This window comes from Macaca fascicularis, chromosome 9, assembly GCF_037993035.2.
Source record: "Macaca fascicularis isolate 582-1 chromosome 9, T2T-MFA8v1.1".
Classification (NCBI taxonomy): Eukaryota; Metazoa; Chordata; class Mammalia; order Primates; family Cercopithecidae; genus Macaca; species Macaca fascicularis.
In genome coordinates this window covers 71157911-71227599 of record NC_088383.1, presented here as the reverse complement: position 1 = coordinate 71227599, position 69689 = coordinate 71157911, and the positions used below count along the sequence as shown (strand labels likewise).

The following is a 69689-nucleotide window of genomic DNA, read 5'->3' as shown; positions in this document are numbered from 1 at the left end:
AAGCATTCCCACAGAATGTGCTGAGCTTTTTTTTTTTTGAAATGGAGTTTCGCTCTTACTGCTCAGGCTGGAGAGCAATCGCACAATCTCAGCTCACTGCAACCTCCGCCTCCCAGGTTCAAGCGATTCTCCTGCCTCAGCCTCCTGAGTAGCTGGGATTACAGGTGTGCGCCACCACGCCCCGCTAATTTTTTTTTTTTTTTTTTTTTGAGACGGAGTCTCGCTTTGTTGCCCAGGCTGGAGTGCAATGGCGTGATCTCGTCTCACTGCAAGCTCCGCATCCCGGGTTCACGCCGTTATCCTGCCTCAGCCTCCGGAGTAGCTGGGACTACAGGCGCCCGCCACCACGCCTGGCTAATTTTTTTGTATTTTTAGTAGACACATGGTTTCACTGTGTTAGCCAGGATGGTCTCGATCTCCTGACCTTGTGATCCGCCCGCCTTGGCCCCCCAAAGTGCTGGGATTACAGGCGTGAGCCACCGCGCCCGGCCAGATTTTTATATTTTTGGTAGAGATGGGGTTTCATCATGTTGGTCAGGCTGGTTTCGAACTCCTGACCTCAGGTGATCCACGTGCCTTGGCCTCCCAGAGTGCTGGCATTAGAGGGGTGAGCCACCCAGCCCAGCTGTGCTGAGCTTTTTAAAGAAACAGAACAACGTTTCTTTACAAACAGAACTCTGAGCAAGGCCACAGGTTACTGACTGGACAATGAATCGGAAAGCCCTTTTTTTTTTTCTTTTTTGAGACAGGGTCTCACTCTGTCACCCAGGCTGGAGTGCAGTGGCGCGATCTCAGCTCACTGCAACCTTTGCCTCCTGGGCTCGAGCGACCCTCCCACCTCAGCCTCCCAAGTACCTGGGAGCACAGGTGCGTGCCACCACACCGGGCTAATTTTTTTGTATTTTTTGGTAGACATGGAGTTTTGCCATGTTGCCCAGGGTGGCCTCGAACTCCTGAGCTCAAGTGATCTGCCCGCCTCAGCATCCCAAAGTTTTGGGATTACAGGCATGAGCCACTGAGCCTGGCTGGAAAGTCCTTTTTTTTTCCTTTTTTAATTAAGACCGAGTCTGGCTCTTGTTGCCCAGGCTGGAGTGCAATGGCACCATCTTGGCTCACTGCAACCTCCACCTGCTGGGTTCAAGCAATTCTCCTGCCTCAGCCTCCCAAGTAGCTGGGATTACAGGCATGCGCCACCATGCCCAGCTAATGTTTGTATTTTCAGTGGAGATGGGGTTTCACCATGTTGCTCAGGCTGGTCTCAAACCCCTAACCTCAAGTGATCCACCCACCTCTGCTTCCCAAAGTGCTGGTATTACAGGTGTGAGCCACCGTGCCCGGTGGGAAAGTCCTTTTATATCAAACTTTATATCAACTCTGAATGGTTAAACTGGGATATCAGTTGAGAGGAGCTGCATGAAGCTTGTACTTAACTTGTGTCCTGACTGTTGAGCTATAACTCCACTATCTGCTTTAATCATCACATTGTATATTAAAGACTACATCAGGTAGATTAATCTGAATGTCATCTGGAAAGCTGTAGAATATCCCTCCTTTCTCCCAGTCACTTCTGGGATTTGATAGTCTAGATCAGTGGTTTTCATGCTTTAGTGTGGCTAAAAATGGCAACCCGAGGTTGTATACCCAAAAACAGGCATACTGTCCTTTATGCATGATTTAAGGATTTTCACAGGCACTGGCTTGACTTTTGAGCCCTAGCATGCCCCTCACCTCTGGCCGTTGGCCCTAACTCCCCAAAATATGAGTTCGTCTGTTCATTCGTGCTCTTCCTAGTTTTATCCCAGTCTTGTCTGCGCTTCCTTCTCCTTGGTTTGAACTTCCACCGCTGTCCTCCTCACCCCATCCCATTGTGCCCCTCTAGAAGCCTGTGGTGTTGTTAACAAACTACCCTAAGTTCTCAGCTGCACCGCTGAATGCTCTTTCACTCCCCTCACCTTTCCCCGGGGATACTGGAGCCCAGGGAAGACTCCCTCCCACACCCCACGACTGGACTGGGACTGGGAGGGGGCCACTTACTTCACTTGTCACCTCCTATAAGATCACCTGCTTTGAGGTTCATCCCATCAGCTCTGCCATTTTTTTTTTTTTTTTTTTGAGACGGAGTCTCGCTCTGTCGCCCAGGCTGGAGTGCAGTGGCGCGATCTCGGCTCACTGCAAGCTCCGCCTCCCGAGTAGCTGAGACTACAGGCGCCGCCACCAAGCCTGGCTAATTTTTGTATTTTTTAGTAGAGACGGGGTTTCACCGTGTTGGCCAGGATGGTCTCGATCTCCTGACCTCGTGATCCGCCCGCCTCGGCCTCCCAAAGTGCTGGGATTACAGGCGTGAGCCACCGCGCCCGGCCAACTCTGGCTTTCTTTACTTGTCATCCTTTATGGCCAACTTCCTGGTCACGCCTCCATGTCTCCTGAAGACTTTGGTACCTGACTCATCATTGTCTCCTCATCTCTTATCCTGGCAACACCCTGGTGACATCAGTACCTCTGTCAATAACCTGTGCCGACCCCACCACTGTTTGCTGGGTGTGTGTGGGGTGCATAGCTTCAACATCTTAGCCTCAGCTACAGCCCTGATCACCTCAGCTCCACTGGCCTTCACTTCACTCCACGCTTCCATAGCTGCTCACCACCTTGAATGTGCCATGGCAAAACCTTGCTTCCCTGTGTCCCACATTCCAACCATAACCCCAGCTTGCAGTCCTCTCTCTCTTTCTCATTTCATCCTAACATGCTTCAATCACAGGAAGATTCTCAGTCCCTAGCCCCAGTATTGCTCTTCAACCTAGGCAAGAAGAGCCCCTCCCCTGGGCCTCATGCTTTGGAGGCCCTCCCCAGGTCTCATGTTTTGGAGGGCCCCTGCCCTGGGTCTCAGGCTTTGGAGGGCCCCACCCAGTCTCATGTTTTGTAGCCCGCCCCCCAGTCTCATGCTTTGGAGGGCCTCTTGGGTCTCATGCTTTGGAAGACCTCACCAGAACCCTTCTCACGTTGTGTCCATTCCTATGAGATGAGGAGCCTGCAGGGCCTAGAGAACATGCCCACCAGAGCCCACGCCCGCCCTCTCCATATCCAGACCAAACTCAGAATACAGGAGACCTCAGAATTCTTGTTTCAAACCATCCTGAGCCTGCTTCTGGGGCCTGCATGGACTTTCCCCCAGGGTCCCTCCTCCAGAAGATGGACTGAACTGCCAGTGACACACCCCTAAGCCCTTGGGGTGGTCAAACAGAGTATGTACGTGATGGGGAGAGAGCTTGGATGTGCAGGCTGGGGTGTGCCCCTTCCAGTGTGGGACAGAGGCCAGGGGCAGGAAGAGAAGGAGTGTGTGTCTAGGGCTGGCTCTCCCTGCATGACCTCATCTGGTGCAGGCAGGAGGAGGACTGAGTCCTAATAAGGGAACTTCCAAGTTTGCCTGGCTGGATTTCAGAATCTCTGTGGACCTGTGACTCCTGGGTACTTCCTGTTTCCCCCTTTTTGAACAGGGGTGTCTGTAGTGGTTATGCTGTGCCTATCCCACCACTTGTGTTGATATCTCTTTAGTTCACAGGTCTTCAGATGGAGAGGAACTGCTGGACTCAAGGAACTACATCCAAGGAGCCTCATGCGGCTACTGTGAAGGCTGGGATCTGGGGGAGGTTTTGGGAGGGAGTATGTTTTGCATGTGGGAGGAATGAAAGTAAATGTGACCATGGCGTAGGCTGTGAGGATTTAAATAATATCCACAAATTGACACTCCTTTCAAAAGATAGGCTGTGGGGGCCTGGTGCAGTGGTTCACTCCTGTAATCCCAGCACTTTGGGAGGCTGAGGTGGGTGGATCAAGAGGTCAGGAGTTCAAGACCAGCCTGGCCAAGATGGTGAAACCCCATCTCTACTAAAAATACAAAAAATTAGTAGGGCATGGCGGCGGGTGCCTGTAATCCCAGCTACTCAGGAGGCTGAGAGCAGAGAACTGCTTGAACCCAGGAGGCGGAGGTTGCAGTGAGATTGCGCCACCATACTCCAGCCTGGGCGACAGGGCGAGACTCCATCTCAAAAAACAAACAAAAAAAAAACAAACAAAAGATAGGCTGTGGGGATTTAAAGAATATCCACAAATTCTTTGACACTCCATTCAAGAGAGAGAGCCTAATTTCCCTCCTCTTGAGTGTGGTCTGGTCTTACTAACTCACTTCTAACAAACAGAATAAGGCAGAAATGATAGTGCGATTTCTGAGGCTGGATCATATAAGACATTGTGGCTTCAGTGTCTCTCTCAGATCACTTGCTCTGAGAGAAGCCAGCGGCCATGTCACAAGGACACCCAAGAGGCCATGGAGAAGCTCACATAGCAAGGAACTGAGGCCTCCTGCCAAAAGCCACATGAGGGTGCCATCCTAAAAGCAGGTCCTTGAGTGCCGTTAACCCTTCAGATGATTGCAGCCCCAGCCAGCATCTCAACTGCAACCCCCTGAGGGGCCCCGAGCCAGAACCACCCAGATAAGCCAGTCCCTAATTTTTGACCCACAGAAACTTTCAGATAATAGAATGCTTGTTTTAGGCCATTAAATTTGGGGGCAATTTGTTACACAGTAATAGCAGCTAATGCTGCTATTTCTTTTATTTATTATTATTATTATTGAATACAAGGTTTTGCTCTCTCGCCCAGGCTGGAGTGCAATGGCAAAACCATAGCTCACTGTGACCTCAAACTCCTGGGATCAAGCGATCCTTCCCACCTCAACCTCCCGAGTAGCTGGGACTACAGGCACACACCACTGTGCCCAGCTAATTTTCTGTTTTTTGCAGAAATGAGATCTTGCCATGTTGCTCAGGCTGGTCTCAAACTCCTGGGCTCAAGTGATCCTCCTGCCTTGGCCTCCCAAAGTGCTGGGATTGTTGGTGTGAGCCACTGCGTCCGGCCCTAATGCTCTCTGCCTTTGCCTCACTTGACCTCTCCTCAGTTTGTGACACTGTTGAGCGCTCCCTTCTCTACCCAGTGCTCTCTTCTTCTGGTTTCCACAGAAGTGCTCCTCCTGAGTTCTCTTTTTATTATCCTCCTGGCTAGTTTTTGTCAGTTCTCTTCATTAGCTCCTCCTCTGCTTCTTGCCCCTAAAAGACTAATGCTCCTGGCGGGGCGCGGTGGCTCCTACCTGTAATCCCCGCACTTCGGAAGGCCAAGGCAGCTGGATCACAAGGTCAGGAGTTCAAGACCAGCCTGGAGAACATAGTGAAACTCTGGCTCTACTAAAAATACAAAAAAATTAGCCGGGTATGGTGGCACATGCCTGTAGTCCCAGCTACTCGGGAGGCTGAGGCAGAGGTTGCAGTGAGCCAAGACCATACCACTGCACTCCAGCCTGGGTGACAGAGTGAGACTGTCTCAAAAAAAAAAAAAAAAAAAGAAGAAGACTAATGCCCATGGCCTCGTCCTTTAGGCTGTTAGTGTCTTTATTCCTATCCCATATCTCACTGACTTAAACCACACCCATAGTTAGTCATAATTAAAATTAACTTTTACACCCATGCTTCTGAGCCAGACCTCTCTCCAAAACTTCATAACTGCCTATTGGACAACTGCATTGCAATGTGGACCTGGCTTCTCATATTCATCCAAAATGGAATCATGGTCTTCACCCTCACACCTGCCCCTCTTCCTGCAGACCTTCCCACAGTGGCTGGAACCTTTGTCCTCCCCATTGCTCAAATCAGAAATGTTGCTCCCAGCTACCCTAGACTTGTCCTCACTTGCTGCTTTCAGGACCTTCAGTATTTGGCTCCAACCAACATCTTTAGTCTAATTTCTCAACTTTTTCGATAGCTTGTTCCAGCTTTACTTAATGACTTGTGGTTTCCCCCAGGCCCTGTGGTACGCACCTGTAGTCCCAGCTACTCATGAGGCTGAGGCAGGAGAATTGCTTGGGAGTTTGAGAACAGCCTGGGCAATGCAGGGGGACCCTGTCTCAAAAACAAACAAACAAAAAGAAAACTAGCCGGGTGCAGTGGCTCACACCTGTAATCCCAGCACTTTGGGAGGCCAAGGCGGGCAGATCACCCGAGGTCAGGAGTTTGAGACCAGCCTGGCCAACATGGCGAAACCCCATCTCTACTAAAAATACAAAAATTAGCCGGGTGTGGTGACACGTGCTTGTAATCCCAGCTACTCAGGAAGCTGAGGCAGGAGAATTGCTTGAACTCGGGAGGCAGAGATTGCAGTGAGCCAAGATTGTGCTACTGCACTCCAGTCTGGGTGACAGAGTGGGACTCTGTCTCAGACAAAAACAAAAACAAAAGCAAATCAAAAGCAAAAAATAAATACGTGGTTTCCAAACAATTCTTGCCACTTCAAGCACTCCTATGATTTTGCACATCCTCTTTCTAGAATTTTGCCTTCCCATCCTCCATCTGTTGGCTTTCTAATTTTGTTAAGTCCTGCTTTCAAACTTCATTGCAAGTAGCTCCTCCATCTGACTGTGCCCACGGTTCTCTGTATTTACATCTTAAAACTGTACTTGCAGCCTGTAATCCCAGTACTTTGGGAGGCCGAGACGGGCGGATCATGAGGTCAGGAGATCGAGACCATCCTGGCTGACACGGTGAAACCCCGTCTCTACTAAAAAATACAAAAAACTAGCCGGGCGAGGTGGCGGGCGCCTGTAGTCCCAGCTACTCGGGAGGCTGAGGCAGGAGAATGGCGTGAACCCGGGATGTGGAGCTTGCAGTGAGCCGAGATCTGGCCACTGCACTCCAGCCTGGGCGGCAGAGCGAGACTCCGTCTCAAAAAAAAAAAAAAAAAAAAAAAAACTGTACTTGCAGAAGCCGAGTGTGGTGGCTCACACTTGTGATCCAGCTACTTGGGAGGCTGAAATGGGAGGATTGCTTGAGGTCAGGAGTTCAAGACCAGCCTGGGCAATATAGCAAGACCCTGTTCCCCCACAAAAAAACTGTACTTGTGACATCTTGAGCTTGTCTTTCCCATTCCCCATCCTTTGTTGGGGACAATTCTCCATGGTGTTTCTACCCATCTTATGGCAGCTTTTGTCTCAGACTATCTTTCCAGGATGTTTACTTAGCAAACAGCCTTGGAAGATAATATCTCTCTCTGGGGCAGAAAACAGATTTTATTTCCTGAGCAGTATAATAATCTCCCCCTCAGGGATTGTGAACCCTGAAAATTTGAGAAATTTGAGAATTTAGAAAGTTTATTTTGCCAGGTCAGGCACAGTAGCTCACGCTTACAATCCTAGAACTTTGGGAGGCCGAGGTGGGTGGATCACCTGAGGTCAGGAGTTCGAGACCAGTCTAGCCAACATGGTGAAACCCCATCTCTACTAAAAATACAGAAATCAGCTGGGTATGATGGCAGGCGCCTGTAACCCCAGCTACTTGGGAGGCTGACGCAGGAGAATCACTTGAACCTGGTAGACAGAGGGTGCAGTGAGTTGAGATTGTGCCACTTCACTCCAGTGTGGGCAAAAGAGTGAAACTCTATCTCCTCTGTCTCAAAAAAAAAAAAAAAAAAAAAAAAAAAATTGCCAGGCGTGGTGGCTCATGCCTGTAATCCCAGCACTTTGAGAGGCCAAAGCGGGCAGATCACCTGAGGTCAGGAGTTCGAAAGCAACCTGGCCAACATGGTAAAACCCTGTCTGTACTAAAAATACAAAAATTAGCCGGGCATGGTGGTGGCGCGCCTGTAATCCCAGCTACTCAGGAGGCTGAGGCTGGAGAATCGCTTGAACCCAGGAGGCAGAGTTTGCAGAGAGCAGAGATCGCACCATTGCACTGCAGCCTGGGCGGCAAGAGCGAAACTCAGTCTTAAAAAGAAAAAAAAGGCCGGGCGCGGTGGCTCAAGCCTGTAATCCCAGCACTTTGGGAGGCCGAGACGGGCGGATCACAAGGTCAGGAGATCGAGACCATCCTGGCTAACACGGTGAAACCCCGTCTCTACTAAAAATACAAAAAAAAACTAGCCGGGCGAGGTGGCGGGCGCCTGTAGTCCCAGCTACTCCGGAGGCTGAGGCAGGAGAATGGCGTGAACCCGGGAGGCGGAGCTTGCAGTGAGCTGAGACCCGGCCACTGCACTCCAGCCTGGGCGACAGAGCGAGACTCCGTCTCAAAAAAAAAAAAAGTTTATTTTGCCAAGGTTGAGGACACTTAACCTTGACACAGCCTCAGGAGGTCTTGATGACGTGTAACCAAGGTGGTCAGAGCACAGTTTGGTTTTATACATTTTAGGGAGATATGAGACATCAATCAACATACGTAAAATGAACATTGGTTCGGTCAAGAAAGGCAGGACAACTCAAAGTGGCCAGGAAAGGCGGGACAACTCAAAGTGGGGAGAGGGCTTCCAGGTCACAGGTAGGTGAGAGACAAATGGTTGCACTGAGTTTCTGATTAGCCTCTCCAAAGAAGGCAATCAGATATGCATTTATCTCAGTGAGCGGAAGGATGACTTTGAACAGAATGCGAGGCAGGTCTGCCCTAAGCAATTCCCAGCTTGACTTTTCCCTTTAGCTTAATGATCTTAGGGGCCCAAGATACTTTCCTTTCATAGGATGAAGGTTGGGCAGATTTGTTAGCAGCTCCTTCTAAGACAGGTGGTTTTATAAGCTTAGGGTTCCTTGGCTGGGACACCAATGCATGGTGTGCACAGCATCCACCTAACCTGCTCTGCATCACTCCTGAGGGATGCAGAGGACAGCAGAAATTGAGGCCAAACACGAAGCTTATGCTGCCTGCTGTGTCACAGGTAAGAGAGTCTTTTGTCCTTGACCCACACGTCTCATGTCTTCTGCTAGCATCTGTGAGCCTCTGAAACTATGGCAGGCTAACTTGTTAGTGTGCAAGTAGGGTAAAATTTTGGACCTTCCCCTGTTCTTGACACCTTTACACACACTTGACTGTAAGTGCCTTGAGAGTAGGGACTGTGTCTCAATGGACTTTGCTTACCCCGTGGATGACACAAAGTAGTTGCTTGTGGTAGGTAGTAACTGCCTACTAATGCAGCTTTGGTCTAAAGGACTTTGGATGTAAGCACTCAGATTTATTTACTAAATCCAGCTCTGGAAAATACTGCCATTATTCCCCTGTTTGGCCACAGATGTTCTTCCCCTGGTCCTTAGGTATTGTGTACATTCCTTGGGTTTGCAGAAGGTGAAGCCTCAGAGAAAGTGAAGTTCAGGGGGCTACAAATTGCTACAGATAATTCACATTGTGAATAAGCCCTGCTGCAGGTAGTGGAGGTGACTCATTTATCAGACTGGGTGTTTCGGAGAGGTAGTGTGCTGTGGTGCAGTTAGGATGGAAATGCCGGTCTTTGTTATTAGCCTCACAATAACATCAAACATACCAGACCATTTCCCAGAAGAGCCAAAATGATTGCAAACCGACCTGAGCTCGAATGAAGGAATGAATGAGGGCTTCTGGTGACTGATCTCTTAGAAGTAAATTCTGCTAACCTTTGCAACATAAGCCCAGTCATGACCAGGCAAGACAGCTGGCTGGGCTTGCTCATGGGAGGGAAATCTTCCAGGCTGCAGCTTTAACATGGGTTTTGAACTGTGGAAGCCCATCTAGCCATCCTTTTCTGGTTTAGGAGGAGGGTAGAACCTTGAGAGCATTTGAGCAGACATCGCTTTCAGAGCTAGAGAAAGTCAAGGGGGAAAAGGCTTTGCTCAGAGACTATGGCTGATAGCTACTAAAGATCACTTCGTTTCATTTGTCATTTTATAAATTAAAAAACTGAGGTAGGCCGAGTGCGGTGGCTCACGCCTGTAATCCCAGCACCCTGGAAGGCTGCGGCAGGCAGATCACAAGGTCAGGAGATCGAGACCATACTGGCTAACACGGTGAAACCTCATCTCTACTAAAAATACAAAAAACTAGCGGGGCGTGGTAGCGGGCGCCTGTGGTCCCAGCCACTCTGGAGGCTGAGGCAGGAGAATGGCGTGAACCCGGGAGGCAGAGCTTGCAGTGAGCCGAGAGAGCACCACTGCACTCCAGCCTGGGTGACAGAGCGAGACTCCATCTCAAAAACAAAAACCAAACAAACAAAAAAACCCCAAAAAACCAAAAACAAAACAAAAACTGAGGTAGACTGGCTAAATTACTGAGATAGATGACTGCTCTATATCATTAGACTGCTCATTTTTTTTTTCTTCCTTTGGTTCTGTTAAAAGAAAAAATTACAACAAATTTAGTTTACACATCTTAATTGGCTTTTAGTTCCAATTCTACAATTGGGCAACGCTTCATTCTATAAAATGGAATGAATGTTCCAATGAGAAGAGGAAGTTGATATTACAGACAGAAAAGGGCCAAGGAAAGCAGAAACAAAACGTGGATTAGTCGGTAGAAAGTCACTTTTCTTGTAAAGGTTAAACAACATGGGACTTCTTTACGTCAGCTAAAACTGGCCTGTTTGGGGATTTTTGTTTGAGACAGGGTCTTGCTCCAGTGGGCAGGCTGGAGTGCAGTAGTGGCCCCATCTAACCTTACTACAGCCTCAACCTCCCAGGCTCAAGCAATTCTCCCTCCTCAGCTTCCCAAGGAGCTGGGACTACAGGCGCCTACCACCACGCCCGGCATTTTTTTTTTTTTTTTTTTTTTTTTTTTGGTAGAGACAGGGTATCCCTGTGCCTAAGCTGGTCTGGAACTCCTGAGCTCAGGCGATCCGCCCACCTTGGCATCCAAAAGTGCTGGTATTTCAGATGTGAGCCACCGCGCCCAGCCTGTTTGGGGATCTGGTTAGCATCTGTTTCTCTCCTGATTTTTTGCAAATATCCTAGCTTTGGCGTGGTAGTTTGGAGCTTCAGCATGAACCACCCCATTTTGGTTTGGTTTGATGCACCTAATGCAGGAGCTCAGTCTAAACTAACGGCTTCCTATAGTTTATCTAACATTTTATCTAACAGCTCTGTCACCCTTCCTGCACACCCGGGGAACTTGGGTGTGCAGCATTCTAACGCCTGCTCAGGATGATACCACATTTTCTCCAGGCCCATAATCCAGAGGAAGCTGGACCCGGAGCGGGCGGGCTTGTCTCGCCAAGCTCCGGCTCCGTGCGGGTGTGAGGCAGTGCCATGCCTGAGTGGGGAGGAGCCGCGGAAGAGAAAGCCTAAGGCGGAGTGGAAATGGGTGGGGCACGCTGCGACCTGCTCACATTTGTTCAGGGAGAGGCAGTCCCGAAAAACCTCTCAGGCACACAGCCCGGCACAGCAAGGCAGTCACACCAAGGTGGGAAAAGAGGGCAGAAGAGCGCGAGGGGCTGGAGGTGGCGCCCCTGTGTCCCACTCGTTCTCACTGGGTTGGGAAAGAGAAGCTGTCCCTCAGAAGCGCAGGCTGCGCTAGTAGGGTGGACGTGGGTAACGCTCAGCTGACTCCCCGCAGGCGCCCTGTGCAGGAGTTTGTTTCTGGGGCGGACCCGCACCAGCGTGTAAAGGGAGTAGGAGAGATGTACGTGACCCCGGTGGTGCGCAGCCGCGCCCTATCGCCCCGGCCACGCGCCGACGCCCCGCCCCGTCCGTGACGCGTTCGCGCGGGGCCTCCGCCCCATCCCCCTCCCGGGCGGGCGGCAGCGCGCTGCCTTCGCCGTTCCCCGCCCCCTCGCCTCTGAGGCTGCCCGGATAGCTGCCTGATTCAAGGCCCAGCAGCTTCTGCCTTCCCGATCCCCATCGACGGACCGAGGCAGCCCACCTGCAGGACCGTGGCGCTGTCGGTCCACGTGGCCGCTCCGGAGCAGGTTGGAGTTGGCAGCGGGCTGCGCTGCGGGCACAGGCGCGGCGGACAGCCCCGGGGGCAGCGGCGGGGTCCTGGCTGGGAGAGGACAGGGTTGCGGCGGGCGGAACGGTGTCTCCTTCACTTCGCCCTCCAGCCGCTGCAGCTGCAGCCGGACAGTGAGCGTGACGAGCGGCTTCAGCAGCTAGCGGAGCGGTGGCTGCGGCCCCCCTCAGGAGACCACCAGGTACCGCCGCGCCCGCCTCACGCCGACCCAGGGGCCTAGGCCGCTTCGGCCAAGCGGGAGGCCTGCGCCGGACTTGGGGTCGGCCCTGGCTTCCTAAGATGGCCGCGCTACCCCGCGGCCCCTCGCCCCTCTCTGCCCGGGACCTCCCTTTGGCCCTTTGACCCCAGCTGACCGCACTTCTTGTCCCTCCCGCAGATTCCCCTCTTCCCACGGCCTCGCCATGGCGACCTACGGACAGACTTGCGCGCGGCGTAAGTAGAGCAGGGATCTCTGCCGGATGGGGCGGCGGGGAGTCGAAGCCTGTCGACCAGAAACCCGCAGTTTGTTTCCCTCTGTCTTTCCGAGGACTTGGAAATTCGGCCGCTTTTGGTGGTCGCCTTACCGTCTGACCACCTCTGCCGAGGAGGGGCTGGGCTGCTGGATTTCAAATAGGGGAACAACGCCCGGGGAGTTGGTTTGTGGCCGCATGGACTTTCAGCTTTTGTACGTGTCTTTGACGTACAGAAGTAAAAGTTATTAATCGGGGATTCCGCTTTGGAGGATGGGATCAGTCACTCTTCTAGAGGAAGTAGCAGTCCTTGTGAGAGCACAAGGTCATTACATGTGCTCTTAAGGGCGTGGACGTGCTTTGTGGAATGAATGAGCTGGTGTAATGAGCTCAGATTGCCTGCCCTTAAGCAGCACAGCATTGGCTAAGGACTTGAGAGTCATATTAGTAAGTTTGAAGCGCCATTTGATATTTAGTTGATACAGACATTTGAATGAAACACAGATGGCAGTATTTTTTCAAAGTTTCAATATTTAAATTCCCAGAGTATTAAGTTCTCTTCCCACTCCAGGATGTTGGTTTTCACCTCAGCGAAGATATTAAACGACATATCAGGGACAGGGCCTAGTCTTAGGTTTTGATTTTATCTAATTTAGTTAAGTCAGCTCATCTCAGTGAATTTTAGCAGATACATATCCATGCACACAAATACTTGTTTCTTTGTACCTGTCCAGTCCTAGGAAGTGAGGCTGTAGGTAATAGACTGTTTTTCTATTTTGGAACGAATTTCCCAAGTTCGTATAACCATGGTTATCTATTTTAGAAATAATTCGTTGGTGGTATCTCCTTTATAGGTCGTTATAGTTTTAGTGTAGCTCCTGACCAGATAAAAAACATAATTCCAACACATAGGATTGCTTGAATTTTAATATCAGCAGTAGGTCGTACTCTAGTTCTTGGATAGAAGATGGGAGAATAGAGACATTAATACTGGAATTTTTTTTCTACCAGCAATGTGTATTCCTCCATCATATGCTGACCTTGGCAAAGCTGCCAGAGATATTTTCAACAAAGGATTTGGTAAGAACCTTATTTTTAAAACGTGTTAGATAAAGAGTGAAAATGTATGTTTGGGTTGCTTAGTGAAATCAGATTAATCATTGCAAATTGTAAATATCTTGCTGCTTTAAATTTAGACTTATTTATTTTTTTGAGCCTGTTGCCCAGGCTGGATGCAGTGGCACGATCATACCTCACTGCAGCCTGGACCTCCTGGACTCAAGCGATCATCTTTCCTCAGCCTCCCAAGTCCCAAGTAGCTGGGACTACAGGCACACTCTGCCACACTTGGCTAATTTTTTTATTTTTCGTAGAGGTGGTGTCTCACTGTGTTACCCAGTAAACACAGTGGCCTCTCAAAGCCTGGTTGGATTACATTATAGGCATGAGCCACTGTGCCCAGCCTTGTTTTAATTCTTCTGTTAGAAACTTAAGATGCTTACATTAAACTTCTGTGAAAATAGTTCTTTTACAGTCTACATCCCCCTCCCCCAATTTCCCAAAATTTTTTAAAACTGTAGTTAAGAGGATTTGAGCCTTTAAGAAAAAGCGACTTGTGCTTTAATTTTTTTCAGTTATAGCTTAGGTCTTGGTTGACTAGAGTTATGATATATTACTGTTTTGCTTTTGTGGTGACTCCTAGTACTTTCCAGAGTTATGAGCTTTTTCAGGTAAATTTGGGTTTTCTTAAAGATTCTGTTCCATACCATCCCCCCCTTTATTTAGATTGTTGGAAATACCCCATTGCTGTATTATGATAAATTGGTTTTGTTTTTGTTTTTGTGTTTTTTTGAGACAGAGTCTCACTCTGTTGCCCAGGCTGGAGTGCAGTGGCGTGGTCTTGGCTCACTGTAGCCTCTGCCTCCTGGGTTCCAGCAATTCTCCTGCCTCAGCCTCTCTGGTAACTGGGATTACAGGCACGCACCACCATGCCTGGCTTTTTTTTTTTTTTTTTTTTTTTTGAGACAGAGTCTCGCTCTGTCACCCAGGCTGGAGTGCAGTGGCCGGATCTCAGCTCACTGCAAGCTCCGCCTCCCGGGTTCATGCCATTCTCCTGCCTCAGCCTCCCGAGTAGCTGGGACTACAGGCGCCTGCCACCTCGCCCGGCTAAGTTTTTGTATTTTTAGTAGAGACGGGGTTTCACTGTGTTAGCCAGGATGGTCTCGATCTCCTGACCTCGTGATCCGCCCGTCTCGGCCTCCCAAAGTGCTGGGATTACAGGCTTGAGCCACCGCGCCCGGCCTTTTTTTTCATTTTTAGTAGAGATGAGGTTTCACCATGTTGGCCAGGCTGGTTTTGAACTCCTGATCTCAAGTAATCCACCCGCCTTAACTTCCTGAAGTGCTAGGATTCCAGGCATGAGCCACCGCACCCAGCCATATCATGATAAGTTATTAGCTATTCTGAGATTTAAATTGAATGATTTTTAAATCTGATATTTAAGTTTAAGAATAGTTTGGGGGCTGGGCGTGTTTGCTCACGCGTGTAATCCCAGCACTTTCGGAGGCGGAGGTGGGCAGCATGAGGTCAGGAGATCGACACCATCCTGGCTAACACGGTGAAACCCCATCTCTACTAAAAATACAAAAAATTAGCCGGGTGTGGTGGCACACACCTGTAGTCCCAACTACTCGGGAGACTGAGGCAGGAGAATTGCTGGAACGTGGGAGGCAGAGGTTGCAGTGAGCCGAGATCATGCCATTGCACTCCAGCCTGGGCGGCAGAGTGAGACTCTGTCTCAAAAAAAAAAGAATAGTTTGAAAGCGTTCTTTTGTGTACCAACTACCAAAAAACTAGACAAAGCAGCATAGGGATAATTCTGCCCTTTATAAGCCAGTTTACAAAAGATGAATTTGTAACAATTTCATTTAAATATTGTATATTAACACATTTTTATCCACCTCTGAGTATGTGGAATCTTTTTGTTTTTTATGTATAGTCAACAATTGCTATGCATCTTTCATACAAAATAATCATTTTGTTTCTTTTGCTCTCTATTTGTTGAAGGTTTTGGGTTGGTGAAACTGGATGTGAAAACAAAGTCTTGCAGCGGCGTGGTGAGTGTTACTGTTGAATAAGTTCTATTGAACCTTTATAATTTTTCAACTCGTAAAATGGTCATAACTGAAAGATGTCTACCTGTTTTGTCTTAAAGAAGAGGCGGAAGTTAACTTTAAGAGATTTGCTTGTAACCTGATTTATTTTGGTCTTGAATGTGATTTCTGATTTTCACGTGGTCTTTTGTCGTGTTATGTATGCACAAGGAACTTAGGAAAGACCAGTCAGGTGGTATTCTTTACTCAGTAAGATTACACATTTGAAGGCAGGGAACCCATGAGACTTTTTTGTAACCCTTTGTCAACAATGCTTGTCAGTTATGGGCATAAAATTATCAGGAACTCTTTAATCATTTATATAATGTGTACTAATCATTTATATAATGTCCATTTTCTAGCAGTTCTCCCTGGAGAAGATTTCCACATGTATTTTGTGAGTTTAGGGAGTCCTGATCTGAATTTTTTTTTTTTTTTTGGGATGGAGTCTCACTCTGTCACTTAGACTGGATTGCAGTGGTGTGATCGTGGCTCACTGCAACCTCTGCCTCTTGAGTTCAGGTGTTTCTCCTGCCTCAGCCTCTCTAGTGGCTGGAATTACAGGTGCCCACCACCCTGCCTGACTGATTTTCGTATTTTTAGTGGAGCTGGGGTTTCACCATGTTGGCCAGGCTGGTCTCCAACTCTAGACCTCAGGTGATCCACCCACCTCGGCCCCGGAGAGTGCTGGGATTACAGGTGTGAGTCACCATGCCCGGCCAAGACTTTTTTTTTTTTTTTTTGAGATGGAGTCTCACTCTGTTGACCAGGGTGGAGTGCAGTGATGTGACTTGGCTCACTGCAACCTCTGCCTCCCAGGTTCATGCCATTCTCTTGCCTCAGCCTCCCGAGTAGCTGGGACTATAGGTGCCTGCCACCATGCCCAGCTAATTTTTGTATTTTTAGTAGAGACAGGGTTTCACTATGTTGGTCAGGCTGGTCTTGAACTCCTAACCTTTTGATCCGCCCGCCTCAGCCTCCCAAAGTGCTGGGATTATAGGCGTGAGCCACTGTGCCCGGCCAAGAATATTTTTTAAAGAGGTTAATATTTTGGTATTTTGGTGACTTGATAGTTGAGTGAACTGTTACAAAGGGGATAAAGTAAAATTTAACTTTCTTTGAGACAGGGTCTCACTCTGTTGCCCAGACTGGAGTGCAGTGGCACAATCTCAGCTCACTGCAGCCTCAAGCAATCTTCCCACGTCAGCCGCCCAAGCATCTGGGAGTATAGGCCCTATCATCATGCCTGAGTATTTTTTATAGTTTTTCTAGAGATGACGTTTTGCCGTGTTGCCCAGGCTGCTCTTGAATTCCTGAGCTCAAGTGATCCACCTGCCTTTAATTGACCTCCCAAAGTGCTGGGATTACAGATGTGAGCCACCATGCCCAGCTAGTAAAATTTAACTTTGTGCAATTTTTTTTACTCTAAAAATTTTTGTTTTGAGATTATTTCGGGGTGGGTATAAGTGTGTGCATATTAGAATACTATAGGTTATTTTGATATATGTATGTGTGTGTATATATAGAGAGAGAGAGAGAGTTTTTTTTTTTTTTTTTGAGACCGAGTCTCGCACTGTCACCCAGGCTGGAGTGCAGTGGCATGATCTCGGCTCACTGCAAGCTCCACCTCCCAGGTTCATGCCATTCTCTTGCCTCAGCCTCCTGAGTAGCTGGAACTACAGGCACTGGCCACCACCACACCCGTCTAATTTTTTTGTGTTTTTAGTAGAGATGGGGTTTCACCATGTTAGCCAGGATGGTCTCGATCTCCTGACCTTGTGATCTGCCCTCCTCAGGCTCCCAAAGTGCTGGGATTACAGGCATGAACCACCACGCCCGGCCTGTGTAGACATTTTTGATGGAGTGCATGCAACTGATATTTATTTAAATTAATTGTATTGTGGTTTCTTTCTTTTTTTTCTTTTTCCCCCCTGAGACGCAGTCTTGCTCTGTCGCCCAGGCTGGAATGCAGTGGCATGATCTCAGGTTCAAGCGATTCTCCTGCCTCAACCTGAGCCTCCCAAGTAGCTGGGATTACAGGTGCTTGCTACCATGCCCTGCTAATTCTTGTATTTTTAGTAGAAACAGGGTTTTGCCATGTTGGCCAGTCTGGTCTCAAACTCCTGACCTCAAGTGATCCCAAAGTGCTGGGATTACAGGCGTGAGCCACAGCGCTCGGCCTGTAGTTGTTTAAAAGCCTAGGCCTGTTGGATTTCTTTTTTTTTTTTTTTTTTGAGACAGAGTCTCGCTCTGTCCCTGTGGCTGGAGTGCAGTGGCGCAATGTCGTCTCACTGCAAGCTCCGCCTCCCGGGTTCCCGCCATTCTCCTGCCTCAGCCTCCCGAGTAGCTGGGACTACAGGCGCCCGCAACCGCGCCCGGCTAATTTTTTGTATTTTTAGTAGAGATGGGGTTTCACCGTGGCCTCGATCTCCTGACCTTGTGATCCGTCCGCCTCGGCCTCCCAAAGTGCTGGGATTACAGGCGTGAGCCACCGCTCCCGGCCGGCCTGTTGGATTTCTGGGGTTTTACATTGATCATATCTGTCACTTGTTTTCTTTGGTCTGAAAGGAAGCCTAGGTGTTTAGTTACGATTGAATGACTTATTTGGCCAAGTTAACAGGTTACAGTGCAGTGATTTAGTGTGTTTTTTAATGTTCCTATTGTTAGTTTATTGAGGCCCCTACCGTGTTTGTTGAAACACAAAGGGCCTTCTAAAAAAGACTCAGTCCTCGTGTTTAAAAAGCTTACTTTCTAGTTGGAGAGATAAAATAAACTGAGAATACTGAGATAATTAATATCAAATACTAGATTGTTTGATAAACCAAATCTTTGTTGGAAAAGAATAGATTATTGTGTATAGGGTTAGGGAAAGTTTTATGGAAGTAGGTTTAAGAGCATGAAGGATGTATAGGAGCTGGATTAGGTGTAGCATGTTTTTACTCACATTTAATACATGTAATTGAACAGCCGTGGTATTGATCCTGTAGGTTGTCTCTGGCCCCGGATAAGTCCCGTTAATACCTGGCTCTGTTTTCTTACCTGAACTGCAAAGCTACTGAGGCCACCCCAGAATGTAGAAGCCAAACTGTCTGGTGGTAAAGGGCATGAGCTGTAATCTGGCCCAACTCTGGTCCCACAGGGTGGTATTGGCTTTGTTTCTTGAGGCTTCCTTGGCATGTGTATATAGGCTGGCTCTTGATCTATGGGCTGATGGATGGCAGTGGGTGGGGCCCCAAGAGTCATTAATGTCATTCAGGATTAAAAATAGCTGCTCACACATTCCCCGTTCAAACTATCTGCTAGAAGAACCTGTTCCATATATATTGTTTTAATAATGCTTTCGTTTTCTGTGGAGCATATGAAAATGTACAAACTTTCACAGTGTCAGTTCAATTTAATCATCTGGAGGTAAGCTTTGTAATTATAGTTGCAGAAACAGACCCAAAAAAGGTAAGTGAGGCTGGTCACAGTGGCTCATTCCTGTAATCCCAGCGCTTTGGGAGGCCAAGGCAGGAGGATCACTTGAGCCCAGGAGTTCTGAGACTAACCTGGGCAACATAGCGAGACCCTGTCTCTACAAAAAAATTTAAAAATTTGCTGTGCTTGTTGGTGGGCACCTGAAGTCCCAGCTACTTGGGAGGCTGAGATAGCAGGATCGCTTCGCTTCAGCCCAGGAGTTTGAGGCTGCAGTGAGCTGTGCCTGTGGCACTGTACTCCAACCTGGGCGACAGTGAGACCCTGTCTCCAAAAAAAAAAAAAACCAAAAAATGTGTCCTGCCCAGTGTGATGCGTTTAGTAAATGACATGAAGAACTGGACATCAGAACTCCTAATTTTTATATCCAGTGTTCTTTCCTAACAGGATCCAATGGTTGTTTTTTTTTTTTTTGAGATGGAGTCTTGCTCTGTCGCCCAGGTTGGAGTGCAGTGGCGCGATCTCAGCTCACTGCAAGCTCTGCCTCCTAGGTTCATACCATTCTTCTGCCTACAGGTGCCCACCCCCACACGCAGCTAATTTTTTGTATTTTAATAGAGATGGGGTTTTACCATGTTAGCTAGGATGGTCTTGATCTCCTGACCTCATGATCTGCCTGCCTCGGCCTCCCAAAGTGCTGGGATTACACGCGTGAGCCACCGTGCCTGGCCAATCTAATGCTTTTTTTTTTTTAATGGGAGATGGAGTCTCACTCACTCCATCACCAGGTTAGAGTGCCGTGGCACCATCTTGGCTCACTGCAACCTCAGGCTCTCGAGTTCAGGTGATTCTCCTGCCTCAGACTCCTGAGTGCTGGGATTACAGGGATGCACCACCATGCCTGGCTAATTTTTGTATGTTTAGTAGAGATGGGGTTTCACCATTTTGGCTAGGCTGGTCTCAAACTCCCTACCTCAAGTGATCGTCCCGCCTCAGCCTCCTGAAGTGCTGGGATTACAGGTGTGACCCACTGTGCCCAGCCAATACAGTGCTTTTTAGTGTAGGTATTGAGGGCTATGCTTTGACTTGAAATTCCTGTTAATGAAAGGATCTAATTTAGGAGAGTATATATAAGACCTGAGGATTTGTCTCTATCAGCAGAGCAATAGTTATACAAATGTTCTATTTTCTGAGAGAAGGATGACTGCCCTTTCCTCCTGTTGATACAGTTTTTGATATTTCTCACTCTGCAGATATCACAATTTCTGGCTGTAGTCTCTTTATTATTTTCACATCAGCTGTCTTCCTTAGGCATGGCGTGGTGATGCTTGTGATCCCAGCTACTCAGGAGGCTGAGGTATGTGGATCACTTGAGCCTGGGAGGTTGAGGCTGCAGTGAGCTGTGATCACACCACTGTGCTCCAGCTTGGGTGACAGAGGCAAGATGCTGTCTCAAACAAACAAAAATTCAGATAAGCCCTCCATATTTTTTCTTTTTCAGTTCGTGTGCAACCAGGGATTGGCACATTATTATTTTTAGACAGGGTCTCACTGTGTCACCCATGCTGAGTGCAATGGTGGGATTATGGCTCACTGCAGCTTGGACCTCCCAGGCTCAAGCCATCTTCCCACCTTGGCCTCCTGAGTAGCTGGGACTACAGGCGCACACCACCACGCTGAGCTGGTTTCTTAATTTTTGTAGAGATGGCGTCTTGCTGTGTAGCCCAGGCTGGTCTCTAAGTGCTGGGATCATAGGCGTGAGCCGCCACTCTTAGTTTCCTGCTGACTTTTGAATCCCAAATAAAATCACCTTAGCAAAACCTTCCTTAAAAGATGTACAGTTGGCCGGGCGCAGTGGCTCGCGTTTGTAATCCCAGCACTTTGGGAGGCCGAGGTGGTGGATCACCTGAGGTCAGGAGTTGGGAGACCAGCCTGGCCAACATAGTGAAACCCCATCTGTACTAAAAATACAAAAATCAGCTGGGCGTGGTGGCGGGCACCTGTAATCCCAGCTACTTGGGAGGCTGAGGCAGGAGAATCACTTGAACCTGGAAGGCGGAGGTTGCAGTAAGCCGAGATCACGCCACTGCATTCCAGTGTGGCGACAGAGCGGGACTCGGTCTCAAAAAAAAAAAAAAAAAAAAGGGGTGTACAGTTTGTTCACTTGAGAATTCACTACAGATGAACTTGTGATTGATTAGAAGTGTCAGCTGTATGTGAAGTGGCAGTCAGTTGCTCAAAGGCTTGTCACTCTTATATAAGCTTCAGAGAGTAGCACAGTGCAGAGGGATACGAGTGTTCAGGAAGCTAGAAAAAGGAGGATTCATGAGTTTACCAAATGTTTCAGCGGGTTGTGTGTGTGTGTGTGTTTGTAAGTTAGTGATGAATTCTAGGCTTATGAGAATGTTCATGAAGTTATTGATTGTCTTGTTAGGAATTTTCAACGTCTGGTTCATCTAATACAGACACTGGTAAAGTTACTGGGACCTTGGAGACCAAATACAAGTGGTGTGAGTATGGTCTGACTTTCACAGAAAAGTGGAACACTGATAACACTCTGGGAACAGAAATCGCAATTGAAGACCAGGTAACATTTTGAAAATTTTAGTATTAATTTTATTAATTATTTTTGTATTTCAAAAAAGAAAGCAAATTACTTTTCTTTCAAAATAGATTTGTCAAGGTTTGAAACTGACATTTGATACTACCTTCTCACCAAACACAGGGTAAGCACAGACATTTTTATCTGTATTACATTTAAAAGCATTTCTCTTTTGTGTATTTAGAAAAGGTGTACCTTTACTGTTTGATAGCTTCTTAAGCTACCTTGTGGTGGTGAAATCTCTGTATCTGCTTTTATTTATTTATTTGAGATGGAGTCTTCTCTGTGTCACCCAGACTGGAATGTGGTGGCATCATCTTGGCTCACTGCAACCTCCACCTCCCAGGTTCAAGCGATTCTTCTGCCTCAGCCTCCCTGAGTAGCAGGGACTACAGGCGCACGCCACCACGCCCAGCTAATTTTTGTATTTTTAGTAGAGGTAGGGTTTCGCCATTTTGGCCAGGCTGTTCTGGAACTAATGACCTCAGGTGATCTGCCTGCGTTGGCCTCCCAAAATGGTGGGATTACAGACATGAGTCACCATGCCTGGCCATTTTTTTTTTTTTTCTTATTTTATTTCATCTATTTTATTTTATTTTGTTTTGTTTTGTTTTGTTTTATTTATTTTTATTTTTATTTTTATTTTTATTTGAGACAGAGTTTCACTCTGTCACCCAGGCTGGAGTGTAGTGGCATGATCTTGGCTCACTGCAGCCTCCGCCTCCCGGGTTCAAGTGATTCTCCTGCCTCAGCCTCCTGAGTAGCTGAGATTACAGGCGGTGTGCCACCACGCCCGCCTAATTTTTGTATTTTTAGTAGAGACAGGGTTTCACCATGTTGGTCAGGCTGGTCTTGAACTCCTGACTTTGTGATCTGCCTGCTGTGGCCTCCCAGAGTGCTGGGATTACAGGTGTGAGCCACCGCTCCCAGCCTATTTATTTATTCTCTGTCACCCAGGCTGGACTGCAATGGTGCGATCTTGGCTCACTGCAACCTTTGCCTGCTGGGTTCAAGCGATTCTCCTGCCTCAGCCTTCCGGGTAGCTGGGATTACAGGCATGTGCCACTATGCCTGGCTAATTTTTTTTTGTATTTTTAGTAGAGATGGGGTTTCACCATGCTGGCCAGGCTGGTCTTGAACTCCTGACCTTAGGTGATCCACCCGCCTCAGCCTCCCACAGTGCTGAGATTTCAGGCGGGAGCCACCATGCCTGGCCTATATCTGCTTTTAGAATACTACGGTTGCTATCATTGGCTTGCCTTCAAATATTTGCCTCTTCGTTGTTGCACTAACTTGGGCAATTAATGTGTTTCTAACAGGCTTTTGTGAATGATTGTTAATTCTGCAAAGCAGTTGTAGATGGCCGTCCAGTTGCCTTGTGTCCTTGTCTTGTAGTTCATTGAGATGATTTTTTTACTCAGTTATTGCTGGTTTTTACTCCCTGGTCATACTGCAGTTAATTTAAGTCTGTTTTGTGCTCTCTTGTGCATAAGTGTGTGTACGTTTTTCCCAGTGACGTCAGTTTGTTCTTTTTCCAGAAAGAAAAGTGGTAAAATCAAGTCCTCTTACAAGAGGGAGTGTATAAACCTTGGTTGTGATGTTGACTTTGATTTTGCTGGACCTGCAATCCATGGTTCAGCTGTCTTTGGTTATGAGGGCTGGCTTGCTGGGTACCAGATGACCTTCGACAGTGCCAAATCAAAGCTGACAAGGAATAACTTTGCAGTGGGCTACAGGACTGGGGACTTCCAGCTACACACTAATGTGTAAGTATTTCTTTCATAGGATACTGTGATGTAGGCCCTCAGAGAATGATTTTGATGTCTGTCATCTCTTATTGATCTGGGTGCACCCTAAAGGATTTCTCTTAACATTTAAAAACAAAATCATTCTTGGTCATTTCTAGGGTGCCCCTTGAAAGCTTATAGTAAAAGAATGTCAATCTGACCTTTGGTGCTGAGAGAGTAAATGTTCATTTTATATGGGGTTTAATGCACTTTGTAGTTTTACACGAGGCATTAGATATTGGCAGACTGCTACCAGTATATTCATTTTAAAAGATGTGTGGGATGCTGACGTGATAGGATTGCCTAAAATGTATGGCGTTTTGTTGTTGGGGGTTTTTTTTTCTTTCTTTTTTTTTTTTTTGTTGAGACAGAGTTGCTCTGTGGCGATCTCAGCTCACTGCAACATCCACCTCCCGGGTTCAAACAGTTCTCCTGCCTCAGCCTCCCAAGTAGCTGGGACTACAGGCGCATGCCACCACGCCCGGCTAATTTTTGTATTTTGGTAGAGACGGAGTTTCACCATGCTGGTGAGGCTGGTCTGGAACTCCTGACCTCTTGATCTGCCCACCTCCCAAATTGCTGGGTTTACAGGCATGAGCCACTGTGCCCAGCTGCTGCTGCTGTTTTTTTGTTTTTTTGGTTTGTTTTAAATTATTTTTATAGAGATGGGGTCTTGCTATGTTGCCCAGGCTTGTCTCAAACTCCTGACCTCAGGCGATCCTCCTGCCTCCACCTAAAGTGTTGGGATTATAGGCGTGAGCCACTACATCCAGCCTGGTGTTTTTACCTAAGCCCAAACTAGATAGATACATGAAAAGTACTTAAAATGTTTTTCTTTCCATTGTAAAAATTCATTGGTAAATAACAAGCACAAAGAAGAAAACCTACATTTCTCATAATCATGCCAGCTAGGTATATAATCTTTGTTAACGTTGTGGTGGTTCACCTTTTTATATGTGTGTGTATATATATGTGTTTATGAAATAACCAAAAGGCTGTATGGGAATCTCTTGTATGTTTAATACAGTGTGATAATTCCACTGAATGGATATTCTGTGGTTCATTTTACCAGTCCCTGTATGGGTATGGGTTGGGGTAAAAAACCTGTTAAAACTTGCAAGTTTTCAGTGGAACACTAAAGACCCACTTGAGCTGTAGTTTTTATTTAAATGTAATGCTACAAATCAGCCTGTGCCTTAGACATTATTACATTGTCTGTTCTAGATCTACTAATTTAAAATATCTTATAGGAATGATGGGACGGAATTTGGAGGGTCAATTTATCAGAAAGTATGTGAAGATCTTGACACTTCAGTAAACCTTGCTTGGACATCAGGTACCAACTGCACTCGTTTTGGCATTGCAGCTAAATATCAGTTGGATCCTACTGCTTCTATTTCTGTGAGTACTTTTGTGGACTTAGAAGGGAGTTTTGGTTGTGGGAATGAGTCTTTGGGTATACTGAATTATGTTGAAAATTTGAACTGATTTCACACAGTCCCCAGTTTACAGATAGATTGGCTTTAGATTTTGAAATGTTGCTTTTTTGATGAATACAGTGTTAGATGTTTTATTTCCAGGCCAGGCCGGTGGAGTTTGTTTAATCTCAAAAACTGCCGAGTTAATGTTGATAATAACCTTGAGCCATAGGCCTGTCTAAACCCAGCTATAGCAGGTGTTTTGGTAGTTCTTACCGTGTCAGAAATAATAGTGCTTTAATCCTTTTTTTTTAAGGCTCTCTTTTGTCCAGGCTGGACTGCAGTGGCACAATCATGACTCCCTGCAGCCTTGACATTCTGGGTTCAACCTCAGCCTCCTCCTATTCCCAATTAATTTTTTGATGTTTTTTTGTAAGGATGGGATTTCCATATGTTGCCCATCCTAGGCTCAAGCTGTCATCCTGTCTCAGCCTCCCAAAGGAGGCTGTTGGGATTACAGGCATGAGCCACTGCACCTGGCTAGTATTTTAATCATGACTTTGTCTTTTTTTTTTTTTTTTTTTGAGATGGAGTCTCACTGTGTCGCCCAGCCTGGGGTGCAGTAGTGCGATCTTGGCTCACTGCAAGCTCCACCTCCTGGGTTCAAGCAATTCTTCTGCCTCAGCCTCACCAGTAGCTGAGATTACAGGTGCCCGCCACCACACCTGGCTAATTTTTTTGTATTTTTGAGTAAAGACGGGATTTGTTGGCCAGACTTGTCTCAAACTCCTGACCTCAAGTGATCCACCCGCCTCAGCCTCCCAAAGTGCTGGGATTACAGGCATGAGCCACCACGGCTGGCCCCCTTCTCCATTTCTAATTGCACTACAGCAATAAAAACCTCAGGATTCATACAGCACACTATTCTGTTATTTGCATTGATGTCTGTGACATTTTAACAGATTTAATGTCAGTGGAAGAAGCTTATCTCACCTACTAGGAGTTCATAGTTAAAATGGGAAGGCAGGTTGGGACCCCTGTGTCATTTAGTGACTCCTGGGAATTAGTTTGGAAACGTACCTAGCCTTTCCCACTTCAGTAATGTTAGCTGCCACTCCAATTCAGCAGTACCCAGAAGCATTGCTTAATGCTCCTTGTGATATTAGGAAGTGTATATTTGGTTTTGCTTCCCTCTCCTGGCATAGAACTCCTAAAAAATCCTTGGAATCCCCAGTGTTAAGTATCTTTTTGTATGCTAATGAGTTGACTGGTGGCTGGCCACCTTTAGGTAGCTTCGGGGTGGGAGCTAGTCAGTGGAGAGACCAAGGTGTGATTAGAGGGTGGTGGGGAGAGGGGCTGAAGGTTAAGTTGTTCACCAATGGCTAGTGGTTTAATCAGTCATGCCTATATAATGAAGCCTCGTGAAAACCCACAAGGACAGAGGTCAGTGAGCTGGGTAGCTGAGGTTGCTGGAAGGTGGCATGCCTGGAGAGGGCATTGAAGCTGTGTCCTTTTCTATGTTTTGCACTATACGTCTCTTCATCTGTATCCTTTGTAATATCCTTTATTAAAACTGGTAAATGTAAATAAAATATTTCTTGAGTTCTGTGACCTGCTCTAGGAAATTAATTGAACCCAAGGGAGGGGCTTGTGGGAACCTCTAGAGCTGCCAGGTCAGAAGCAGTTAAAACAACCTAGGGCTTGCAGTTGGCATCCGAAGTGGGAGGAGGGCAGTCTTGTGGGACTGAGCCCTTAACCTGTGGCAGCTGATGTCTCCAGGATAGAATTGAATTGAATTACAGGACATTTAGCCGAGTGTCTGCTGCAGAAATTATTGCTTGCTTAGTGTGTGGGGAAAGCCCTCACACATATCACAGAAACATTCTGTGTTGTGAGAGAATAGTAGGAGAAACTGAGTTGGTTTTTTTCTGTATCCTCAGATGTCAGGATTGGGATTTGCTAGAGTGGCTCTAGCTAGAGTGGCTCATCGAAGCATGGTTTAGGAAGAAAAAGGATAAATGGATGGGGAATGAGGAACTTTTGACTCCTGGGTGGTCAGGTGGTCACCCCTACTATGGAGCCACAACTGTGCTGTGCTCAGGTACTTAAAAATTACCAGTGAAATTTGGAGATAGATCCAACTGCCAGGGAGTTGGTTCACTGGGTGCATAAGGGGAAGTGCAAACAATAAGAAACAAACAAAATATACAAGTCCTTGATTATTGTTATTTGTAATCACTAAAATCAAGGTGAAAGAGTGCTGGATTGTACCTTGATGCTAGACCAAACTCACCAACCTTGGGCAAAGTACCCCTAAGACCTGTATTTGCTGTATTTTGCCCAATTTGGAGAAATTTAAAAAGTCGGAAGTCAGAGATTACATTGAGAAATGTGATCTGAAATTGCCTGGGGCAGTAATCAGTATAAAGCTGACAAATGGGGAAGGGTAGATTTCTGTTGGGAAGGCAAATCAAATATCTCTAATTCTTACTGATTTGTAACGAAACTGATTTTTTTTTTGTACCATGCTCATACTGCCATATGGTAATACTGTTGGCAAGATTAAACTCCCTTGTGTAAATAAGTCTTATAATACAGATTGATGATCATATGTATTGTGAAATTGAGTTGAAGCCTCCTCAGGATGTAACACCTATGGAAAGTGACTGACCTGAGGAGGAAATGGATCTCACTATCAGCTGATCTCTGTCCTGAATAGTTCTGCACAAGGTACAAATAACAGTAGATCAAGGGGAAAAAAGCTGGTAGAAGAAGATAAAGATGTTTCTAATGGCTTCTGTGAACCTAAAGGAAGAAACTAAGGCACAAAATACAATTTTAAAGAATTTACTTGACCATAATGAGGACAGCTGCCCAGCAGACCCAGATCCAAGTGGATTTGAGCTCCATTTGGCCTTTGTTACAAACAGGTTTTTAAAGGCCAAAAATCCAGGACAGGATGTGGGCCGATACAAAGTTGTTTGGCAGGAATTCTCTTTGGTTTACAGAAATAACATTGATTAGTGATTGGCTATACATTGTTCTTTGTGTCACAGATTCCAGGAACTCATGTTATATAATGTTAGATAATGGGTGAGGGTCACATTGTGCAACTTGCAGTAACACTTTAGATATTTACTAGCTAGCCTGGAAACTACAAGGAAGAAAAAAAAGAAAAAATGTTTTTAAACAATTTCCCCTGGGCATGGGGGTGTGTCCTGTGAGTAAAGTCTCATTCTCACGTCTCTCTGGGCCTGATAAATTTTGCATACCTCACATTCCTCATACTGCTGAGCTATTTTTTTTTTCTCTTCATAGGACAAATTAGGTGTTTTTTTGTTTTGTTTTGTTTTTTTTTTTGAGACGGAGTCTCTTGTCATCTAGGCTGGAGTGCAGTGGTGTGATCCTGGCTCACTGCAACCTCCACCTCCTGGGTTCAAGCCATTCTGGTGCCTCAGCCTCCCGAGTAGCTGGGATTATAGGTGCCCGCTATCATGCCTGGCTAATTTTTGTATTTTTAGTAGAGATGAGGTTTCGCCATGTTGGCCAGGCTGTTCTCAAACTCCTGACCTCTGGTGATCCGCCCGCCTCAGCCTCCCAAAGTGCTGAGATTACAGACGTGAGCCCCCGCGCCTGGCCTAGTTGTTTCTTTAAACCTATCCCTATCCCACAGTAGCTTCTCCAGATGATAAGCATATTTGTGTTTGTACTCTTGCAGATACGTGTGTTATATAAATGTAACAAGTGTAAACATCCTTGACAGATATATGGACTTTTTTGCTCTAAGGGATCCCTGTTTGAAACCAGGGTGTGGCCTATGATACTATGGTGTATATATTTTGGTTTTTGTCCAGTTCCTGGCTCACAGCTTCTGTAACCCTTGCAATTTCCCAAGTGACTAGAGCAGTAGGAGTATCTTTTGTTGAGATATTTGGCCATTTGTTCTTGGTTCCTGAAACAGCTCCAGAGCATAAAAGTGAAAGAGTCTTTTGTGTGTTTTTTTTTTTTTTGTGAGACAGTCTCGCTCTGTCGCCCAGGCTGGAGTGCAGTGGCGCGATCTCGGCTCACTGCAAGCTCCGCCTCCCGGGTTTACGCCATTCTCCTGCCTCAGCCTCCTGAGTAGCTGGGACTACAGGCGCCCGCCACCTCGCCCGGCTAGTTTTTTGTATTTTTTAGTAGAGACGGGGTTTCACCGTGTTCGCCAGGATGGTCTCGATCTTGTGACCTCGTGATCCGCCCCTCTCGGCCTCCCAAAGTGCTGGGATTACAGGCTTGAGCCACCGCGCCCGGCCGGTTTTTTTTTTTTTTAGATGAAATCTCGCTGTCAACCCAGGCTGGATGGAGTGCAGTGGCACCATCTCTGCTCACTGCAATGTCCGCCTCCCAGGCTCAAGTAGTTCTCATGCCTCAGCCTACCTAGTAGCTGGGATGACAGGTGCCTGCCACCACGCCCAGCTAATTTTTATATTTTCAGTACAAATGAGGTTTCACCATGTTGGCCAGGTGGGTCTCTAACCCCTGACCTCAGGTGATTCCCCTGCCTTGGCTCCCAAAGTGCTGGGGTAACAGGCACGAGCCACTGTGCCCTGGGCTATTTTGTTATTTTTAACGGGTCCTTTTCAACCACATCTGAACTTATGTTTATGAGGTGATTTTTGGATAGTCCCTAGATGACCACATGGTAGGGGGTGCTGGTTGCTAGGGAACAAACCTTCCTTGGGGAGGGCATAGTAGCTAAAGGTTGAGCCAGTGACCAGTGAGTTAATTAATCGTGCCTTTGTAATGAAGTCTCCATAAAAACCCAAAGGACTGAGTTCAGGGGGCCTTCAGGAAGGTAAACAATAATACATTCATGTTATGGGAGGATGGGGCACCCCAGCTTCACAGGGATGGAAGCTCCTGTGCTTGGGACCCTTCCAGACCTCACCTATAAAGGAAAAGATACATAAGTATCTTCATCTGGCTGTTCATTTACATCCTTTAAAATATCCTATATAACTGGTAAATGTTTCCCTGAGTTCTCTGTGCCACTCTGGGAAATTGAACCCCAGGGACTTGTGGGAACCCCGATTTATAACCAGTCTGTAAGAAACAGGCAAAACAACCTGGAACTTTCAATTGGCATTGAAAATGAGGGCGGGGCAGTTTTATGAAACTGAGCGCTGAACCTGTGTGTGATGCAATGCTCTCTCTCCAGGTAGATAGTATCAGAATCGAATTAGAGAACATCTAGCTGGAATCTGCTGCAGAATTGTTTGCTTGATGAGTGGGAAATTCTCCCTAGGCCTTGTGAGAGTATAGAGGGAGAAACTGAGTTTATTTTTTCTACTCCTTATCACAGTTTCATGGTTTAACTCCTACTGTTAAATAATAGGAATTTCTTTTTTTTTTTCTTTTCTTTTTTTTTTTTTTGAGACAGAGTCTCACTTTGTCGCCCTGGCTGGAGTGCAGTGGTGCGATCTCTGCTCACTGCAACCTCTGCCACCCGGATTCAAGCGATTCTCCTGCTTCAGCTCCCCGAGTAGCTGGGATTACAGGCACCTGCCACTGTGCCTGGCTAATTTTTATAGTTTTAGTAGAGATGGGGTTTCACCATCTTGGCCAGGCTAGTCTTGAACTCCTGACCTCGTGATCCTCCCAAAGTGCTGGGATTACAGGCGTGAGCCACTGAGTCTGGCCAATAGTAGGAATTTCTTCTTTTTTTTTTTTGAGACGGGAGTCCCACTCTGTCGCCGAGGCTAGAGTGCAGTGGCGCAATCTCAGCTCACTGCAACCTCTGCCTTCCGGGTACACGCCCCGGCTAATTTTTTGTATTTTTAGTAGAGACAGGGTTTCACCGTGTTAGCCAGGATGGTCTCGATCTCCTGACCTTGTGATCTGCCCGCCTTGGCCTCCCAAAGTGCTGGGATTACAGGTGTGAACCATTGCGCCCGGCCAATAATAGGAATGTCTGTTCAGCTGTCTGAGGCTCTTATTTGTAGGGCACAGGATGGTCATTAATGAGGTATTTTTTTTTCTTTTCTTTTTCTTTTTTTTTTTCTTTTTTTTTGCTTTGTGTTGCCTAGGCTGGAGTTCACTAGTGCAACCACAGCTCACTGTACCCTCAGCCACCTGGGCTTAAGAGATCCTTCCATCTCACTCCCGCTTCCCCGATAGTTGGGTAGGTGTGCACCATCATGCCAAGCTAGAAAAATTTTGTACAGACAGACAGGGGTCTCACTGTGTTGCTCAGACTGTTGTTGAATTCCTGGGCTCAAGTGATCCTCCCGCCTTGGCCCCCAAAGTGCTGGGATTACTGGTGTCAGTCACTGCACCAGGCCTGTTTTTTTAGATGGTCATTGGTAGCTCATGAATATTTGGCTGTAGTGCCAAGTGAATACAGGTGTTGTGGATGTGGTTTGTGTCTGTATAGTTACATCATTTCTTTCTCTGGATTGGGCTCTTTGGATGTTACACATTATAAGACTATAGACATCAAATCATTTGGAGATCTGTTTTGGTCACATAGGCTGTTTGTTACCTTTATACAGTAGCCCTCAGAATGCTGAAAGCAAAGCAAAGTTGCGTATCTAGGCAACCTATGCCCTGGAAATGAAGGGAGGTGTTCCTGGCCTCTGGTGTGGCTTCATAGTGTTAGGGGTGGTAGAGAATGGAACTAGAAGGAATCTACTCCTTACTATGTCATACTCTTCAGGGTTCCTTCCAGCCCTTGAAGTCTGTAAGTCCTGAAATGTTAGGATTGTGCAAGGAAGGCAGGGGCCTGGATTGGTACATGATACCTCACTGGGACCTCCTCCCAAGCACAGTGGTTACATACAGCCAGAACTCAGCAGCACTGGCATTCATGAGAGGTGTGAGAATGTGAGGATAAAGGATTGTTTGATCTGATTCTTCAGAGGAATTACTTGTTTGGAGATTTTTTTTTTTTTTTTTTTTAAACATTGATGGTTTTGGTTCTTTAGGAAGAGTCCTGAAAGTAGGAAAGTTTACATGTGTGTAACTAAGTCATGAATTTAAACTTGATACCCTGCACTTTAAGGCTGCTGTGTGTCACCTCTAGTGAGCCTGATTTGTACCACATTTGGTCTGGTTTTGTTGTGCTAGACTAGAATCGACAAAGATGATTTTTATGAGAGTGCTTAGGCTCTTGTGCTGTACGGACAGTTTGGGGTCTTTGGATACATTCCAGTGGCTATCAGGAGTATCGTGTCCTACTGACAATTTGATTTTTGAGTTGAATGGATATGAATTAAGTAGTACCTGATTTCTGTTTGGCTTAATACATAATGAATTTTATTGTCTCGTGAATAAAACTGAACACTTCACGACTACATGATGGGGAAACATGTAGGGGCTTTGTCCCTACTGAAATATTTTTCTTACAGTTGTTTTTGAATTTTATTTTAGGCAAAAGTCAACAACTCTAGCTTAATTGGAGTAGGCTACACTCAGACTCTGAGGCCTGGTAAGTATTCTTGATAAAGTAGGATTGTTTTGATATTAAAAAAATTAGTTTTCATTCTTCAGCTTATTTTTCAGACCTTTCAAGCACACAGAAGAGTTGAAAGAAGAGTACAATAAATACATGTTTACCTTTTGCCACAACTCTCTTTCTTTCCTTCCTTCCTTTCTTTTTCTTTCTTTTCCTTTCTTTCTTTCCCTCCCTCCCTTCCTTCCTTCCTTTCTCTTTCTTTCTCTCTCTCTCTCTCTAAAATAAAAGTAATTTTTATTTTGTTGATAAAAGTTCACTCATTGCTTTGGTTCTGTCTATAGTCTTGTTGACTTTATATAATATTTTGAAGCATGCTGTGTCTAGAGCAGCATTTCTCCAACTTCACAATGCACATGACTCATCTTGGAGTCTGGTTAAAGTACTGGGGACTTTCCCCCCTCCAAATAGGGATTTTCCTTCCCAAAGTTTATTTTGGCGATTTTGAAACCTAAAGAAAAGTTGGAAGAATGGTACAGTGAACATCATATACCCTTACCCTATGTTGACCAGTTATTAAAATTTACAGCATTTATGTCTCTGAAACTTCACATACTTTTTTTAAAAAACTGTATGTTTTGCAGACATACAGACACGGCAGCTCCTAGCATGTGTATCCTAAGAGTAAGACATTTTTCTTTATAAGCACAATACTATTATCGCATCTAAGAAAACTAACATTAATGTAATACCAAATATATATTCAGATTTACCCCATCCCCAAATGTGTCTTTATTGTAGGTTTCCCTTTCTAGGATCTAATTATGATTATGTCTCTAGTCTCTCTTCATCTGGATAGTATACTCAACATTATTGTATATTCTAGAGCACTTTGAACTTGTTATTAAAACATTTCTCTGTGACTTGGTGCCTTACCTAGAATGGTAACCCAGTCCTTCTGGTGTCTCAGATTCTTCCAAGCGCCCTCTGGTGGCCAGCACTAGTAGGTCAGCTGACAGGCTGAGGAAGTGACAGGCAGGCTTCTGGGGATGACTGTGAAAGAAGGCTCAGACTGAGTGAAGTGCCAGGTACATCACAGTGTTTTGTTTTTGTGTTTGTCTTAATAGGTGTGAAGCTTACACTCTCTGCTCTGGTAGACGGAAAGAGCATTAATGCTGGAGGCCACAAGCTTGGGCTCGCCCTGGAGTTGGAGGCTTAATCCAGCTGAAAGATACCTTTGGGAATGGATATCAGAAGATTTGGCCTTAATATATTTCCATTGTGACCAGCAGCAGGCTTTTTTTCCCCCAAGAAGATGATCAAAACAAAGAATGATCTCAACAAGAGCTGTATTTTAAGTATTTAGACAGTTCCTTGTTAGCTGGTTTCTAGTTGAATTGGTTATCTAGTTACCAATGCTGCAGTCCTGCAGTCACCTATACATTATTTAAATGTATTTAACTGTTAAATGCGCTACCCACCAATAATGAAATAGACCTTTATGAAAACTGTGCAATTGTGTGCATGTTTGTTTTTATGTTCCTTTAGAAAACATTGACTATTACCATTGAATGAGATGGATCAGTGGATATTGAGATGAGGTTAAAAATTTTGTTAAGTTCAGCCATTATTACTTTTGGTATCCCAGAACATGACAAATTATGAATAAAACAAGTATACATAATTAATGGCTCCAAGTATTTGCAGAGTTCCATGTTTGCCAGCTAGGGTCAAATCTCCGTGGTAGCTAGCCAGTATTTAATTTTTCCAGTGAGTATTTTGCTCTTTACTTAAATCTGTGCCACAGAATCTTCTGTGTCCCTAGAATAATTCCACGAGCTTTTTAAGACTACAGTAAGAGGATACATGCTTTTATACTCTTCAGTTTGTAAGTCTGTGCAGAATTGCCCTGCATAACTGAAAGGAAAAAGAAGGTGCTGAAAAGATACACAAACACACCATACCCCTGTGAGCTACTGCTAGGAAAATAAAGTAGGCCCTGGTTTGGTGCGATGGTGTTAGGCGTACAGAAGAGTAAGTTGTAGACAGTAAGGGTAACCTGTGGGACTCTGAGAGATCATTACTCATTTCCTTCTAGGCAGACATTGAAAGGTGGGTATAGGTAGGAGACCAGAGGCAACCCCTTTTGGCTGTGTAGCATTGGCCTTCATCTGGGTACGAATGAGACATTAATAGGTGGTTCTGATTGGAAAAGTAGGAAAGAGCAAGTTTTCTGATAGGAGATAATTGGAATGATATGATTAAATAGGCTGGAGAAGATTTGTTCAACAAATCTGTAATAGTAGACCTGAAGAATGGTAGAGCCTGAGTGATAAGAAATGGGTAAGAAAATGGAAGGACTCATCACCCAAGAAATGATACATGCTACAAACTTTTGAGATTGAGAAGAAGCTGGTGAGAAACCAGAGCTCAAGCAAGCTGTGCACACAGGAGGGTTGGGGGCATGAAGACCCCTCTGGTCCCACTTTGTCCTAGGGGACTGGCTTGAATGGCCCATGTGAATCATGGTTCTCTGAAAGGCCCTCTCCAGACAGACATGACTTAAGGGACAGAAGGTTAGAATTTGAGTCAGGTAAGAGGAGAAACATGAAAAGATGTCCATGCAGGCTAGGCCTGAAAGCAACTCTTACAGTGTAAAGTAGACCCACAGGTAACTAATCACTGCTGGTGGTCCTCTAAAGGGAAAAATCCTAGTCATGGGGACTGCTGCCCCTTAGCTAACAGGTGGCCCTTTATTGGGCAGTGGCTACAGTAATTTAGACTGAGGTGTGGCACAAGTGAGTTAGCTGGCTGTCAAGGATCTGCTTAGAGTAAATTGAACCTATCCACTCATGTGCATCCTAATATGCTTTCATGAGTTAGAAAAGTGTAGGTTTCCAGCCATGGTCCTGTGTAGTGTCCAAAATGCAAAGTGTGTCCCAGGAGCTGTGAGGTCATGTGGCTTTTTTTTTTCTTTTTTCTTTTTAGACGAGTCTCGCTCTGTTGCTCAGGCTGGAGTGCAGTGGTGCAGTCTGGGCTCACTGCAACCTCCGCCTCCTGGGTTCAAGCAATTCTGCCTCAGCGTCCCCAGTAGCTGGGATTACAGGTGTGTACTACCACACCTGTCTAATTTCTGTATTTTTAGTAGAGACCAGGTTTCACCATGTTGACCAGGCTGGTCTCGAACTCATGACCTCAAATGATCCACCTGCTTCAACCTCCCAAAGTGCTAGGATTACAGGCATGAGCCACTGCACCCAGCCTCATGTAGCTCTTTAGCCCTGCTTCCAGCAGTCTCCAGGGACACTTCCCATCACCGTGGCTTACCAGGTAGTGACAAGGCTGCTTGAATTCCAGGCTAATGCCACTTATGCCTGAGGCAGTGTCAGTGGAAAGAATTTGACCTTCATCTGTCAGTGGAGATAAGATCTATGAGGTTGGGGAGATTTAAATGAGGAGCAGAGCACCTGGGTCAAAAGTGCTCCATAAGGCCTGGTTCCTTCTCCACCTCACCTCATAGGCAGATGGTTCAGGAAAGCCTGAAGTTCTCTTCATCCTCTAGGGAGTGTGGTAACAACGGCTGTACCTATAGGCTTCTTTGCCTCACACCTCCCTGGCCAATGATCCCCCTCACTTTCCTTCAGAATTTCAAGGAGACGGCGGGATACTCAAGTCAACCCCGAGGGCCTCAGGTCCAGGCCAACTGACCTGGCTCTCAGAGGTGATGTTCCCCTACCAGGGCCTCCACTGGAGAGGTGAGGCTGGGGAGCTGACTGTGCTGTGAAGATATGAGCAAGCCGCCAGCAGAACTGGCATCACCTACAAAAGCACACAAGTGACACCCGTGGGCACCTGCAATCCTCTTTCCTGTTGTCAGACACCATAGTGGCCCTCCACCAGTCCCCAGCTTCACGGAACCAGAGCTTCGCCTGCCCTGAGGGAGAGATGTAGGAGGGAGACAAGCCTGAGGAGCTGGGGTCTCTGGCCATTACATGTGGCCAGGCCAATTAAAACTTCATAACCTGTCTCCTGCCAGCTGGAGGTTCCTGCAGTAGGGCCACAGACCTGGCGCCAGGGAGGGGACAAACCTCAAGGCCCCTTTCACTGAAGGAGCTATCTGTGCTGGGCCTTCCCTCCCTTCCCCATCCAGCGCCACACACGGAGGCTCAGGAGGTCGTGTGTCCCAGCCCCACTTTATTTTCGAATTTAAAACTCAGGGTCAATTCCTGGGGTTCCCAGGCAACCCTCCCTCGCTCACTAGGGGCCAGCCCTAGATCTTGAAGGCCAAGGTGAGGCCATCGCCCAGGGGCAGGAGGCTGATGTAGACCCTGACGTCCCGCCGGATGCGTTCGTTTAGGTTTCGCACACACTCGGCCGCCACGTCCCCTTTCGGAGGTTGCAGCACCTTCCCGCGCCACAGGACCTGCGGGAGGGCGGGGCCAACCGGGCCGTGGGAGGCGGGGCTTCGGAGGGAGGTGCTCGGGCGGAAGGCGGGGCCTCGGAGGGAGGTGCCCAGGCAGGAGGCGGGGCCTCGGAGGGAGGTCCCCGGGCGGGAGGTGACCAGAGCCGGAGACAGAGAACCAAAGCGGAGGAAAGCCTGGGTACCTACTGGGGCCGGAGCCCCGCAGGGGGGTGGAGCCTATGTGACTGGACTGGGTGGGGCTTTGGGGTATAAGAGGAGTCAAGGAAAAAGATGGGGACCCGCCCCGAGAGGGTGCTTTCTCCTCCCCCGCAGTGGATCCCTTACTCTGAGGACGGCGAGGATGCCTCCGGGTCGCAGCAGCTGCAGGCAGCGCTCGTAGTAGGCAGCGCAGTTCTCCTTGTCCGCATCCACCACGGCCACGTCGAAGGTGCCGGCCTCGCCCGCCGCCAGCAGTTCGTCTTGCAGCGGGAGGGAGGGCAGGTGCGGCTGAGTCCGCGGCCCCGGCGTCCCTAAGGCCCCTCCCAGGCCGGCCCGGGCGCTGTGATAGCCGGCCGTGCCCTTAACCCGCAGGCCTAGTCACAGCTCGGCCACACAGCGACCTCGTTTGCAATGGCCACAAAACCCTTCCCGCTTCGGTGCTCACCCAGGGTCTGCAGGGCGGGCTTCAGCCGGAGGTCGATCTTGTGCTCCGCCTCGGCCTACGGAGGAAGCGGGTCAGCCGTTGCGCCTCGCCTGGGGCTGCGGGGCTACGCGCGGGCGCTCACCTGCCTCCACAGGGGCCGTCCCAGCTCCGGGGGCTGTGCTTCCACCTCGCAGGTCACCACGCGCCCGTCTGCGGGCAGCGCCAGGGCCAGGGCCAGGGCAGAGTAGCCCGTGAAGGTGCCTGGGACCAGAACACAGACGGGCTCAGAGCAGAGTGGGGGTTGGCCCAGAAACCTCGGCCCTCCGGGATCCCGGCTGCGTGCCCCTACCCAGATCCAGCGCCTTCTTGGCCTGGATGAGCCGCGCCAGGTTGGCCAAGAGCTGGGCCTGCTCGCAGGTCATCATGGAATCCCCCTGCGGCTGCTCCAGGGTCAGCTGCGTGAAAGAAGGTGTCACCAGCCATGCCGGTTACCCACCTTCGCCCTGGGGTCCCAAACTCCCAGGAGCGCGGTTCTGGGCGTGGCCTGGGGGACAGACCCTCCGGGAACGCCCACCGCACCCGGCCCGGGAAAGCCGGAAGCCCAGAGAGGGCCACGGCCCAGCCCAAGGTCACACAGCCACGTGGGACCCGCAGGGCCCGAGAGGGACGCCCGTTCCCGTCCCGCGCCCTGCTGACCAGCCTCAGGCTTCGCAGCGCCGGGTGCTCCCGCATGGAGCGGCTCAGAAGATACTGCCACAGCGGGCTGTCCTCGGGGGGAAGCAGGCACTGCTCTCGCCGGCCTCGCCATGGGGGGCACCGCCTTCCTGCCAGGGAGAAGATATTGGATCAGGGTACAGGGCTCTGCGGCCACAGGGTAGTTAACCTGAGCCACGCCGCGCCCTCCTTTGCGCCCGCCCGCCGGGACAGGGTCCTGCTCACCCAGGAAGAGGCCAGTGGCGAAGGCCGCGCCCAGCGCGGCTGAGCCCAGGGCCAGCGCGGCGGGCACGGAGAGCCGGGGCACCGGCTGGGTCATGGCGCGGGCAGGAGGCGGCGGGAGGCAATGGCAGGTCACGTGCTCTGGAGCTCCTGGGACACGTCTCGGATTCGCGGGCCCGCCGGGCTCCACCTTGTCTGGGCACTGCCCGCGGAGCAGTGGTCTCGGGCATCATCTGGCGGCCACACAGCCTTACTGCAAGCCCTGCCCGATAGAGCCGGGCGCGATCTGGTGGCCGCGCCGGGAACTGCGCCCCTGCGGGCAGCAGGCAAGCGCTGGATCTGAATTTTCCCGCCTTTGCCCGCAGTCCAGGGGCCTGCGTCCATTGCTCCTCCTGCCAATGCTTTTTCTCCTCGCCACTATTTATTCTGAGGCCCCTTGGGGCATATGTGGATTGTGTATGGAGGGCGCCAGTGTAAATTACAAGATAGTCACAAGTACAAAAGATACAGATTAAAGGGGGAAGGTCTCCCGAAGGCCTCCCGGGCAAGATGCCCCAAAGCATCAGGCTGAAGGAGTGAAGGACCTGGTTTGAGGGCACGCAGCCTCGAGTTGGGGTTCAGGAGCCCTGGGGTGGGCCTGTGGAACTGGTACCATATTCTTAGCTGTTAAAATCCTGCCTTTGGGGGCCAGATAGATATGAGCGTCTGATCTTGGGCCTGCCAGTCTCTCTGAGCCTCAGTTTCCTTCCTGTAAAATGAGGCCCACAATCTTACCATAAAAGGCACCAGATCCCACAGCTTCGCACACAGTAGCACAATAGGTAAGTGGCAGCCGCTGTTATGTTTGTAGGTTGGAAGACATCTTGAGGAGAAAGCCAGTGAAGCTCCCTTGCAAGGTTGTTCTGCTGAAACAGTCCGGAGAGCACTGATTGAACCCCTACCATGCGCCAAACTCCGGAGGAGGTGAAAGACAGTCTTTTTTTTTTTGTCCGGGTCTCGCTCTGTCACCCAGGCTGGAGTGCAGTGGCACAATCAAGTCTCACTGCAACCTCCACCTCCCAATTCAAGCGATTTTCCTGCCTCAGCCTCTGGAGTAGCTGGGACTACAGGCACGCACCCCCACACGCTGCCAATTTTTGTATTTTTTTGTAGAGATGGGTTTTGCTATGTTAGCCAGGCTGGTCTCGAACTCCTGGCCTCAAGTGATCTGTTTGCCTCGGCCTTCCAAAGTGCTGGGATTACAGGCCTGAGCCATGGTGCCTGGCCTTGTTCTTTTTCTTTTTTTGGCAAGGTCTCTGGCATGGCTGAAGTGCAGTGGCAAGATTACCGCTTACTGCAGCATGGAGCTCCTGGGCTCAGCAATCATCTTGCCTCACCCTCCCAAGTAGCTGGGACCACAGGCAGTCACCACTGTGCCTGGCTAAATTAAAAAAAATTTTTTTTTTAATTGCTAGGATTACAGGTGTGAGCCACCGCACCCGGCCAAGAGTCCATTTTAACAACGCTGACTAGTCATTGAAATCCACTGGGGGGTATCCCAGGCAGGGGCTAAGCCTGAGCAAGGCCCAGAGGTCGGCTTGTTGAGGGGTTAATGGGAGAGTGGCTTGGCTGAGGACAAAGTCCAGAAACTTGGAGTCATCTGAGCTGCAGGAACCTTGGGCCTAGTGGAGGCAAGGAAGGAGGCGGCGAAGCTCTGGGGGGAGGCTCCGGGCTGGAGGGCACGGCCTCTAATCAGAGACGGGGTGGGGCTGGTTCTTAGACCAATCAGCCGGCAGCCCCAGGAGCACACGGCTGTGTGGGGGCAGAGCCTGCCGTCTCCGTGCCCAGATGCCCTTTTAGCCCTCCTGGGACTTGCCACCGGGCCAGCAGCCCTGCTCGAGGACAAGCTTCTTGCCCTTTACTCTTTTACCCTCTACATCTTGCTTGGCCTCTAACTTGACTGTGAGCCTCTTTCTGTAGGGTAAGGACTGAGGATGCTGGTCTCTCCTTCCCAGGACTGAGCACATGGCAGGCGCTAAATAAATGCTCTTGAATAGAGTCCTGGCGCTGCCCGGCGCTCCTTGCTGCCAGGAGTAAAAATAGTAACAGCAGGACCCCTTTATTGAGGACCTGCAGGGCACCAGACACAATACTTCCAGGATCCGGGGACGGCTGTGATCTTGTTCCCATTTTCCAAGCAGGAAAGCTCAGAGACCACCGCCCAACCCCCCAGCCAATAGAGGAAATGCGCCTACCGCTCCCCTGTACCCTGGGACCCAGGGGGAACAGGCCTTCCTGGCTCCACTGCTGGGACGAGAGCCCTGCGCTCAGGTGGGGCCGGGGAAGGCCCTCTCCCTTCAGCCCAGGGGTCCAGGTTGCAGCAGGCCCCCAGCTCACACTGTAACTCCCTCCCACAGCCTGGCTTTAGGCCGGAGCCGTGGAGGTTGAGGGCGAGCGGGTGGGGAGGGGAGGCATGTCACCATATATCCCCGTCAGATTAAAAAACTAATTTGAAAAGATTAATGTATTCCATTCTTGTTACACTGGCTGTGATACCTCTGGGCCTGCCGCCGCTCTGCTTCCTGATTATTGAATTTTTATGGCCTGGTAATTAATTGCAGATTCCCTGTTTTGTTCTATTTCTTTTTCTCTGACATTTTAATTTCAACAAAAAGCAGTGGTCTCCATGCAGGTTCTCTCTGGAGATCCTAATGGTCTATAAAACAGAATGACTTATAGACGTGGCACCCACTTCAGTTGGCGAGCGATTGTTTGAAACCTTGCTGATCATGCAAAATTTAATTTTTCCACCTCCCTCCCCTTTTTGCTACTCATTTCTTGTCTCTTGCATTGCGGCACCAGCATCTCAGCTCACCATGAAGTGAGCAGTGTTGCCTCCGAATCTGTTCTAGGGCTTTTTCCTAGAAGCCTGGGGGATGAAGACAGAGTGGGTTTTGATTCTTCTCCTGGCAGTGGGCCTGGTAGTGGGTGGGGTGGGGGGCTGAGCCTCCCTAAAAGGCCATGTGGATGTGGGCAGCAGCCCCCAGGGGAGGGAATGGGCAGGGGAGGTCATTTTCACCTGTCTCAGGTGCCTTCTGGCCAAATGCCATTGCCCCATTAAGCACCAAGGAACCTGAAGCCTCATCAGGGCAGAGAAAATGGGCATCAGCACCTGCACTTAGGCCCCCACCAGGCACAGAGGGAGCCAGTTCAGGCTGAGTGGACTGACGCAGACAGATGCAGATAGCCTGACAGTCTTAGCTGAACGGGGTCACTGGGAACAGCTGTCCACACAAACAGGTCTGGAAGAGACCCTTGAGTTTCCATCCTAGTGGCCCCACTCCTATTTCTCATAGCCCTGCTAGCATCACACAGGCTGGCTGCTGTCGCCTGGGATCTCCTGAGACTGAGCAGGGCAGGAGGCAGAAGGGTAAGGTCATAGAATCAATCCTAAGGGATTGGAGTTCAGATGTCTTTTGGGTCCAGGGAGGTGAAGTAAGTAGGGGGAGATAATAGGGGGTGGTGGGGACTGGAGCACTCCAGAGCTCACCCTTCACCAGGGGACATGGTGGCCACTTGGCTTTAGCCTTGGATGCCAAGTGGGAAGATGGGCCCAGTATGGCCAGAGCTTCCAATTCCCCAACAGAGTTTGGCAATATGGCTTTCAGTGTGAAACTTCACATTTTAAACATCGGGGTGTGTGTGTGGGTGGGGGTGTGTGTGTGTGTGTGTGTGTGTGTGTTTAAACACTGTTGGCCAAACTGAACACATCTTTTTTTTTTTAATTTATTTTTTTGAGTCGTAGTCTTGTTCAGTCGCCCAGGCTGGAGTGCAGTGGCGCGATCTCGGCTCACTGCAACCTCTGCCTTGCCTGCCAGGTTCACACCATTATCCTGCCTCAGCCTCAGTCTGAGTAGTTGGGACTATAGCGCCTGCCACTATGCCCGGCTAATTTTTTGTATTTTTAGTAGAGATGGGGTTTCACCATGTTAGCCAGGATAGTCTCGATCTCCTGACCTCGTGATCTGCCCATCTCGGCCTCCCAAAGTGCTGGGGGATTACAGGTGTGAGCCACCACGCCCAGCCTGAACATGTCTTTGAGCTTCATGTCTGCTCTGGCTCATGCGGCACCAGTTTCCTCTGACTCTGAGCATGAATGAGAGAAGTTAGGGCATGAAGCGGAGTCCCCTAGAGTGAGAAGGGCCTCAGTGGCCAGCAGACCACCACCGATGTCTGGGTGAGGTCTGCTGGGCTCCCTGAGGAGAACACTACCTTTTACCTAAGATGTCACAGGAGGCAGGGCTTTGACTCCAGGGGCTTTAGGACGGTTCAGGCCAAATGCACTGACACAGATAGACACAGACAGATGGCGACTTGGGGGCTCCTGGGGCTCCTCACATGAGCTGGGAGCATGAGGGGGCCACAGTCTGGTCCCACCTCCTCTGTGCTGAGATACTGGGGAGCTGACCCTGGCAGTGCCTCTTGTGACTCATTTTCCTCAACTAGGGAGGCTGAATGGGAAAGCCACAGCGTGGGCTTTAGAACAGATGAACTTGGGTTCAAACATCTGCCCCACCACTCACTTTGCAGCTGAGTAAGCTCAGGATTTCTGAGAAACTCTAGAAAACTAGGAAATGAGCATGAACCTTCTGTCTTCATTTTCCATTGCTGTACAACAAATTGCCACAAAGTAAGTAGCTTAAAACAAAACCCACTTGTTATCTCGCAGAGCGTAGGTCAGAAGTCTGACAAGGCTGGTTGGATTCTCTGCTCAGGGTCTCACCAGGTTCAAGACAAAATTCTCCCCTGGGGCTGTGGGGCCTCTTCCAAGCTCACCAATTGTTGGCAAAATTCAGTTCCTTGTCCTGAAACCCTTCCATCTTCAAGGCCAGCAGAGGCACCTGGCATCTTTCTGGTGCTCCCAATTGCTGTCTTCCTCTTTTGCTTATTTTTATTTATTTTTTTTGAGACTGTGTCTCTGTCACCCAGGCTGGAGCGTACTGGCACAATCTCAGCTCACTGCAACTTCTGCCTCCCAGGTTCCAGTGATTCTCCTGCCTCAGCCTCTCGAGTAGCTGGGATTACAGGTATGTACCACCACGGCCAGCAAACTTTTTATTAGTAGGAACGGGGTTTCACCATATTGACCAGGCTGGTCTCGAACTCCTGACCTCAGGTGATCCACCCACCTTGGCTTCCCAAAGTGCTGGCATTACAGGTGTGAGCCACAGCGCCTGGCCCCTCTTTTGCTTTTAAGGGCTCCTGTGATTACATTGGGCCCACTCAGATAATTCAGGATAATCTCCCTATTTTAAGGGAGCTGCCTAGTAAACTTGGTTATGTCTTTGAAGTCCCACACCTATAACCCCAGCACTTTGGGAGGCCAAGATGGGAGGATCACTTGAGGCCAGGAGTTAGTGTCTAGCCTGGGCAGCAGAGTGAGACTCCTCTTCTACAAAAAAATAAAAATTAAAAAAAAAATAGCTGGGTGTGGTGGTGCATACCTCTAGTCCCAACTACTCAAGAGGGTGAGGTGGGAGGATTGCTTGAGCCTGGGAGGTCGAGGCTGCAGTGAGCTATGGCTACACTGCTACACTCAAGCCTGGGCGACAGAGTGAGACCCTGTCTCAAAAAACAAAAAACAGGCCAGGTGCAGTGGCTCATGCCTATAATCCCAGCATGTTGGGAGGCTAAAGCACGAAGATCACTTGTGCTCAGGAGTTCGAGACCAGCCTGGGCAACATGGTCAAACCCCATCTCTACTAAAAATATGAAAACTAGCTGATCATGGTGACACACACCTGTAATCCCAGTTACTCGGGAAGCTGAGGCATGAGAATTGCTTGGACCTGGAAGGCAGAGGTCGCAATGAGCCGAGATGGTGCCACTGCCCTCCAGCCTGGGCAACAGAGTGAGACAATGTCTCAAACAAAACAAAATAACCAAACAACACAAACAAGAGAGTGACATTGGTGGCAGAGATTATGGGGTCAAAATTCTGCCTGCTCCAGCCTCCAACTGCTTGGGATGATTGAAAAGGTGAAAATGCCCCGCCTTCATCCCGTCCCCTATCGTTGAGAAGCGCTGGTATTAGACATTTAAATACATGGTCCCTGCTCCTGCACTAATGCACTGGGTGGTGGGAATGCTCCTCCTAGCAACCCTCTAAGGGAGCTAGCATAGTCTCCCCATCTTGCACATGTGCACACCAAGATCCCAGCCATCAGGGAACATAGGCAGCAGAGCCAAGATGTGAACCTCTCTCTGTCTCAGCTTCACATAAACGCTTGTCATCTCACCACTGGCCCAAATCCAGGGCTCCTGAATCGTTTGGAAATTTAGTTCTTCTGGGAGGCACCAGCAATATACATGTGATGAAGCTTCTCTGGCTCAATTCTGTCGTGGCACATAGGTGTTAATGGGAGTCCCCAGAGGATGACTTACATGTGTGTATTTTCTGGTTGTGCTGTTTTTTCATCTTTCTTACCTGGAGGTGGCTAGGGATGCATATCACAGCCACTCTTGGGTATCGTTGCTTCTGCTGGACACCTCAGCTGATTCTCAGGCACGTTCCAGTGGTAGAAACTTCACGGGGCTCTTTGAGAAATAAAGAGGGCCAGGCGCGGTGGCTCAAGCCTGTAATCCTAGCACTTTGGGAGGCCGAGACGGGCAGATCACGAGGTCAGGAGATCGAGTCCATCCTGGCTAATATGGGTGAAACCCCGTCTCTACTAAAAATACAAAAAATTAGCCGGGTGCGGTGGCGTGCGCCTGCAGTCCCAGCTACACAGGATGCTGAGGCAGGAGAATGGCTGAACTCAGGAGGCGGAGCTTGCAGTGAGCCGAGATTGTGCCACTGCACTCCAGCCTGGGAGACAGAGCGAGACTCCCGTCTCAAAAAAAGAAAAAGTCTCCTTGCAGCTTTTTGTTTTCCCAGAGGGAGTCTCCCGCTGTTGCCCAGGCTGGAGTGCAATGGTGCCATCTCCGCTCACTGCAACCTCTGCCTTCTGGGTTCAGGCAATTATCCTGCCTCAGCCTCCTGAGTAGGCGGGGTTACAGGTGCCTGCTACCAAGCTGGGCTAATTTTTGTATTTTTAGTAGAGATGGGGTTTCACCATGTGGCCCGGCTGGTCTTGAACTCCTGACCTCAGATGATCCTCCTGCCTTGGCCTCCCAAATTGCTGGAATTACAGGCATGAGCCACCATGCTCAGCCCCCTTGCAGCTCTTATCTCTCCACATTGAGAAGCAGGACTACATTGTGAGTCCCTCTGTGTCCAAAATTGGTGGGTTCTTGGTCTCACTGACTTCAAGAATGAAGCCACGGACCCTTGCAGTGAGTGTTACAGTTCTTAAAGATGGTGTGTCCGGAGTTTGTTCCTTTAGACATTCAGAGGTGTCTGGAGCTTCTTCCTTCTGGTGGGTTTATGGTCTGGCTGTCAGGAGAGAAACTGCAGACCTTTGTGGTGTTACAGCTCTTAAAGGCAACGCGTCTGGAGTTCGTTCTTGCCGGTGGGTTCGTGGTCTCCATGGCTTCAGGAGTGAAACTGCAAACCTTCCTTGTGAGTGTTACAGCTCATAAAGGCAGACGTGGACCCAAAGACTTAAGCAGCAGCAAGATTTACTGCAAAGGGCTAAAGAACAGAGCTTCCACAGTGTGGGAAGGCACTCAAGTGAGTTGCCGCTGGGTGGTTCTGGTTGCCGCTTGCTGGTTCGGGCAGCCTGCTTTTATTCCCTTATCTGGCCCCACCCACATCCTGCGGATTGGTCCATTTTACAGAGAGCTGATTGGTCCATTTTACAGAGAGCTGATTGGACTGTTTTGACAGAGTGCTGATTGCTGCGTTTACAATTCTTGAGCTAGACACACAGTGCTAGACAGAAAAGTTCTCCAAGTCCCCGCTAGGTTAGCTAGATACAGAGTTAGCTAGATATAGAGTACAAATTGGTGTATTTGCAAATCTTGAGCTAGATACAGAGTACTGATTGGTGTATTTACAAACCCTGAGCTAGACACAGAGTGCTGATTGGTGCGTTTACAGTTCTTGAGCTAGACACACGGTGCTAGACAGAAAAGTTCTCCAAGTCCCCACTAGGTTCGCTAGATACAGAGTTAGCTAGATACAGAGTACCAATTGGTATATTTACAAACCTTGAGCTAGACACAGAGTGCTGATGGGTGCGTTTACGATCCCTTAGCTTGACATAAAAGTTCCCCAAGTCCCCATCCGGCTCAGGAGCCCAGCTGGCTTCACCTAGTGGATCCTGCACCGGGGCTGCAGGCGGAGCTGCCTGCCAGTCCGGAGCGGCGCCTGCACTCCTCAGCCCTTGGGCTGTTGATGGGACCGGGCGCCACGGAGCAGGGGGCAGCGCCTGTCGGGGAGGCTTGGGCCGGGCGGGAGCCCACCGCAGCGGGGGAGCTCAGACATGGCGGGCTGCAGGTCCTAAGCCCTGTCCGGTGGGGAGGCAGCTAAGGCCCGGCGAGAATTTGAGTGCAGCGCTGTCGGGCCAACACTGCTGGGGGACCCGGCGCAACCTCCGCAGCTGCTGGCCCGGGTGCTAAGCCCCTTTCTGCCCAGAGCCGGCGGCGCCAGCACCTGCGCCCGCCGGCACTCGCACTGGCCCGCGAGCGCCGCGCGCAGCCCCGGTTCCCGCCTGCGCCTCTCCCTCCACACCTCCCCGCAAGCAGAGGGAGGCAGCTCCTGCCTCAGCCAGCCCAGAGAGGGGTTCCCACAGTGCCGTGGCGGGCTGAAGGGCTCCTCAAGCGCCGCCAGAGTGGTCGCCGAGGCCGAGAAGGCGCTGAGAGTGAGGGCTGCTAGCACATTGTCACCTCTCACTTCCTTTCCCCCAAAGAAGATAAAATACACTAGCTTCCACTAATCAGATGCACAAGACTTGGAAGCAAGTACACGTGGGCAAGGTGAACTAGCTGAGCATGGAGGAGAGTGATCTCCCGGCAAGCAGGTATGAGGCAGTGCAGGTGCCTGTTTCCGCTGGGGTGGCTGTGGTGGAGCCTCTACCAAGAGGCAGGCTGTGGCGGTAGCTGTGTTGTAATTAGGACAGTCCTGTGGTGTGATTGGGTGGGGCTCCCGGGCTGTATTGTTCCTGGTTGTGGGTCATCCAAGTCTGCTTCTCTGGTGCTCCCAGAGTCTGCTGTTTGCAACAAAGTAGAACTTTCTGTTTGTAACAAAGTGAATTCTGTTGTTTGCAATAAAGTAGAATCTGTCCTTGGCCACTGAATGGCTTCTGTGGTTTATAATTAAAAGCCCTGCCTGGTACACTCCCCTTAATAGAACTCTGAGTCCTGGACCTCCAGCCCACACTGTTACTGTTCACCTCGGAGCCATTCCTCCTCCTGCCTTGCCACCAGGGGCCTGATATTGTTTAAGCAGCAACACATGCAACTCTATGGGGGAACTATGATCAGTCTCAGGCTGCCATAACCGTCGGAGTCCTTTTCCCAAGATATTCCTTTCTTACCCTCATAGTTGCTGGGGATGACTCTGTGGTTCATTCCTGGCCACAGATAAAGGGGGGCTTCTCAGGACATTTTTCTTTCTAATAATAAGAAATCCTCTTTTGCTGCTTAGTCTCTTCTTACCTTGAATGGGGTTGTATAAAGATGAAATGCTTGGAGCCATAGCAGCCATCTTGTGGCCATGAGGCAACAGGGTTAAGGATTAAAACCGTACAAACAAAAAACACCCAATAGTGAGGATGGCAAGAGGAAAGACAGTGTGTTGGTTCTCAAAGACATTGTCAAGCCCTTGAACCAACACCAGCAGCATCTACCTCCACACTCTGTTCTGGGAGAAAATGGAGCCCTTTGTGTTTAAGCAATGATTAACTGTATATATACCCTTTCAGTTAAGGCTCAGAGAGCTATCCTAACTGATTCCAGTCCCCAGGCAGTGTGGCCCATACCCACAGGGGTGGTTTAGAGTTGGTGCTGGATAACCTGTTTGCTTTTTCTTCAGGCTAGAGTGGCAGATTCCACAATGAACTTGGAATCGTGCCCTGCATGGGCAAAGCCTCTGATTCCTCAGGAGTGAGTTTGCCCAGTCCCCTTGCGGACAGATTCATGGCAAGTCAGTCCCTCCCCATCCTGAGGAGCCCATATGCGAGCCCGGCAGCCCACCCTCACCCTGTGGCAGGCCCGTGGGGTCTCATGGCCCCTCCAGATCTCCCTGTGGGTGAGGTGAGATCCCCACATTCTGCAGGTGAGGCTCTGGCAGGAGAAGTGACTTATCCAAGATCCCATGGGCAGGGTGTAGGGGCTGGTTCCAGTTTTGTAGGATCCAAGCTTGGGGGTCCCACTCCAGGGGGAGTCTGTCTGTTTGCCCCAGGGCCAGGGGCACAGGGGCTTCTGGGACAGTGGATGACCAGGTGGAGTGGGCGCTTCCATGCAGCAAGCTGAAGAGGGCTTGAGGAGGCCTGTGTTCTCCTGGGCCTGAGAAACAGGTTTCTGTTGCAACAGTGCTGTAACAGCCCTGGATCTCCGTGGCTTCCAAAATAACCATTTGCTTTCTCTCTCCTGGTTCAGGAGTCGGCTGGCATGGTTTTGCTTCAAGTCGTGGGTCCAGATCATCTGGGGAGCAGCAGAGACCTGGGGATGCTCTTGCCTGGTGGGCAGCGCAAGCATGAGAGGCAACCACACAGGTGCATTGAAAGCCTCTGCCTGCGCCAAGTCTGCTGAAGTTCCATTGGCCAAAGCCACTCACTTGGCCAAGCCTGTAGTATCAGGGTAAGTGACTGTGTTCTACCCCCTCTGTGGGGTGGCCCTGCAAGGCCACCTTTGTAATCCTATTACAGGTAGAGGAGTGAAAGGTCAGGATGAACAATCCACTCTAATGGGTCCCACATGCTCCGCGGTGACCCCAAAGCCACAGTAACACCCTAACCCCACCTACACCATTGGGCAGGATCTCCTCAGGGCAGGGGGGCGGGGGTGCTGCCTCACACAGGAGCTGCCTTCAGGTCTGCCTGGCCCCAGGGCCTCTGCAAATCCATTCTTGCTCAATTCCTAAGGGTTCAGGGTGTCCCATCTTGCCTCCCATCAGCTCTGGGAAGCCAAAGACTCCCTCTATTTCTCAGAGGAAGAACTTGAAGTTCAGAGAGCCAGGAGATTGCAGGGCAGACCCCCTGCCCAACCCCCACTGCCATCCTGAGCCCAGCAGGGAGGTGCTGAGTGGTCAGGCTCGCCTCCCTGAGCACCTGCCTCCTGGGAGGGACACACTCCCAGCCACTTGCCCCTTTCCTCCATGCCACCCCCACGCTCAGCCTATGCCCTCCCCGCAGAGACGCAGGGAAATGCAGCCATGGACTTCAGGGTGCAGCCTGCCCTGCTCCAGGGACCTCTCAACTCTTGTTTGCATTTGGCAGCCCCTGAGCTGGCCTGGGGACAGATTTTTATTTGCCTTGCTCAGGGTTTTGTTTGTTTCAATGGAGCCAACACTAAACAGTCAGATTTCACAAAGAATTCAGATTTAATTTCTATTCCTTTTGAAACAGTGAAAGATTTGCCTACATGGGACCCACTTAGCTGCAGAGCAGGTTGCTGGGGCTGCATGGTGCCCCACCCCCCGCTCAGATGGGTTAAGGGCCCTTGCCCCAGTCCCCACCACTCTCTGCTGCCTCACACCCAAACAACTTCACTAATTTTCTTTCTTTTTTTTTTTTTTTTTCCGAGACGGAGTCTCGCTCTGCCGCCCAGGCTGGAGTGCAGTGGCCGGATCTCAGCTCACTGCAAGCTCCGCCTCCTGGGTTCACGCCATTCTCCTGCCTCAGCCTCCCGAGTAGTTGGGACTACAGGCGCCCACCACTGCGCCCGGCTAGTTTTTTGTATTTTTTAGTAGAGACGGGGTTTCACCGTGTTAGCCAGGATGGTCTCGATCTCCTGACCTCGTGATCCGCCCGTCTCGGCCTCCCAAAGTGCTGGGATTACAGGCTTGAGCCACCGCGCCCGGCAACTTCACTAATTTTCTATATTGGTCTTTATGCTGCTGGCATGTGAGCTGTAACCTCTGATTTAATCCAGTCCCCAGAGGCCCAGAGAGGGGAGACTCCTGTTTGGGCTCCATGGCCAGTCAGAATACCTTATTTCTCTTTCTCTCTTCCCAAGAACTTCATCTGGATCCCTCCTGCGGATTCCAACCCAGAGGCCCAGTCTCTATTTCCTGCCCCCAATGGCTCAGGCTAGGGGCTTTCTCTCCAGGCAAAGCTGTTTGTGTCCTGGCTTAATGAAGCTCTCTGGCATTGCTGCCCCAAGGGTACACTCACCTGAGGAAAAAGTCCAGACTGAGAGGAAGCTCTGGGAGACATGAGGGGCAGGGAGGCTCATATCCCTGAACTATACAGAGAAGCCCTGCAGATGTTTAAAATTGGATCATTGGCTGGGCACGGTGGCTCATGCCTGTAATCCAAGCATGTTGGGGAGCTGAGGTGGGTGAATCACCTGAGGTCAGGAATTCAAGACCATCCTGGCCAACATGGTGAAACCCCATTTCTACTAAAAATACAAAAATTAGCCAGGTGTGGTGGTGCACACCTGCAGTCTCAGCTACCCAGGAGGCTGAGGCAGGAGAATCATTTGAACCCAGGAGGCACAGGTTGCAGTGAGCCGCAATCATGCTACTGCAACCCAGCCTGGGTGACAGAGTGAGACTCTGTATCAAGAAAAAATAAATACATAAAATAAATGAATAAAATAGTATCATAACAGCTGACACAAATATGACACTTCCTGTGTACCAGCCACTTCTTGTGACACCTTATTCCCCGTGGGATGAGGCTTTATATTAACCCACTTACTCCTCAAGCCAGCCCTGTAAGGGGAGTGGTACCACTTTTATCCCTGTCTTACAGAGGAGAAAACTGAAGCATAGAGAGGTTAAGCCACTTGCCCCAAGTTGCACAGCTTATAGGTGGTAGAGTAGGCATTCGAACCCAGATCCTCTGGTTTCAGGACCCACAGTTCCTAACCACTGAACCATTCTGGAGGACATGCCATCCTCAACATGTGGCTTCTCATTGAGTAACATAGCTGCTTGAGCTCCGGCCTTACACCTCACTCCAGTTTTCAGTGAAAAGGAAGGGACCACACAGGACTCACCCCTTCCTTTAAGGATCCTTGCTGAAAGTCTCACAGGAAGCTCCTGCTTGCCTCCCTTTGACCGACATTTAGTCACACAGTAACACCTCAGCCAAGAAAAGGTCTTTATTCCAGTGATTATGATCTCAATGAAAAAATCAGCTCTACTATTGCAGGGGAGAATGGAGACAGAATGTTTAGCATCATTGCTGCATTTCACGGATGAAGAAACTAAGGCTCAGAGGGGTGCACGACCTGCTGGAGGTCACGCAGCTAGAAAGAAGTGGAGCCTGGATCTTCTGTCCCTGGGCTTTTAGGAGCCGGTGGGGCCCCAAAGGCACACCCTGCTGATTTCCTGGGGGTGAGGAGGACTGGGCTTCGGTGTACAACCCCCTCCCCTGCCCCAGGAACACCCGGGACCCAGGCCCTGCCAGCCAGTGCCCCCTGTGCCTTCCAGCCCTGGCAGCCTCTCTGGGCCCAGATCTGTCACACTGGCACCCACCCTGCCCCGGGCCCGGCCTGACTCCATCCAATCTCCTCACGCCAGCATCGACTGTGCTTGGGCAGGTTCCTGAGGCAGCCCAAGAGCGTTGAATAATTCAGACCCGCGTAATGGGATAATGAATTTACTGACAACCCGGTGTGGTCTCCGTACTTACATTTTGAGAAATACTGACTCCCTAGGCCCACTGGCAGGCAGGGGAGGTACACACCCCAAGAAACCGTTGCCTCTGCCTATTCGTGGGGTTCAGGCCTGACAGAGTGGGGACCCAACTTCAGTCTAAATGGTTCTTCCCCTGCTTGGGGAAGTGGGGAGTCTGGGGCAGGGGGAGGCCTGAGTGGAACTTTGGGGTGAGGTGGAAGCAGAATCCCAGGAGTTCAGGAAGGCAGAGCTTGAAGGGAGCCCGGCCACCCTTGGTCCTGCACACCCATTTCATGAACGGGGAAAATGAGGTGGCAGGCAGGACCGCCTATGCCCCTGGACACTGTTGTGTGCTGGCAATGCCAAGGATGACTCGCGGCTCTGGGAAGAGACCTGTGTATTTTCCTTCTAGTCTGCAGTTACCTGTCCCCCAGCTGCTGGGGTTGGGGGGGTCACTACTAATGCCCCATAGCTGCCCCTTCATTGGAGATGTGTCCTTAGCCAAACGAGAGCCACCGCCACGTGGAAGGCCATGCTCTGCTTGCCACAACCTGGGCACGCTGTGGCTGATGGTGGACTTGCATGGCGGTACAAGAGGTGGGAGTAACTGTGTGATGCTCTCTATGCTCCAGAACCCCCGGGGGATAAAGCTGCTGTGCGACTCCAGCTGAGACCACATTCCAGCTTTGCCTTCACCCCCTACCCTACCCTGCTTCTCTCACTCCCCTTCTCCTCCAAACCTCCACAGCAGATCATTTGAATGGAGTCCAGTCTCAGAGTCTGCTTCTGGGAGTCCACCTAAGACCCTGCATTTCCTGGCCCGAGCCTCCCTTCTGAGCACTGCCCCAAAGCACCAACAGGGCTCAGAGCCAGGACTCCTTGGCCCTGGCCCTGGCTCCGCTATGTGACTGTGAGGAAATCACTGGTCTACCCTCGGCCTCAGTTTCCCCATCTGTGATTGGTTGGCAGCAGGATCTTCCAGGGTCCCTTCCAGCTCTGAAGGTCTGTGATGTGACCTGAGGTGCCAGGAAGCCTTCTCCCTCCCCTGCCTAGCCCCACAGGCACATGGAATTCCGCCACTGGGTTGGGCATCACTTTTCCCTCGAAGGAGTTTTCACAGTGCAAAAGCATCTGAGATGAGAATGAGCATCCAATCAGGTGATCACACCACAAGGCAGAATTTCTCAATGTGGAGTTCTTGGATCACCTGCAATGAGTTCTTCACCTAAAGGGGTGTTTATTATTATTATTAATTTCCCCTCTTCTCTCTCTCTCTCTCTCTCTTTTTTTTTTTTTTTTTTTTTTTTTTGAGACAGCGGTGTCTTCTAGGCTGGAGTGCAGTGATGCGATCTCAGTTCACTGCAACCTCCACTTCTCAGGTTCAAGCAATTCTCCCACCTCAGCCTCCTGAGTAGCTGGAACTACAGGCCTGCAACACCATGCCTGGCTAATTTTTGTATTTTTAGTAGAGATGAGGTTTCATCATATTGGCCAGACTGGTCTGGAACTTCTGACCTCAAGTGATCTGCCTGCCTCAGCCTCCCAAAGTGCTGAGATTACAGGTGTGAGCCACCATGACTTCCTCTCCTTTTCTTGAATGTGATACCTTGGGCTGCAGCAGCTACCTTTCAACCATGAGGAAAGAACATGGCATGCAAACAACAAGCTAAGGATAAGTGAAGCAGAAATATAAAAAGAAGCTGGGTTTTTGCTGGCATTTCTGAATCATTGCACCAAACTTGAAGACCCTTACTTTCTATGTGAAATAATTAAATATCTATATTGCTCAAGCAAGTCTTGGTTGACTCTTCTGTTATTTGCAGCCCAAAGCATCCAAACGGAATCAACTGTCCTTATCACACTGAATCATAATAACAATCCTCTAGGGAGGGGATTGTTTTTGACTCAGAGAAGTGAAGTGACATAGTTAATGTCAAGCTGGCAAGTGGCAATACCTCTTTGGGAAGGGTTGGGAGGATTTGATTATTGGTAAGAATTTAATTTCTGTCTCCTTCACTGCATCTGTCCTATCACAGTCTGACCATGGGGCATAACTTCCTCCCTTACCATTCTGGTCTTTGGTCTTCTCTCTCTATCCATCCCACCCAGGGTCTCAGACTAGACCCAGGAAAAGCTGTTGTGGAGTAGCGGGGAGGCAGCAAGTCACCACAGTGCATTCCTCGATGGACTTTTCCTAATGAGTGTGGCCAGATTCTGGTACCAATGACTGCGGAGAAACCCAAACCCAACTCAGAGATAATTCTGGCCTCTAAACAGCCCCTCTTTGGGGGAGATGTTATAGCAAAAGAGAGAAAGAGCTCAGAGACACAAAAACAGACAGAGGAAAGGAGGGAAAAACAGCAGGAGAAAGAGTAGAGAAGGAGGAGGATGAGAAGATGGGAGAAGAGAGGATCTCATGTTAGAGTTTGACAGGCCTAACATTGAATCTCAGTCCAGACACTGACCAGTAGCTGACCTAGAAGGGTAGGGAGATTCAAACAGGCCCTTTGGAAGGCAGGGAATTTGAGAGCCACAGTGGGGTGAGCAGGGGAAGAGTAACTGCTCCAGATCCTGCAACTGATTCCCCAAACCCTGGGTGGTGGTTATGTGTGTAGGGAGCCCTCTCTGAGGGCTGCCCTGGATTCGTGGGGAAGGCAGGGGCAGGAATGGCCTCAGACTAGGGGAAAAGAGGAGGGCCTATGTCAAGGCACAGAAAGCACCTGAGCTTCGCCTCCACCACCTTTGGGCAGTGGCCAGAGAGGAGCCTAGGGATGACCTTTGGCCTGGGCAGTGGGCAGAGAGGAGCCTGGGGTTGGCCTTTGGTTTGGGTAGCAGGTAGAGAGGATCCCGGTGATGATCTTTGGCTTGGGCAATAACTGGGGAGGGGCTGGATCACATGTCTCCAGGGTCTGGCATACAGCCAGTGCCCTCAGCTGAAGTACTGAGCCTAGGGCTGGTGGGTGAGGAAAGGAAGGAGCAGTTTTCCAGCGTTAGTCAGGAGGCGCAGGGCTGGGGGTAGAAGGGGAGTGGCTCCTCTCCCTGGAACTTGCCCTGCTCACCTGGCTAATGCCTCATGCCTGTGACTACAGGCTGGCAGACATTGCTGTTTCCACAGAGCCTTCCCCAATCCCTCAGGCCAGATGTCTCCTTATGGAGCTGTTGTAGGGGTTTAAAGCATGTCAGGGAATTCGGCCTGGCGCGGTGGCTCACATCTGTAATCCCGGCACTTTGGGAGGCCAAGGGGGTGTGGATCACGAGGTCAGGAGTTCAAGACCAACCTGGCTAACATGGTGAAACCCTGTCTGTACTAAAAATACAAAAATTAGCTGGGCATGGTGGCATGCAACTGTAATCCCAGATACTTGGGAGGCTGAGGCAGGAGAATTGCTTAAACCCGGGAGGCAGATGTTGCAGTGAGCAGAGATCACGCCACTGCATTACAGCCTAGGTGACAGAGGAAGACTTCGTCTTGGGAAAACAAACAAACAAAAACCAGAATTTTCAGACACCTCTTTCATGAGGAGATGAAGTCTATGTCCCTTACCTTGAACTAATCTGATCACACAAGAAAGGCCTCTACGACAGCCTTTTTGAACAGAATGTAGTGGAAGTGATGCCATGTGACTTCTGGGGCTGGGTTAGAAAAGGTCACATCGCATCTCCCAGATTCTCTTGAGCCCTTGATCTGAGAGCCATCGGGTGTCCTGTAAGAAGTCCATCTCCCCTGAGGAGGCCTCCATGTGTAGAGATCACACAAAGTAAGAGGCAGCCAGGGGCCCCAATTCATTCAGCCCCCGCTGTTTGAGTCTTTCTAGCCCAGGTGCCAGATACACTCATGAAGAAGCCCTTGAGATAACACAGTTCCAGCCCCAGCCACTCTGGAGCTGTATGCCATGCATGAGACCTAGAGTGAGAATTGTCTAGCTGCGTCCAGGTAACCTCCAAATTCATAAGCAGAATAAAATGGTAGGGTATTAGTTTTCAAGGGCTTCCTAGGTAAGGAAAACAAATTGGGTAAAACAACAGAATTTTATTTTATCACAGTTTCAGAGGCCAGATCTGAAGTCAAAGTGTTGGTGGGGTTGGCTCCTTCTGAGGGCTCTGAGGGTAATTTGTAATTCTTTTTTTTCTTTTTGGACATAGAGTCTCACTCTGTTGCCTAGGCTAGAGTGCAGTGGTGTGATCTTGGCTCACTGCAACATCTGCCTCCTGGGTTCAAGCGGTTCTCCTATCTCAGTCTCCTGAGTAGCTGAGATTACAGGTGCAAACCACCCTGCCTGGCTAATTTTTGCATTTTTAGTAGAGACGGGGTTTTGCCATGTTGGTCAGGCTAGTCTTGAACTCCTGACTTCAGGTGGTCTGCCCACCTTGGCCTCCCAGAGTGCTGAGATTACAGGCATGAGCCACTGCACCCAACCTCTGAGGGTAATTCTGTTCCAGGCCCTTCTCTCACCTTCTGGTAGTAGGTAATGCTTGGCATTCCTTGGCTTGTAGCTGTATCACTCCAACATTTGCCTCCATCTTCACATTGTGTTCTCTGTGTGTCTCTGTGTACAAATTTCCCTCCTCTTGTAAATATACAAGTCATATTGGATTAGGGGTTCACTCAATCCCAGTATGCCTAATCTTAACTCATTACACCTACAATGATTGTTATTTCCACATAAGTTCACATTCTGAAGTACTGGGAGTTAGGACTTCAGCATATCTTTTGGGGGGACACAATTCAACCCAGAAGACAGTTATCATTTGAAGCCACTGTTTTGGAGTGCTTTGTTATGCAGCAGTAGTTACCCAGAACACTGGAAGTAAGGGATGGCTGGGGCAGCAGCTAAAACACCAGTGTAAATGTAGTGAAATGAAAAAAATTTACCAGAACATCCTCTGGGAGGCAACTGTATGTGGCTGGAATAATTTATTTTCTGAGTAGTTTGGGGTTGAGGTGGGGCACTAGATCTTACCCCCAGAAAGTGTATGTTTCAATAGCAACACGTAGTTGAATAATAACAGACAGCTTCCCTAATGCCTTCTAAAGTAGGAAAAGAACTTGGGTTTTGCTTTATGGGATAGTCCTTTCTCTTAAATGAATGTTGAATTTTTATAGAAAGAGAACCAGTTTGAATATTAGAGTGTTTCTGGCCTCTATATATCTCAGAATGGTGTTGTTTATTAATGCTTACTCCATCAGAACACTGATTAACTGTGAGGTACAGTTGCCTGGTTAAGCGTTGGGCTTCCCCATAGACTGTAAATGACCCTGTGGGGAGGGACAGGTTCAGTCTTGTTCCCCACTAAATCCTCAGAAGTTCTTGGCACAAAGTAGGTGGTTCATAGTTATTTGCTGAAAGCATGAACATTAGAAAAGTAACAAATTGTTTTAAATCTATATGATGACTAAAGACATACAAATCTATTAGCTGCAAAACATCTAAAAATGCTAGAAAAAGTACTTTGGAAATCCCTTCAGTTAATGGAAGAGCCTGTAAGAAGGTAAGGGAATTACCAGAGGCCAGAAACGAATTGGAAACATCAGCCCAGGAAGTAAGTGATTATGAAACTGCTGCACACCCTGAGGACATCTACCTCACTGGGCAGCCTGAAACCTCCACAGCTTCTGTGGCATAAGAAAGAAGCAAGAGGTCATAAAAATTACCAGAAAGATTAAAAAAATAACCAAACAGAACTTCTAGAGATTTAAATATATCAGGTATGAAATTAAAAACTCAATGACACAGTTAAATAATTGAATAGACACAGCTGGAGGTGGAATTTGTAAACTGGAAGATAGATCTGAAAAAATTACACTTAATACAGCATAGAAAAATGGAAAATATGAAAGAGGTTAAGAGGCATAAAGGATGGAATAAAAAATATTTAATATACATCTAAGCAGAGTTTTGAAAAGTAATTATAAGTAAAAAAGGAAGGAGGCAATATTCAAAGAGACAGTACCTGAGAGTTTTCCATGATTATTAAAAACATGAATCCTCAGATTCAGGAATTCCAATGATCTCAAACAGGATAAATAGAAATAAATCCATACATACCTCATAGATACATCATATCTGTAGATACATCATAGTCAAAGTGAAGAATACCACAGACAAGAAAATCTTAAAAGAACCAGAAAAATAAGTACTTTTTTTTGTTCACAACTTCTTTTTTTTTTTTTTTTTTTTGAGAAAGGGTCTCTATTGTCCAAACTGGAATGCAGTGGTATGATCTCAGCTCACTGTAACCTCTGTGTCCTGGGCTCCATTGATCCTCCAGCCTCAGCCTCCCAAGTAGCTGGGACTATAGGCACGTACCACTACGTTTGGCGAATTTTTATTTTTTTCTAGAGATGGGGTTTTGCCATGTTGCCCAGGCTGGTATCGAATTCCTGGACTCAAGGGACCTGCCGATCTCGGCCTCCCAAAGCGCTGGGATTACAGATGTGAGCCACTGTGCCTGGCCACACAACTTCTATAATTAGAAGAAATTAGACTAATGGCTGATTAGTAATAACAGCATCAACATCAGCAATGAAACACAGAAAGAATATTAATTTCAACAGGCTTTTAAAAAGTCCCCAAACTAGGGACTATACACCCCAGTGAAGAACTACATACCCCAGTGAAACTATCTTTTTGGAGTAAGTGTGGATCCTAGGTGTATACTCAAGAGAATTAAAAGCACATATCCACATAAAAACTTGGACTTAACATGTTCATATCAGCATTATTCATAATAGCTAAAAAACGGGCCTGATGTGGTAACTCATGCCTATAATCTCAGCACTTAGGGAGTATATTAGTCCATTTTTATACTACGGGTAAAGACATACCTGAGACTGGGTTATTTATTTATTTATTTATTTTTAATTTTTAATTTTTTTGAGTCTTGCTCTGCTGCCCAGGCTGGAGTGCAGTGGTGCCATCTCCACTCACTGCAACCTCCAGCTCCTGGGTTCAAGCAATTCTCCTGCTTCAGCCTCCCAAGTAGCTGGGATTACAGGCATCCGCCACCATACCTGGCTAATTTTTTTTGTATTCTTAGTAGAGATGGGGTTTCTGGCAAACAAAATTATGTTGGCCAGGCTGGTCTCAAACTCCTGACCTCAGGTGATCTACCCATCTTGGCCTCCCAAAATGCTGGGATTACAGGCATGAGCCACTATGCCTGGCAAGACTTGCTCACTTATAAAGGAAAGAAGTTTGATCGACTCAGTTCCACATGGCTGGGGAGGCCTCACAATCATGGTGGAAGGCAAAAGGCACATCTTATATGGTGGCAGACAAAGAGGGAAATGAGAACCAAGTGCAAGGGGTTTCCCTTATAAAACCATCAGAATGGCTGGGTGCAGTGGCTCACGCCTGTAATCCCAACACTTTGGGAGGCCGAGGAGGCTGGATCACCTGAGGTCAGGAGTTTGAGACCAGCCTGGCCAATATGGTGAAACCCCGTCTCTACTGAAAATACAAAAATTAGCCAGGCGTGGTGGTGTGTGCCTGTAGTCTCAGCTACTTGGAAGGCTGAGACAGGAGAATTGCTTGTACCCAGGAGGCAGAGGTTGCAGTGAGCTGAGATCACATCACTGCACTGTAGCCTGGGTGACAGAGCAAGACTCTGTCTCAAAACAAAACAAAACAAAACAAAACCTATCAGATCACATGAGACTTTTTCATTATCATGAGAGCAGTATGAGGAAAACAGCCCTCATGATTCAATTATGTCCCACCAGGTCCCTCCCACAACATGTGGGAATTAAGGGAGCTACAATTCAAGATGAGATTTGGGTGGGGACACAGCCAAAGCATATCAGAGAGGATGAAGCAGGAGTAGCACTTGAGCCCAGGAGTTTGAGACCAACCTGGGCAGCATAGAGAGACTCCATCTCTACATTTTTTTTTTAATTAGCCAGGTGTGGTGGCATGTGCCTGTGGTCCCAGCCACTTGGGAGGCTGAGGTGGAGGGGATCGCTTGAGCTAGGGACATCAAGGCTGCAGTGAGCTGTGGTCATACCACTGCACTCCAGCCTAGGTGACACAGCAATACCCTGTCTCAAAAAACAAAACAAAAACAACTGAAATGTGCATGAACTAATGAATGAATAAATAAAATGTGGCATAGTGGCTGGGTGAGGTGGCTCACACGTGTAATCCCTGCACTTTGGGAGGCTGAGGCAGGTGGATTGCTTGAGCTCAGGGGTTTGAGACCAGTCTGGGCAACATGTCGAAACCCTGTCTCTACAAAAACACAACAATTAACCAGGCATAGTGGTGTGCACCTGTGGTCTCAACTACTCAGTAGGCTGAGGCAGGAACATTGCTGGAGCCCAGGAAGTCGAGGCTGCAGTGAGCTATGATTGCACCACTGCATTCCAGCTTGGGTGACAGAATGAAACCTTGTTTAGAAAAAAAAAAAGTGGTATAGCCATACAATAGAGTATTACTTGTCATGAAAAGGAATAAAATTCTAATTCATGCTACAACATAGATGAACCTTGAAACCATGCTAATTGAAAGACACAAAGGCCACCTGTATGATTTCATTTATGAAATGTCCACAATAGGCAAATCCATAGGGACAGAGAGTAAATTAGTAGCTGCCAAGGGCTAGGGGTATTGGAGGGGAATAGGGATTGACTGCTCATGGGCATAAAGTTTCTTTTTTGAGTGATGAAAGGTTCTGGAATTAGATGGTGGTGATGTTTGCAAAACCTTATAAACATACTAAAACCACTGAATTATATGCTTTCAAAGGGTAAATTTTATGGTATGTGAATTTTATCTCAGTAACAAATGCAAAAAACAAGACTAAGTTTGGAAATAAAGACATTTTCATTTATGCTAAAACTGAGAGAATTTATATACAACAGATCCCATGCTCCCCCAAAGGAATTTCTAAAGAATGAACATGAAAAGAAGAAAAATGATCTCAGGGAGAAAGTCTGAAGTATAAAAAAAAAGATGAATTGAGAAAATAATAAAAATATGGGTGAAACTAAATAAACACCCTTACTGACCAAAAGAATGTCTGTTCCATGGGGTTAAGCAAGAGATGAAGCTAAAAGACTGGGCCTGATACGAATGGAAGTAAAGTGTTCAAAGTGCCCTGCCTTGTTCAGTAGATGGGTACGATATTGGTTAATATTAGATGTTAAGTTCAGTAATCATTTTAAAATTTGAAGAGTTGGCTGGGCACGGTGGCTCGGGCCTGTCATCCCAGCACTTTGGGAGGCCAAGGTGGGCGGATCACCTGAGGTCAGGAGTTCAAAACCAGCCTGGCCAACATGGCAAACCTGGTCTCTACTAAAAAAAAAAAATACAAAAATTAGCTGAGTGTGGTGGCACGCACCTGTTATCCCAGCTGCTTGGGAGGCTGAGGCAGGCGAATTGCTTGAACCTAGGAGGCGGAGGTTGCAGTGAGACGAGATCGCGCCATTACACTCTAGCCTGGGCAACAAGAGTGAAACTCCATCTCAAAAACAAACAAACAAACAAACAAACAAGCAAACAACAAAACCCCAAAACCCAAACCCAAACCAACCCCCAAAATACCACAAAATAAGATCATAGAAATAAAGTCAGGCTGGAAGCAGTGGCTCATGCCTGAAATCCCAGCACTTTGGGAGACTGAGGTGGGTGGATCACCTGAGGTCAGGAGTTTGAGACCAGCCTGACTGACAGTGAAACCCCATCTCTACTAAAAATACTGGGCGTGGTGGCATGTGCCTATATCCCAGTTACTTGAGAGGCTGAGGCAGGAGAATTGCTTGAACCTGGGAGGTGGAGGTGGCAGTAAGCAAAGATCGCACCACTGCACTCCAGCCTGGGCAGTAAGAGTGAAACTCCGTCTCAAAAGAAAAGAAAAAAAAAAAAAAGAAAAAAGAAATAAAGCCAAATATGTTTGTAATCTCTAGAAATATAGACTGAACTCTCCAGTTAAAAGGCATAGACTATCAGACTGGGTTAAAAAAGAGACTAGCCAAATGCTGCTTACATGAGACACATCTAAAACATGAGGACAAATAAAAAATTCTAAGTAAAACAGTAAAAAACAAAAACAAAAACAAAAACAGAAACAAAACAAAACTAAAAAACCGAAAACCCTGAAAAATACTGACCAAAAGAAAACCAGCATAGCTATATCAGTATCAGACTAAATAGACTTTAGGGCAAAAAGGTGTTACTAAAGATACAGAGGGTTGTCCTGATGTGGTGCTCCTGCCTATATCCCAGCACTTTGGGAGGCTGAGGCAGGAGGATCACTTGAGGCCAGGAGTTCAAGACTAGCCTCAACAGCATGGCAAAACCTTGTCCCTACAAAAAAAAAAAAAAAAAATCGAGGCAAGATGGCATGTGCCTGTGGTCCCAGCTACTTTGGAAGCTGAGGTTGGAGGGACCACTTGAGCCCAATAGTTGGAGGCTGCAGTGAGCCAAGACTGGGCCACTGCACTCCAGCCTCGGTGACAAAGCAAGACTCTGTCTTTAAAAAAAAAAGTTAATTAATTAAAAAAAGAAATATAGAGGGTGAATGTAACAAAATTTAAATTCATCAGGAGAAAATTATAATTCTAACTTCATGGATACACAATAATATAGCTTCAAAATATATGAGGTCTTTTATCAGATATATGATTTACAATATTTTCTCCCTTTCGGTGGGTTGTATTTTCACTTTATTGTTGGAGTCCTACAGGGCATAAAAGTTTAAAGTTCCATTAATCATTTTGTTTCTTTTGCTGCTCATGCTTTTGGGGTCATGTCTAAGAATCCTTTGCCAAATCCAAGGTTATAAAGATTAAATAATTAGCCAGGCAGGGTGGCACATGCCTGTGGTCCCAGCTACTTGGGAGGCTGGGGTGGGAGGATCACTGGAGCCTGGGAGGTCAAGGAAGTGCAGTGAGTCAAGACTGAGCCACTGCACTCTAGCCTGGGTGACAGAGCAAAACCTTGTCTCAGAAAATAAAACAAAATGAAACAAAAAACTCTATGTTTTCTTCTAAGACTTTTACAGTTTAGCTCTTACATTTAGGTCTTTGATCCATTTTGAGTTAATTTGTGTAGTCCATTGACCTATATGCCTATTTTTATGCCAGTACCAAACTATCTTGATTACTCTTGCTTTGTAGCAAGTTTTGAAATCAAAAGTGTGAGTCCTCCTACTTTGTTCTTTTTCAAGATTGTTTTGGTTATTTTGAGTCCCTTGAAATTCCATATGAACTTTAGAATCAGCTTGTCAGTTTCTATAAAGAGGTCAGCTGGGGCTCTGATAGGGACTGCATTGAATATGGACCCCAGTCTTACATCACTGTGTAGGGTGACCATAGCTCCAATCAGCCAGTGCTTCAGAGGACAAAGGGCCTCCTGCCTAAGCTGGTCTGCCATGCCCCCATGTGTATGTCCTCAAGTGGCCACATCAATGTGAGTGCTACTGGGACTGAACATGTGTATTAAGAGTCTAGATAGCTGAAATAGAAACCCAGGCTTCTGAGATCCTTCTAAGATAGTCACCATGACTGTAGTAATGGATGATCTTAGGTTGGGTCCCCCAGGAAGCAGACCCTGAGATGAAGATTTGAGTAAAAGTAGTTATGTGGGATGTGGGCCCAGGAGACACTGGTAGGGCAGTGGGGAAGTGAGCTGGGTGGAGGGTGGGAGGAAATCAGGAGAGTATGCCTAAATAAGCAGAGCATCACTGTGGGCATCTGAGGCTCAGTCCCTCTGGGAGAGGGAATAGAACAGAGCTTCTCAGCCTTGGCCCTATTGACATTTTGGGCCAGATGTCTTGGAGACAGAGTCTTGCTCTGTCGCCCAGGCTGCAGTGCAGTGATCTCGGCTCACTGCAACTTTTACCTCCTGGGTTCAAGCAATTCTCATGCCTCGGCATCCAAGTAGCTGGGATTACAGGTGTGTGCCACCACGCCTGGCTAATTTTTGTATTTTTAATTAGAGATGAGGTTTCAGGTGAGGTTCGAGGCTGGTCTCGAACTCCTGGCCTCAAGTGATTCACCTGCCTTGCCCTCCCAAAGTGTTAAGATTACAGGTATGAGCCACTGTATTCGGCCTGGGCTGGATTCTGTGTTACAGGGGGCTGTCATGTGCACAGTAGGAAGTTCAGCAGCATCCTGACCTCTACCACCAGATGCCAATTACAACCACTCAACCAAAATGTCTCAGATATTGTCAAATGTCCCCAGGAGTGCAAAATCATCTCAGATTGAGAACCACTGATGTAGAACATGTCTCAGAATTGTCCCATCCATGAGGTGAGGGAGCTGGGGTATTTATACTCCAACTCCCATTCATCATTGTTTCAGGGCTGCTTTGTGGGCATTAAGTCCCTAGCGCCTCTGGCCTGTCCTGAGGGTTGACTGAACATGATCCCAGGCCAGAGGGAGCTCTCAGGCAGTATTGTAGGCACCCATAGTAAGAAGCCACCAGTGTGTATGGAAATATTGAGGACTGAGAAGGTGTGGGTACTCACAGTGCAGCTACATGGATCCTGCCACGTGTAGCTTTGGAGACCATGATTCCTCCTCAGATTTGCAGCTCGGCCTGGAAGCCTGTGTTATTGGGACTTTGCAAAAGGAGCTTTGCATGTGCCAGGGCATACAGTGTTGAAACAACCTAACCCTGGGCAAGTTGTTGGCTCCTTGGCTGATTCTTGGTTCTATGCTCTGTCACAGGCCTGGCCCAACTCCTGCGGAATGAGGAAAGATGGCCTTGGAAAATTTCAGATTGAAAATCTCCAAATGATCTTGTTTGCTGGGTAGAAGGCATTAGGGGAAGGAAGTGCCCATAGAATTCTCTTCCTCTTCCTCCCTCCATCTGAGCTCCATAAAACAAGTCTTAGCTTTCTGTACCCACCTCTGACCTCTAAGGGTGTTCTCCTTTTTCAGTATGCTGTGTGACTCTGGGCAAGGCATACCTCCTCTCTGGGCCTCAGTCTGTCTTCTGTAAAACATGGAGGTCAGGTGAACCAGATGACCTTGAAATGTCCTTCCAGCTCGAGTGGCTGCTGAGAGCCCATGGAGGCAGCAGGGAGCCTCCAGGCAGCCAGAATCTGGGGGCCAGTGGAAAATGTGACTTAGTGACAGCTTGGCCCCCAGTGGCGCTGCTGGCCTCTGATCTTCGAGCATTTCCACAGTGCACCCGACACGTCGGGCCCGGTCATAGCCCAGCGCAGCCCCTCGCTCACTCAGGAACATCTGCTACAGCATTTACCACGTTAATAGATTAGCTTTGAGAATCAGGCAGGTGTTTTCCAACCAAGCCAGAAAACATCAAAATCACATTGCTCTCCAAGCCTTTCCGCACAGGCAATCGAGTTAGAATGACTCATACGGTCTAACAGATAATAAAACACACATAACATTTGCTTTAAGGTACAGGTGGGGGTATTTTGTCCCGCGCATAGGAGAAACAAAAACTCACTCTATTTGGGAATAGGGTAATTGAATACAGATGGGAGGAGGTAAATGAAAGAATTTAGCAAATATCTCAGTGGAATAGCTAATGGGAATGAGACAGAATAGGAAATTAAAAATTATTCGAAGCAGATGGACCATTCTTTGAGTTTTTAAAAATTTATTAGGACCGCGAAAAAATGTGTCTGTTTATTTTCTACGACCATGAAATTAATGACTTGGTGAGTTTTGCTTGTGCAATTTTATGACTGCCATGTCATCTGTCATAATTTGGGGACTGTTTGATATGGATTTATGAATGTCCCCACTCCCCGCCCCTCCCTGATTTATTGGTGTGGGTCATGAGTGAATTAGGCTGTCTCCTTTTGGGGGAGCAGCTCAGATGGTGGCGTAACCTCGCAGGCCCTGGGCAGGGGCTCCAGGGAATTCCTGGCCAAAAGGTGAGTGGAAAATCTGCGGGGAAGCAGGAGGCTGACCTGGCTGAACTTTCTCTACTCGGGTGACCCCAGGCTGCCCTGGCCAGGGAGGAGGTGTCAAGACCAGGAAAGCCAGCCCGGGCTGCTTGTGCTTGACTGTGGCTAGGGTGGGGCCATTGCTGTGACCTCAACCCAGCGTAAGGGCCACCTGGCTCCTTGTCCCTCCAGTCCTTACAGCCAGGCTCACCTGCCCCCAGACCCGAAGCTCAGGGAAGGAGAAAAGTATTCACATTTATTTGGGGTCTGGTTATTTCTGGCCAGGTGCTGGGGTTTAAGTACATTTTCTAGATGATGGTTAACATAGGGCTTTGCAACCCGCAGACATGAGTCCAGTTTTACTCTGATTCTTCTGAGCTGTGTGTTTCTGGACTGATCACTACCCTCTCTGAACCTTGATTTCCTCATCTTTAAAAACAAAATAGGGCTGGCGCAGTGGCTTACGCCTGTAATCCCAGCACTTTGGGAGGCTGAAGCAGGTGGATCATCTGAGCTCAGGAGTTCAAGACCAGCCTAGCCAGCATGGTGAAACCCCGTCTCTACTAAAAAATACAAAAAATTAGCTGGGCGTGGTGACACACATCTGTAATCCCAGCTACTTGGGAGGCTGAGGCAGGAGAATCACTTGAACCTGGGAGGCAGAGGTTGTAGTGAGGCAAGATCGTGCCACTGTGCTCCAGCCTGGGCAACAGCCAGACTCCATCTAAAAAAAAAAACAAAAACCAACCAATGAAACAAAAAACCAGAATAAAGCATCTAACATTAGGGAGTTTTTGAGGATCAAATGAGATATTGTAACAACCCCTGCCCCCAAACACACATAGCAAAGAGCTAGTAAGTGGTAACTATTATTATTCTTAATAATCATCCCATCAACATCTTACGGTGGATATTGTTATTTCCCCCTGACAGGTGGGGAAAGAGGCTCAGAGAATTTGAGTGATTTGCCAGAAGTTACACAGTTAAAGGGATGAACCTGGGCTTTCCTCCATAACACTGGAGCCCATCTTGTTCTGAATTGGGATATGCAAGGCCCCAGTGGCACAGTTCAGGGCTACAGACTCATGACCTTGTCCTGTAGTTCCTCTGGCTAGGGCCTAATCTCATTCCCTACCCAGCCTAGAGGTCTATTGCAAACTCTGTCCTGGTGACCAGTCAGGCAGCAGAGACAGCCTCTTATCAATCCCATTGCTGGGGCCAGCTGGGCACCTTGCCCAAGTAAGGGCGGAGGAGTCTGTCCAGTCTCAGGGACAGGCCCATCCCAATCCCCTTACCTATTCTGACCCAGCTCACTGGACATCGGAGAGCAGGGCTTGCAATGGCAGGGCTGGAGGCTCCCCTCAGACCAGGGAGTTCTCTGATAGCGAAGCCTGCTTTTAACTAAATGTCATGCCCTGTGGTGTTTGACCTCAAAACAGGCTGTGGGTAGCGTTGAGTCTCATCCAAGTTCTTCTCTTCAGCTCCACCTGTTCCCAGAAGCCCAGTTCCCACGCCCTCTGTGCCCCTCTCAGCACCTCCAAATCAGAAACAATAAAAACTCCTGTTTGCTGGACGAGTGTGGTGGCTTATGCCTGTAATCCCAGCATTTTGAGAGCCGAGGTGGGCGGATCATTTGAGGTCAGGAGTTCAAGACCTGACTGGCCAACATGGTGAACCCTGTCTTTACAAAAAATACAAAAATTAGCAGGGCATGGTGGCAGGCGTCTGTAATCCCAGCTACTCAGGAGGCTGAGGCAGGAGAATCGCTTGAACTCAGGAGGCAGAGATTACAGTGAGCCGAGATCATGCCACTGCACTCCAGCCTGGGCGACCGAGTAAGACTCAGTCTCAAGCAAACAAAAAACTGCTATTTACTGAGCCCCTGTGATGGTCCAGGCACCGTGCAAGGTGACTGGTTCATGCAGGCAGCCATTTATTCTTTCATTCATTAAATATCTGCTGAATACCTACTGTGTGCCTGGCACTGTCCTAGCACTAGGGCTATGGCAGGGAACAACACAGACGAGGTCCCTGCCCTCACTGAACTGACATACCAGTGGAGAGATGGGCAGGCAACAGCGTATCACTCTGTAACATGTCAGGTACGTCAGGAGCTTTGAAGAACGTTAAAGCAGAGTAAGGGAGAGGGAGGGAAGGAACAGGGATCTATCGTAGATAGCCTGATCAGGGAGGCCTCTCCAAGAAGGTAACGTTTGAGCTGTGACTAGCCATCCAGGGAGTTTCCACACATAGGGAATGGCAAGTGCCAAGGCCCTGAGGTGAGAGGATGGCTGGTGAGTTTGAGAACAACAACGCCAGGATGGGGGGAGCAGAATAAACAAGGAGAATCTGTATTGTATTGTATTGTATTGTATTGTATTGTATTGTATTGTATTGTATTGTATTGTATTGTATTGTATTGATGTATGGAGTTTTGCTCTTGTCACCCAGGCTGGAGTGCAACGGCACGATCTCGGCTTATTGCAACCTCTGTCTCCCAGGTTCGAGCGATTCTCCTGCCTCAGCCCCCCGAGTAGCTGGGATTACAGGCATACGCCACCACGCCCGGTTAATTTTGTATTTTTAGTAGAGACAGGGTTTCTCCATGTTGGTCAGGCTGGTCTCAAATTCCTGACCTCAGGTGATCCACCTGCCTCGGCCTCCCAAATTGCTGGGATTACAGGCATGAGCCACCGCACCCAGTTTATTTATTTATTTTTTTGAGACACGTTTTACTCTTGTCACCCAGGCTGGAGTGCTGTGGTGCAATCTTGGCTCACTGCAACCTCTGCCTCCCAGGTTCAAGTGATTCTCCTGCCTCAGTGTCCCAAGTAGCTGGGATTACAGGCACCTGCCACCATGCCTGGCTAATTTTCAAATTAGGAGAATCATAAATTACATTATCTCATTTAATCCTTACCACAGCTTCTCAAGGAGGGTGTTAACCCCAATTTTACTGATTGGGACAAGACTCAGGGAGGTCAGGTTACTTGGCCAAAGTCACGCAGCAGAGCCAGGTTCCACACTCTACCACACGACTTCTCTGGATGTTACAGCTGAGGGACGCCAGCAGAGCAGGACCAGGGGTTCAGAGGCACTGGGGAGGGGGCAGCGGGAGATGTCTGGAAGGTGCAGCCGTGAGCACAAGTAGGGCCTGCTCCTGTGGCCAGGAACTTTGTGGCAGCCCCAGCTATAAGGATTCTTTAAGGCCCCAGTGCTGGGCTCTGACAGGGCAAGATGGATGGGAGCTCTGGGCTTAGTACCCGGCTGAGTTTCCTGAACGGTTTTCTCCAGATGGCCTCTAGAAAGATGAGGTTTAAGAAGATTGATTCCCTGAGAAGGGAGGACAGGAAGGAGAGGGGGCTCCTAGCTGGCCTGCCACAGTGAAAACATCTCGTCTTGGAATAAAGAAAACTGCTTTAAAAGGTGTGGCTGCTAGGCCTCTGTGATGTGCAGGCCTCTGGAGAGGGGCTGAGGACAGGAAAAGGGTGATGGTGGCACGGGGCTTTCCTCCTGAGGGGAGTGGCTCCACCTCCCTGGGCAGGGGCACCTGCAACCCCTACAGTGTTGTGGGCTTGCTTGGGTTCAGTCTCCTTGGCCAGCTGGGATTTCTCCATCTCCTGCTTCCTCCCTCTTTCACCTTCGAATGACTTCGGGCTTCTTGGAGATCCCCTGCACTCATAGCTTCATGCCTCCAGGCCTTTGCTCACGCTGGGCCTGCACCTGGAAGGCCATCATTCATTATTCTGTGGTAGGGTGACCAGTGAGGGGACATTACTGTATGTATGTAAGGTGGATGGTACATGGAACATGTATCATTGCAAGAAAACTGGCATCGAAGGTACAGAGGCCTCCTGGGAGAGAAAGGATCAAGACTTCAACTCCTTTTGTGTAAGTTTGGAAGATATTAAGAACTTCCGGAGTGTGTGTCTGATAAAGACTGTGGCGATATCCTAAAATTGATGGTGGGCTGAGTGTGATGGCTCATGCCTCCCAGCACTTTGGGAGGCAGAGGCCGGTGGATCACCTGAGGTCAGGAGTTCAAGACCAGTCTGGCCAACATGGTGAAACCCTGTCTCTAATAATACAAAAATTAGCTGGGCGTG

General features: G+C 48.5%; 2 protein-coding genes and 1 long non-coding RNA gene across 9 annotated transcripts; 2 read left to right on the top strand and 1 right to left on the bottom strand.

Annotated features, from left to right (window-relative positions):
- The first annotated feature begins 11591 nt into the window (after positions 1–11591).
- VDAC2 (voltage dependent anion channel 2) lies at positions 11592–33709 on the top strand. 4 transcript variants are annotated; one of them, XM_074001733.1, is made up of 11 exons: positions 11798–11955; positions 12151–12206; positions 13235–13303; positions 15290–15339; positions 20101–20146; positions 21224–21376; positions 21463–21515; positions 22930–23157; positions 24429–24579; positions 32004–32061; positions 33153–33709. In XM_074001733.1, the coding sequence occupies exons 5-11, from the start codon at positions 20114–20116 to the stop codon at positions 33242–33244; spliced, it is 768 nt and encodes a 255-aa protein (XP_073857834.1). In that variant the 5' UTR covers positions 11798–11955; positions 12151–12206; positions 13235–13303; positions 15290–15339; positions 20101–20113; the 3' UTR covers positions 33245–33709. The 4 variants fall into 4 exon arrangements, with proteins under 4 accessions (XP_073857833.1, XP_073857834.1, XP_073857835.1 ...); XM_074001734.1 differs by having other exon boundaries at positions 20043–20146; XM_074001732.1 differs by lacking the exons at positions 11798–11955; positions 20101–20146 and adding an exon at positions 11592–11733.
- Positions 32224–38132, bottom strand: COMTD1 (catechol-O-methyltransferase domain containing 1). Of its 4 annotated transcripts, XR_010577974.2 has the most exons (8): positions 38010–38132; positions 37767–37894; positions 37420–37525; positions 37213–37331; positions 37092–37146; positions 36773–36906; positions 32962–33078; positions 32224–32536 (listed from the first exon to the last, which is right to left on the bottom strand). XR_010577974.2 is itself a non-coding variant. In XM_065520869.2 (7 exons), the coding sequence occupies exons 1-7, from the start codon at positions 38101–38103 to the stop codon at positions 33034–33036; spliced, it is 681 nt and encodes a 226-aa protein (XP_065376941.1). In that variant the 5' UTR covers positions 38104–38132; the 3' UTR covers positions 32224–33033. The 4 variants fall into 4 exon arrangements, 2 of the variants coding, with proteins under 2 accessions (XP_065376941.1, XP_045255961.1); XR_012417767.1 differs by having other exon boundaries at positions 32224–33078; positions 37217–37331; XM_065520869.2 differs by having other exon boundaries at positions 32224–33078.
- A 10395-nt stretch (positions 38133–48527) lies between these two features.
- Positions 48528–53507, top strand: LOC141407684 (uncharacterized). The gene is made up of 2 exons (XR_012417759.1): positions 48528–48728; positions 53034–53507. It is a non-coding gene; the product is annotated as an uncharacterized lncRNA (long non-coding RNA).
- Positions 53508–69689: the final 16182 nt, after the last annotated feature.

Coding starts and splice junctions, on each gene's coding strand:
- VDAC2 (XM_074001732.1), top strand. CDS start 12,176: ATGGCGACCTACGGACAGACTTGCGCGCGGC. Junction 13,304..15,289: donor TATTTTCAACAAAGGATTTG/GTAAGAACCTTA, acceptor TATTTGTTGAAG/GTTTTGGGTTGGTGAAACTG. Junction 15,340..21,223: donor CAAAGTCTTGCAGCGGCGTG/GTGAGTGTTACT, acceptor TTGTCTTGTTAG/GAATTTTCAACGTCTGGTTC.
- COMTD1 (XM_045400026.2), bottom strand. CDS start 38,103: ATGACCCAGCCGGTGCCCCGGCTCTCCGTGCCCGCCGCGCTGGCCCTG. Junction 37,526..37,766: donor CGCTGCGAAGCCTGAGGCTG/GTCAGCAGGGCG, acceptor TCTTTCACGCAG/CTGACCCTGGAGCAGCCGCA. Junction 36,449..36,772: donor GCATCCTCGCCGTCCTCAGA/GTAAGGGATCCA, acceptor GCCCTCCCGCAG/GTCCTGTGGCGCGGGAAGGT.